This window comes from Amia ocellicauda, chromosome 8 (genome assembly GCF_036373705.1).
Source record: "Amia ocellicauda isolate fAmiCal2 chromosome 8, fAmiCal2.hap1, whole genome shotgun sequence".
NCBI classification, from domain to species: domain Eukaryota; kingdom Metazoa; phylum Chordata; class Actinopteri; order Amiiformes; family Amiidae; genus Amia; species Amia ocellicauda.
The window spans coordinates 10065383-10137471 of NC_089857.1; the positions used below are offsets into that span (position 1 = coordinate 10065383).

The window sequence follows — 72089 nt, forward strand, 5'->3', positions numbered from 1 at the left end:
ATTGGATAATGTGATGAAAATGCATGTATTTTATATTAACTTTGATGTATATTATATCATATACTATTGGAAGTGATTTATTCCAGTTCATGGGGAGGACTTACTTATTTTTTATCATTTCTCAGTCTCTTTTATAATTTTAGTTATTTATTAGACAACATCCTTATTCAGTGAGACTTACAGTTTACACAAGAAACAGTTTAGACATTAGAAATGTGCACAGACGTAGGAGGAGATGCTGGCATCTAGCATTGCGCATTATATATTCCATATTTCTCATGTCTTTGAATTTGGGATGCTTCAGATTATGTTTTATATCTCCTCTAAATAACCGCCATGCCTTTCTTTACAGTGCCTCTGAACTTCATTCCTACATTGAGGTGAGCTAAAGTTAACTTTTCATGTAACATGAACTTGTATGTCTTTTCTCACTCCTTTCTGTGTGAATATGGCCAGGTGTATTGTCATGTTTGTGCTCAGATCCTGTTTTACTCGAGCAGCCTGCAAGCTTAGTCTTGTATCTCTTATCTGAAATATCAAGGAAGCTAACATATTGGGCGATTCTGTTTTTCAAATACTCTCTACTACGTATGTGAGCACATTTATAGCCAATGCACAATGACATTTATTCACACACATTTTTTTTTTTATAATATACAACTCATATTTATGATGCTGTTTTACAGCATGTTGAGACATTGATTGTACAGTGCCTGGCCAGTGTTAATGTTTGACAAAGGGATGAAAGCACAGGAAAGCTTTTGCAATAACTTGACAACCTTTATTTAAAATGACTTTTTCTCTAACACTTCTAAATAATGTTTGGAAAAAAATAATCGCAATAGACTAACCAGTATTATAACAACTATTCAGATCAGTGGTGAAGCAACCAGGTAATGCAGAAAACATCAGTCTGATTTATTTTGCCACTTATGTTAGTGTCTAACATATATATATATATATATATATATATATATATATATATATATATATATATATATATAATTTATTTTACTCTACTGTACCATAAAGGCTCTGATTGAGTCCCAGAGCTGCTTTAGTATTTTATTGTGTAAACCTTGCTCAGTCACTGAGGTGGAGTCCTTACAGTTAGTCAAAGCTGTTTAAACTAGTCCACCTTGAGACATAAACAAATCATAAAACGAATTACTTTTACAATCTGCAAAACATTTTAGAAAATATGAGTAATACTCTCCCATTCCAGCCTCGTCTACTAACACACTATACACATGCTACACTCATCAGCCAAACACAAATCAAATCAACCTGTTCAAATTTATCAGAAAAACCTAGTAAGAAATGTTGACACACAGACCTTTTTGATGTATGAGAGGTGAGTGACATCTAAGGGCAAAAATGTGTAACTGCAAGGACTAAAAGAAATGAAAAGACCACAAAAACGAAAAACAAGAAAACAACTCCGGGAGTATTACAAATCATTGACATACACATACAGAAACCTTCCAAGTGTAATTAAATACATTCATGAGGCTTAACATATAGTTTGTTTTATGTATAAGAAAAAAATCCATGAATGGACATCCAAGCAGGAACTCATCTAACCTAATTTCTGAATTGAACACTACCATTAATATGTGACATAAGCGGTAATCTTCTCAAGCAATTAGATACAAGCCAGAGAAGGGTCCGCTGCCAAGAAAGCTCACAAACTGGCCATTTGTAATTGTGATTATCTGTCTTCTGCTCACGGAGACGCTTGTGTGCAATTACTGTACTGTTTAAAGAATATCAGGAGTGCTAGGACGTGCTCTGAGATGTATGGGGTTGAGAGCCCTTAGGGGTGTGAAACAAACAGCTGGCTGCCTTCCAATCCAATCTACTGGCAACATGTTGTTTTGACAAAGAATCTGTGGCAAATGTCCTAATGCAAGAAAATGGGGGAGGAGGCACCGATTTATTTCCCTTTTTCTTTCTCTCCTTCTTCTTTTTACCCTCTATTGAGCTTTGTTTTGGAAACGTCATGCTTTTAAGAAATTGCTGATGGGTTATCAAGCTTTCCCTGAACAGCTCTGGATTGCAACTGGAATTCCTTCTTTTGTGCTTAAACATCCAAAGATTATAATAGCTTTTTCTTCTTGCAGAGAGATCTGGGAAGGAAAACCTATGTAGAAACTTAACATCTTTTCCTCCTCTGACGGCACATGAAAAACAGATGATTAATGAACTTTGGCACAAACACTGCATATTGGACCACAGATATGTAGTTGGCAATATAGTCCAACAGTCGTGGGGACTTAATTCCAGCAGAGACTTTCATAACTTCCGAACAATATGTTCATAATACCAAATTGGACATGTATCAGACACTTCCTTCACGAAGATTGAAATGTAACTGTGTGTGTCTTTCCTGCTTTTTATGCAGTAGAAACACTGTTTCCTCTGTTTTCTATCTCTAGTTAGTCTGCGTGTAAGAACAGAATAATTTGCGTTATTGTTATTATGATTATTATTATTCTCCAACTTATGCTAAACACTTAACTAAACAAGCACTTTCTACTGACATTTAATTGCAACAAAAACACAGGGAATTTATTTATTTTAATATAGACCTACAATTACATAAGTCATATACAGTACCTTATACAGTAATGCTTTCTTATAAAGTACTGATTATCCTCTATCCTATCTCCTGCTGCACTGCTGGGCTAATAGGGACAGCGCCCTGCTCTCTGCTCACTTTACTCAGGGCAGCTGGAGGTATTTTTGTCTATTCACCAGGTCTATTGAGGCCAAATAAGCTGTGTACATAAACCAAAGATAAGGATGCAGCAGTATTGTCCACTATGACACCTTGCTTAGTCCCATATGACACTTTCTGGTAATGTAGGACACTTTTTAGTCCCGCGTGGCATTTTTTGATTTTGTAAGACGATTGTTTTGGTCGCAAATGACACTTATTGGTCATGTATTAAACGTTTTTGCTATCCTGTATCACACTTCGTCTTTCTCTTCATTATTGGGTTCGTATTTTCATATGAAATTAAAAGCCTCGTGTAAAAACATCTTAATTCGTCTTGGGGTCTATTTCAACTGCATGATCAATTCAGCTGTAGAATGTATACTCTCATTAGGTAGTTTTTGTAATGCTGTGTATTGTAATATACTGCAATGTAGTGTAGTGTACTGCAGTGTTGTACTATACTAGTGTTATAAAATACAGTGCAGAGTAATATACTGCAGTGCAGTCTAGTGCTATTAAATACATACTACTGTACTTACATACTAAAATGATACTGATCACATATGCAAACTACTATTTACTATTAGTATACTATTTACTACTAATTACACTAACCTACAACCTGTCACTGATAGTAATCTGTGTACTAAATACAAATTCAAAATGATACATATCAATTACGATATTGTGCAAACAGTACTGTCAGATACAAAAAGTATTTTCAGTCACTTTAAATTCTAGATATTACATCTTTGATGTTAAAGTTGTTCTCTCCAGCTCAGTTTAATTTAGAATGCTATTTAAACAATAGTATTCACTGATAACTGCCAAGACCAAACACAGGCATTTTAGGATTGATGCATCAGTATTTAAAGCTGATACAAATAGTTTTTGAGCCATCTAGCTGTTAACAGAGGGTATTTCTTATAGATATATATATTAAATGAGAAATAAGACAGATTACTGCTTTGCTGTTGCTATACAGATAAGGTTTTGCCTGTTAATTTGATCTCTGCAATTATTGTGTCATGTGTTCAGCTAAGAATAGGCTACAGTAATAAGTCAAAGAAAAAAAGAAAAATAACAAAGGCAGTGGTGCCGGCTTAGATATACAATTATACACATGCCACCGATGAACACAGGGCTAGAGCTGATCAAATGCAGAACGATCTGCCTTCTATCTGAACATCACCATCACCATGGTTACCGTGCACAACTAACTGCATTTCTGCAACAATTAATCGTTTTCCCTTAGGTTTAATTAAAATAAATGTCAATTCAAAATAAGTTCAATGGCACATTATGGGAGCCCTAAAGGTATTAGATGGATTCTAGGCTGCTAATATGTCTGGGCTAAAACATATAACTAATACATATAACATAGATTGCCTGCAGTTTTATAGTGTACGTCATGTTGTTCTACAGGGCAAGCTCTGTCATATTCCTCAGAATGCTAAAACAGGAGTCTTTGGAATATACCAGAGATGGCAAAACAATAGGATAGTGATTGTCAGGAGCAACAGGTGTGGCTGCACAACCTTTGTGCCAAAGAAACAGGAAGACAGTGGTGTTGCAGCTGCTGTCTCAGATCTACACCCTCTGAGTGGTTTGAAGCAATAAGGTGAAAACAGAAAGCTCACCACTGCCTTCAGCAAACAAATGGGAAAAGGAATACCTTTAACCCTCACATTTTTTGACAGATGTACACAATGCAGATATTGAACATTTCATTCCTGCTGTGTTTTTCAAATTTAAAAAATCTGATTGTATTATATATTTATTTATAACAGTAGCAATGAAACAGTAATGTAAATATAGTGTATTAAATCAATCTTCTCGTGTTATTTTGACACAACAGTTTTGTTTAATTATCTGTTTATTCCCCCGCTATAGAAACCTCAGGGACAGGGATTATTAAGTCCTAAGACTTTAGTACAATACTATCCAAAATATGTTTGAAGCCTTGACTTTAAATACAGTAATTGTGTTTACTGTAGGTAAACACTGTCAATGCTGTAAATAACTTACTCCTCACAAGATTTCTAATTCTTAATATTCTTTACCATGTAGCTTTGATGCAAATGGACAGTATTTCATAAAAACAAACACAACAGAATATAAATAATAGGTTTTTTTTAAATATTGTATCTAAGAAAATGCTCAAATCAGTGTATTTTGGTACTTTTATCCTTTTTTGTAGGCATGATTAAATGTGTTTATTTGTGAATTAATATATTTATTTATGCCATGATGCCTGACTAGTTTTCATTACAAGCTATGACCATTACCTAAGTGAAATATAATCAACATATTAAATTATTATATTAGAGAGTCAATAAAGAGACTTATAATAACAATTTAAAAATATGACTATTACAAGTTACAGAAAACAATTCTGCACTATCCAATTGATGAAAAAAAATTGATTAGTGTTCTATCTGTCTATCATCACAATTATTAGACAAAATCAATGGAGATTCATTCAAACTCTCAGTCAAGAAATATATGTATAGTCTTTTTGGCTTCTTTCAGCAGTTCATCAATAGTGGTATATAAAGAAGGTTAATAAAAGAAGCTAGGGATATAATTTTTCACCAATCAAAGGCCAGGAAAGGTCATTCTCTGTTTCTGGACTTTCCCCTCAGAGCCGCTGAATGGCAGAGGGCAGAGCTCGTCCCACCAAGCCAGTCCCAGTGAGAGAAGAAAGGAGCAAAGTTGGTGTTGGGCTTTTGATGGTGAGCATCATGCTTAATAGATCCTCCCCACAAGCCAAAGGGAATCAGGTTATGGAGAGACCAGGGGAAATCGTAGCCACAGTGGTCATCTGTGGAGATCCAGATGTTGAAGAGCATAAAGCCCCAGGTGGTGAGGCAGTGGCACTGCAGGAGTAGAGGGTCCACTGTGGTCCAAAAACCAACACAGAAAAGCTCCCAGGCTGATAGATGCTGTGTGACCAGACTGAAGGGCTCAGAGTACTGGTGGTGAATGGCGTGGAAGGTGCTGTAGAGCCATCTTATTTTGTGGTGGAGAAGATGCCACAGGTAGTATTGGAAATCAAACAAGATAGTGCAGCCCAGGATGCCAAACACAAACTCAGACAGAGTAGGTGCATCTTTGGGCAAAGGGGTTGGGGGCCTCCAATACCACTGGCCCACTGCTGTTGGGAAGATGTAGACCAGGTGGTTGTATGTGGTGACACCCAGGGTTGTCCAGATGTTGCTCCAGGTGATTGGCGACTCTGAGTGGATCTTGTACTTGTTAATGCTCGGGCACACCGGCGCCAGGATGTCCAGTACTGTGAAGATAGCAACTAAGAGGAGGTAGGTGGACACAGACAGGACAACAGGAAAGAGAGGTGACCTCAAGGTGTCTTGATAGTTACCATGCAGGTAGTCCCAAAACGGCTGCAGTAGAGACTGTTGAGGAATTCGAAAAGTGACATTGGCCATGTGAATGGTCCCATAACAAAAGGTCTGAAGTCTGTTCAAAGCCATATATTTAAAAGAAATTAGGTAAATAAATAAAGAAATTGTAGGAAATGTGGTTAATCTTTCTGGTTTGATGCAGTGAGGCAGTGAGTGATTTCAGGCAAGCTTGCATCAATCGTCTTGAAACTGGCTGATTAGTGCTGCATTTATATGCTTTCAGGCGCCACCTCCTTTGTGAGAAGTGTATGCTTCTTCTGCGCTCCTTTTTCTTCATCAGGAATGAAGCCAATAGCAATGCCAGTAGCAATGCCAGTGTTGCACAGCTCAGGGCTTTGACCCAAATATGAATCCAAAGGTCCTGCACATTGGAATAAGAATATAATGCAACTATGTGACTGAAATGTTAAGTAAAGGATTATATTTCTGTATTTTTTCATGCAACTGTAAAACAAGTTACTTATACTCCTTAAACTGTTCTATTCAATCAGAGAACAAAATTACGAATTATAAACACTGAGTAGCTGAATGACATGTTTTTAACAGGCACCAGAGAGGGCACATTAAAGCTGTCACAAAATATACACATTACAAGAAACATGATACAGTGAGAGCAAGAAAATACTACACACAACTGTACCCATGTCTTCACTGACACACACCTACAATCATTACAGTTTTCTCTCTATAAATAAGTGTGTAAGAGTAAAATTAAATATCGATTTAAAAGAAGACAGAATATGAATTGGCTATAGATTGTAGGGGTATTGTGTTAATTATTATCCAATATTAATGCATGCCTTCCCTTGCAGTACCTCCTGACAAACACCAAGAGGCAGGCAGTCACCTGCTTTGGAATAAATTGGAGCAGGGCTTTGGGGATTTGACCTACAAGTTCAATGACGGAAGTGGAGGCAGGACTCATGTGGACTCTCAGGAATTCTAACAGGGTAAGGCTTTAACTGATGCAAAAGTATATTTCAGAGGAAGATTTGACTTTGACAAGTAAAACGTATCATAATAGTACTCTTCTTTACGCACCATAATAATATCTAAGATGATTGCACAGATTGAACAAAGAAATTGCTAACAATGTAGACACAAATCCTGTGAGAAATCTAAGAAATACTAAATCTTACGTATGACATTGGAGTGTCACGTACATGCTTCAGAGTATTTCAGATCATTTTCAAGTATGTAAAATAATTGCCTGATACGCTATCTGAAATAAATAATAACACCCAGCTTTCGTGCTAAATGTATTTGATGAAAGGACTTTGGTTTAATGAACCTGAACATTTTGTTGTGAAAAAGCTGAATGAATACAAATATGTAACTGAAAAAAAAGGGGTTGAGACTTTTTTGTTTTCATCATCATACTGCAGTTTTGATGTACCTCTGACTATTAAAAAAGCTTTTTTATAAAAATAATGTGTTTAGTTTGTTTTTCTTTTCTTTTTTTAGGGGTGGGGGCCTGAGGTAATGTGGAATAAACAATAATAATACATACATTACCAGATTTAATTACAGTACAAATACAAAACAGAAATTATGTTTTTAATTTAAAATTCAAATGAGTTTGGGACTTTTAAAATACAGATTCAGACAGACTGGACCCATTGGTCACAAAAGTGATCTGGTACTTGAATTGTGATGAGATGTAGGAGTGTGTATTTACAGCCTTTGGGAGTTACAGTCCAGCATGTGCTATAGTTATCTTTAAAGTGTCACAAGTTAATACCTGAACAAATCTTACATCATCCATGTTAATGAAATTATTAGTTTAATATTGTAATTAAAGGACAGATGGTATGAAATCCAGAAGACCTGCAGTTTAGCACCACTGGGATAAAATGATTTGGCTAACAAAAAGGAAGCAAAAAAAAAAACTCAATCAATTTTCCATCAGTGCAGCTCTGAACTGTATTTTTACATATAGGGTATTTTAATTAACTACCTCACATCAGTGTCTATTTAGAGCCTGTGACAAATCCCTGTGATGCACAGACTTGGATAGGGAACAAGAGCCGTTCCACACTGGCATGACAGAAGCTGCAAGACTCAATTGGGCTTTTGTTGTGGAGCCGAGGGAATAATGTGCCCCAGGAACTGTGTGATTGCTGTGTACAACACCTGACGCAAGGATGGCAGAGTTCAAAGCTTTATTGGGCAAGCGAGACCCCAGGGACATATCTTGCTACGGTGTAGGAATAGTGAATAGCAATGCAGCACAATCAATTCAAACAAATGTTATTATTATTAATATTATTGTTATTATTATTATATCTGTGAAGAGGAGCACTCTTGGTCAGCTTTTACAAGTACTGACTAACCTTTAGGAACAAGGCCCACATAGATTATTTAATAGGCTGTACAGTTTGGACACAACTACACCCTGTTCAATGTTATCACTATAGGAATCCTTCCCTTCATGGGGAGCCGAGACATTTAAAAATGTGTCACCACTCCTTACAGCACTTCATGTGAAGGGACAGGATGTCCTATCAGTAAATAGCAGATCCTTGTTGTTACTTTTCCATCTTCCTTTATTTATTTTATAAAAACATGTAGATTATATCAGAAATACATTAATATTGTACTCAATTAATAGTTTCACATAGTAACCTCTGTTTATTACATCCTAATATCTTCAAGAACAATTGTGTAAACACATTAACACCCATACAGAAAAAGAGGAACAGGGGAGGGAGAAGAAAGGGGGATCATTATAATAGTCAACATAAATGAAATAAAACTGCAATATGAATATCCCTGTCCTGCTACTGATCTAATTGTTTTGAGGCAAGATAGCATCCTGTGATGACGGTGTCCCTAAGTAGAGAATATTTAACGTCCTGTGAAACAAGTGAGAGACTCGGGAATAACAGCTAATTAAGGGACAGTATCTGTTTTCCATGTACAGGATGAGATTAATTAATTTAAAACGTTGCCATTGACAGCTCACCTGCGGAATTGATTACATCAGGTAAGAGGATGTGGGTGTTTTAGACAGAGGCAGGCTATCTTTATAAACAAGGACTGATGTATCTTCGTTCACATCATTTCTGGACTCTAATCAGGTAAGTTGGAAAAATTGCTGTTAATGTGGTGTTTATTGTTTAGTAATAAGGATTCTGGTGTCTAGTAACCTATATTAACCTTAAGAATATAAGAATATTACAGTAATGTACTTAGCCCCTAGCAAAAGGCTATGTGTGTATGTATAATAGAGAATTTAATGATAATAATAATAAGGAAAATGCCTATGACGAATAATGTGTATTTGCAACTGAACACACTGTTTATTTGTATTTGTACTTATTCATGATTTGTTTTCTCTCCACAGCTCACCTTCCCCACCATCATGCCGAGCAAACTGGAAGGTGCCATGGACGCCCTCATCAATGTCTTCCACAACTACTCCGGCAACGAGGGCGACAAGTACAAACTCAACAAAGGCGAGCTGAAGCAGCTGCTCACCAGCGAGCTCACCGACTTCCTCACGGTAAGACTGCGCAGGGGTTTGCAGAGTTATCGACCTCCTGCCACTGTAATAAGACTCGTTTACAAAGATGAAATAGACTGTTGATGGAGTACATACATCCATGAATCAATCAATATAATCAATCAATGTGTATAGCGCCTTTTCGCAGGGTAGCCACAGAGTGCATGCTATTTTATATTTTGTAAACGTAATTCTTGAATAAAGATTGAAACAAAATCCATGTACCCCAAGGGTAAAAACTCCACATTCCAGAAATGCATAAATAAGCAGCACAATGATATAGATAGATAGATAGATACTAATTTAGACGAATTAGTGCATTTGTAATCACTACTGTAATCTTACCGCATATTATAATTTCAGTTTTAGCTTTTCCTTTTACGTCTCACACACTCGTTTCTTCTGTTTTTAAATCACATTGCGGTTCAGAGACAAACATAATTTAAAAGAGGACTAAAGTGATGTTATGATGAAATAATGATGATTAAAAGTGAAAATAATGATGATTCACTTATTATAAGAAATCCCTCTTACAGTATATGCACAGACAGGAAAAAGTGACGTAAAAGTTACTGAAGTAAATTAAACAGGATGACTTACGTGCTAGTTAAATTAGAGAACAAAGTTGCATTATTTTTGTTATTGTTGCTTCTACTACCACAAAACATTTTCGTAGCAGCCTTTGATCTGTGTACTTATACAGGTATGCCTGTTGGATTATGTAAACCCATGTAGAAAAATGTTAAAAAACAATAATAATTTTATTTTTTTGCATAAATTAGAATAACAGTTTAATTCAAACACAAAATCACACAAATATGATCTGTTAATCAAATATGCATATTTAAAATAACTGCAAACTTGCTCCTTTGAAATGCAGAGTTTATGGATATAACACACCCCAATAAGAAAGTGCAGGACATAATCATTTTCAGCTTATTTACATTCTTTATAGCTTAAATAGAAATAGTTTCAAATGCAGAAGCACCTTCTGTTCTTAACCTTGCTGTATCAGCATCAGACTGCATGAATCGTATTGGGCTTGTCTGTGTATCCGGTGATCCGCGGCTGATGGGATGTAAGCCTGCTTTGGGGTAGATAGTGGACCAGTTACTTGATTTATTTATTTATTTATTTAGTGAGGAAATGAATGGACTGTCTCCTGTGTGATAAGGCGGTGTGTCTATGACTCTTCTCCAGATGAGAGGAGAGCTTCCTCTGGTCGCTGATACGCAGCTGCTGCAGTATCTCTGGAGACTAAACACATCGCTTCTGCTGCAGTGCACTGCACATATAGTTTGCCTTTCTTATTATTTCCCCCAAGCTACTCTGTGCCTGGTGCTCCTGCTCATCTGTCATTCCCTGAGCGGAAAGTTTGCACCTTACAAAAACAACAAGAAACACATGAACAAACACACAGTATATTTTACTCTTTTGCTATAGTTTATTAGGAACACTCATCAACCCAGAGTTGTGCATGACTAGTTGTGGACACCGATCAACATGTCTAGGTAAAACGGTCCAGAGATGACAAAGCGATTGATCAACTGTGGAGAACTGATCTATGGAGTCTGTATTTTTCTGCCCCTGTTTGGATCAATTGATGGGATTAAAAAATATTAGTCCTTCACACTCAGTGCAGCATCTTCTTATGTCAATTTATATCTGCTTGAATTTTGACACCATATTGATTTGTTATATATGATTATACACAAATACATAAATGGATGGAAACACATTTTGATGCAAAACCTTTGTTGGCCAGCTTTATACAGTGCCTACCATCTTCTAGTATATATTACACCTTGATGCTCAATTAAAATGAGGTCCCCCTCTCAAAGTTACCCCTCCCCCGCTGTCCCAGTTTTTCACTGTCACCCCCCCGCTCTCACAGTTTCTGACCCCCCCCCCCACCCCACTGCAACACTGGCATTTCCTCCACTTTGCACATTAGTGCACACTTTGCACTCCACTTTGCACCTACCTGTTATTAAGACAACAAAAAGAGAAACCAGATAAACAAGACTCATTTATTGTTAGGTGTTATCTAATTGTGTTGAAAAACACCCCAAAAACATTTACTTCTGTTATATGATTTATTTCACTCTGCTGTCACATTTCTGATAAGACTAACTAACCCTTAGAATCAGATTGATCTGTTCTTTGCTTTTATTTTCCACCTAATACCAATGAATAATCAATTGTTTGATTCTCTGTTTCAGTCTCAAAAGGATCCAATGCTGGTGGACAAAATCATGAACGACTTGGATTCCAACAAAGACAACGAGGTGGATTTCAATGAGTTTGTGGTGCTGGTTGCTGCTCTGACAGTGGCTTGCAACGACTTCTTTGAGGAACAACAGAAGAAGAAGGCAAAATAAAGATTATGTTGGTGATGTCTTCACCAGATAATGATGTTCATGAAAATAAATAAAACTATTATTTCTTAAAATGTCTTGTAAAGTTTGAAATAATTAGCATTCAGTTTCTGTTTTAATACAATATTTAAAGGCATGTCATCTTTATGACAGGTTTCTCTTTACTGCTGCATTTTCAATTTACAACAGAATTGAATGGATTGCCAAGCTAAAACCTGCACACTGCACACAGAGAAAGGTTAAGTGTAACAGCAATTCTATTTAAATTGCCACTGAATCCTGTTAGTGTAATATTACTCATGATTTTATGACCCTTGTTCCACATTTATAGGTTTGACAGATTTTATTCTTCATTCTAGGCAGCAAGGTCACTCAAGACCAGTAACAACTTTGCTGACAATGATCTATGAATCAACCAACTAAGTACTTACTATGGAAATTTACTTTTAAATGGTCTCATGTGATTTTTCATTTTGTTGCTTAGTTTTTCTCAAAAGCAGTCTATTAAAAAACTAAGCATTTACCCCTGCAATGCAATTTAAACATAGTATTTTTTAATGTAATTACGATTACATGTAAGTATAAAAGAACAAGTTAGTCTACATCAATGGATGTAAAATACTGCAGTGTATGTTTTGTTTTATAACAGTGTACATTTTAAGGACATGTACTCTGCAGCCCAGTCATGTTCAGTTTAAGCTACAAAATAAAGGCTGCTTCTCCAGTTTCTCCAGCAGTAAAAGCCACTGATGTGTTTCTGATTTGTGTTCCCTTCTTTTCAACTGAAATAAAAGACGTCATGAGGTGGACTTGTGCATTGTGAAGTGTGGATTTACTTTTTAACTGGAGTGCCTTAAAAGGAAATACAACAGAACTACTGCACTTCTGACAGACCTAATGTAGGCTATATTTGCTCCATTTTTGACAGACATGTAAAACAGTAGGCATTTAAAATTATAAGAAAAACGTGAGAAAAAACAGAGAACTTGCCTATGTTTTGTTTGTTTATCTGTTTAGGCCTATTTACTTTATTATTTTGCAGATGCCCTTACAAAACCCATTTCTCAAAAGATGTATAGAATACAGTCAAGTACAAAATATAATATACAGCAATATACAGTATAAGGAATAGTTAAAGTTAAATAAAAATAAGTACAAAATACAGTGCAGAGTTACATCCCTAATATATTATTAATTTATTAGCCAATTTATTTCCTTATCCAGGGTGAGTTAAAGCTTACACAAGAAAATAACACACAAGTTATGGACTACCACAGTCTTCATTATTCATCATTATGGAAGTTGGATAGGCTGAACTAGCAGGTGAGTAGACCATCTTGTGGGGGGTGATGGGAAAGGGATTCTTATTCTTCTTTTTGTGGAACGTATGGTTCAAAACCTCTTAAGAAGTGTAAGTGTTCAAAGAACTGTCGTTTAATTTATTTTCTGAACTGGAGGCCGACATAATCTGTATAAAATAAAATAAAATAAAAGTACACACAAAATTGCTGTGTTAATAGTAAGCAATTGAAACAGTTTACTAAGAAAATAAGTTTTGGAAAATTCAGTCCACTGTCCATTTAATTCAGCTGGGAGTATTTAAACATCCTGACAATTGAAAGACATTTGAGACATTTGTATTTCCATTTCATTATAATTAATTGTATTATCTTCAGTTTTGTCTCCATGCTTGTTATCACTTTCAACTGTGAACAAAGGGGATTGAGGGTACATTATCATAACGTAATATGCCCATTCTTAACCAAATGCTCCTATTTAAAGAATGACTGAACTAAACATTTCTGAGCTCACTGGGATCTGGCCCAGTGTAATCATTGCTTTGTGTTAATTTTAAAGCTTTGATGCAGAGTCACTTTGAGCTTCTAGTCCTTGACAGCAGTATATCTGTTGATATAGTTTGTTTGACTTATGATGATGGACAGAATTAAAACAGTTAGCTAAAGCCTTTTTAATCAGGATAATACTGATCCTATACGTAGCAGTTCAGGAAGGTATTTGATGTGTTGCTCCCTGATGTCTTAACGAGCCTTTATTGCTAATTGAATACCTGTAGATCACTTGAGATTAAACATAGCTTTAGGACATCGAAAGAGGCCTTTGAGGACTAGTTGGTTTCTCAATTGTCAATCTTTAAAAGAAGAAGGACAAAATAAGCTTCAGAAGACTTTAAAAAGCCAGCATCAGGCATTGCCATACTGGCGCAAAACATGGATGAAACATGAAGAAGTTGGAAAAAAGTTCCACACTGTCAGCAAACACAGCAGTGAAAAATGTTGTGCCTCATGAACACACACAACCCTCCATCATGAGGGATGTGCTTGCTGTTGAAAGTTATCATTATAAATTGTGGACTTTACATATATGGCAGTCCTGTATCAGGGCGGTAACTGACCATAGCTGGGACAGCCCTTGATCTGTAAGTCGCCCTGGATAAGGGTGTCCAAAAAATAGTAAAAGTGACCTGCCTAAGCATGCAAAATATATTTTACATGAACACAGGAGAGAAACTTCACTGACATGTGCATGACTAATACAAAGGAACAGTGTTTGTCAACACACCTCAGCTTAGCTATGATTTGTTAGCATACCTGATAGCACACAATGCACATGGAATGATGAATGTAGAAAGTACCTGATGAGTGCTCAAGCAGGAAGAGTTGACTTTATTCTTGCCCATGTCTGAGTAGTATAATTACATTACTTAGGCATTTCACCTCTGTGAGTGAAACTTCAGACACGTTGCTTTGATGTTATTCTGGTGTAAGTGGACAAAGCCTCTGGAGTCGCTGCCTCCTTTGTTTCTTGTCCAAATGAATTTGATGCTGCTGATATTGAAATGACAACGTGGAGATAGTGACAGATTGTTGGTGGTCTCTCTGATGGTGTGAACTGATGTTGTAATGGCCAGAAGGTATTTTCATACGTTCATGGCTGTATCATAACTCTAGGTATCCTATTTTGAACATTTTTCATTAAAAGTGTTTCATATACTGTCAAACACTTGAGCCTGGAGATCACAAAGAAAATCATGCCACCATTCCCTCTGGGTCTGACTTGACTGAGTGCACTGACAGATTATTTGTTTGCAGAAATATCGGGTACATGTCAGATGATTCACAGTTTTGGAAACTAGGTACAATCATACAGACTAGGTTAGAGTAAGTTCTACAAAGCACTTCAATGCTGAAGGATAATGCCCAAGGAACAGGTCATTAGCTCTGAGGACTAGCCTGCTTAGGCAGTGTATATAGTGTGTCGATTTCATAAAGCCTGCTCTGAATCCACAGAAGGATAATGGCTGCTGATCTGTACCTGAGTTTCATGCAGGTTACTAAGATTGTGTCGGACAATTTAGAAGCAGAAATTGCAGTGGGTTGTTTGATGCAGTGTGCTGTTACAGGCTGATGCAATCCCCAGGAAAGCACTCTTGCACTGCTAAATTTAAACTATGTAATCTGGCATATTCATATAAGTACAGACCGGTGTTTCCTAACCTTTTACAGTCTGAGGCATACTTATATGAATCGATGGTTTGTGCAGATGTCCAAAGATGATGTGTCCTATTCGCTGTGGGAGTGACACGCTGGACAAGACGGGCTGAAGCTGCAATAACAGAAAAAGGTTTTATTGCGGCCTCAGGAACACAACCGCCAAGCGCTGGACAAAAGTAGCGTATTTTCTTTTTTAATTGAATTGTTTTTTGTTGCACTTTAGTTAATCAGACAATTGGCATTTGCAGACCTGTGGCACTCTTTCCACAATCAGTTTAATGGGTAGAATGAGAGATTGAAGGAGAATCAGAAGGAGCAAAGGGACAAGAATGGGCAGCCATGGCAAGACATGGGAACTCAAACAATGGGACTGAAATCAGGACTGGGAAAAGTTATAAAACATATCAACTCTCTTCTCACCATGAACCATCTCCACTGAGTCTACAGGTGTAGTCAGTTTTTCAATGCCATGGTGAGTTTAATTACATCTGTGGAGAAGCCCCTGCTAATCAGAAGGTGGCGTACATATGCATGCTGTAGGTTTCTGAAGTGATGTACTGACCTGTGTACACAAAGTTGTTGGGTTGTACTCTTCAAGAGGTGCTTTCCTGCCAAGCGTTTATTTGCTTTGATGTGCAGCCTACACAAACTACTGGAGAAAGCATTGATACCTGTACTACCAGTTCAGAGTAACACATAACCATGTCAGAGATGCACGTTCTTGACAACAGAAATTAACACTTAATAGATGACAGTTAATGAACGGGTTGAAACCTATGTGTGCATTCAGAGGATATTATCCTTAGCCCCTAACCCCTCATAACCATAATTCTGATCTTAACATATTACAAGTCCCTGAAAACAACATGCTGAGGGCAATATTCCAGATGAACCATCTATGTAGACTAATGAAAGTGAAAATGGAAGGAATGACGCACTATCTGACAAGAGTGCATGTCAGATAAGATGACTTCCTTAAACCAATAATGCATTTAAAGAAACGTTACAATCGGATACATGGGAGAGGGACACTTCAATGGACCTGAAGTAACAGAGCAGCTCTAGCCTCCACATCTACTGCACAAACTGACAGTGAAAAAAAAAGGACTGGGGATGTTGATGAACCTTTTATTTGCCCTTGACTTCAGCCTATTTATAAATCCTTTTCACTGTCACTGTTTAGATAAGTTAGATGATAGAGTGCATGTCTCGGTATCTGGAAATAAACCCCCTTTGCTTATTGTTCACGTTGTGTTTCATATCATTTAGGGGGTGGATTGTTTCCTGTAGCAATTGCAAGTGTGCGTCACTCCCACAAAGGACTCTCAATTCCTCTCAGATAGAATCTTGCCTTTGTTTCAATTTCCTTCCAAGAAAGAGACTCAAAGGGGCATCTCTCAGATGCTTTGTTGTTGCAGAAAGCAAATAATACAGCATCAATGAATTATCTGTCCCCTGCATCATCATTTAAATAAGTATGTGGAAAACTATAAAAAGCTAATAGTAGCTTTTTTTTTTTGCTGCTGAGGTCAACAAAAGGGATAGTTTTCAAAGACTTTGTAGAATTGTAAAGTGGCATTTTACTCCTCACTGGATTGCTATTTGAAGCTAAGGACTTGAATTAAATGAAACTTTTAAATAAGCACACACACATTGTATACAGCATATACATTTTAATATGACTTATGACTCTGGTTGTATAAATAGCATCATATAAGCCAGTGGTCCCCAAACCTGTCCTGGAGACCCCCCTGCTGGTTTTCATTGCAACTGAACTCTTAATTACTCAATTGAATCAACATTGCAATATTAGACTCAATTATGTAATTAAGAGCTTGTTTGTAACAAAGTTTGTATCCAGCAGGGCAGGAGGTCATCAGGACTGGTTTGGGATTGGGAACCACTGATATAAGTGGCCAGTCTGAACATAGTGGTCCAGCTATGTGCAGGAGTAACTGTTAAGGTCAGTAGGCCACTATCTTTTGGACCTAACTGTAGTGATCCAACCCTATGTATCGTTCACTGAAGTGGCGTTAGCCGATTGTTTGTTTGGCATAAGTGTTATTTGTATCCTACGTGTTAAAAAGAACAATACTTAAGAGCTCTATTACTACTTTACATACTTACTTTTATAATTTAGGTTTTTTCGCAGTAACATTAATTGATTACAAATTGTGCTTGGTGCATTGGTTTCATTGTCGTTTTTTTACATTGAACTAGTCCAACAAGGGTATTGGGGGTTAGCTGTGGGAGGAGCCAGCGTTACCTCCCTCTGCCTGTAGGCTACCTAAAGTTTGTTTGTTTTTGTTTTTAGTTATGTTTTTTCCTTCCAGTTAAATTCAAGATCATGCTGACTTGGCCGATCTCCTGTGCCCCGTTACCTGCAGGCTCTTCTCCCTCAGCATCTACAACACGGCCTCCATACAGTCCTAATACAGTTAAACCTGTCCAATAAATGCAGATTAATTCAAATCAGGTAATGAAGGCCTCAGGGGGAATAAAAACTGAAAACCATTGTGCTGGTATTGCTCCACAGTTGTGCACCCCTGACATAATTAAAGTAGATGTTAAGAAAGTTGTTCATGCACAGTCACCTGCAGTAGATGAGGTTTATTAGTTTTTTTGTAATGCAAAAATTTAGATATTTTGGTTGGAGTCTTGCTTTCCTGTAAAAAGAAAAAATATGATAAAACAAACAAATAGATCAATAGTGCAAACAGAAGTTTTTTGCAAAATATAATTTTCAATTTTGGATGAATAATTGTTGCAAAATGGCATCCTGCCACCATCTTGTTTCACATAAGAGCACCATTCTTTACAGTATATGTACATGATACATGCCAAATTTAGGATTAAGTAATAGGTTTTCAAACAGGATCTCTTTGCCATATTGTTTTATGGAGGAATGCAATTTTTGCATATTTTAATTTTATTAGTGCCAGAATGATGCCTACTAAGTTTGGAGTAAGTGTTGCAAAGAATGCACAAACAGTAGTGGTTTGAAGTTAAGGCCCTTTGTGGAAGACAGATAAGGTGGCAATTTTGATATATCTGATGAAATTCCTTTTGTCTATGATTTGTTTTTGAACATTTGATGCAGTGAAAATATGGCTTTTCAATGCAAGCCAGATGACACTTGCAGACTGTATATTCTGAAAAAGACAGAGGTGAGAATATAAAATTATGATCATTAAGAGTTAATTTATTCAGCATTGGTAAATCGGCAATATATATATATATATATATATATATATATATATACGGTACTGTGCAAAAGTTTTATGGAGGTGTAACAAAATGCTGTGAAGTAAGAATGCTTTCAAAAATAGACATGTTAATAGATTATATTTATCAATTAACTAAATGCAAAGTGAGTGAACAGAAGAAAAATGTACATCAAATCCATATTTTGTGTGACCACCCTTTGCCTTCAAAACAGCATCAATTCTTCTAGGTTCACTTGCACAAAGTCAGGGATTTTATAGGCACATAGTCAGGTGTATGATTAAACAATTCTACCAAACAAGTGCTAATGATCATCAATTCAATATGTAGGATGAAACACAATCATTAACTGAAACAGAAACAGCTGTGCAGGAGGAATAAAACTGGGTGAGGAACAGCCAAACTCAGCTAACAAGGTAGAAATTTCAAGGCAGACAGGGGTTTCCAGATGTGCTGTCCAAGCTCTTTTGAAGAAGCACAAAGAAATGGGCAACGTTGAGGACCGTAGACACAGTGGTCGGCCAAGGAAACTTACTGCAGCAGATGAAAGACATCATGCTTACTTCCCTTCACAATCGGAAGATGTCCAGCAGCGCCGTCAGGTCAGAATTGGCAGAAAACAGTGGGACCCTGGTACGCCCATCTATACTGTCCGGAGAAGTCTGGTCAGAAGTGGCCTTCATGGAAGACTTGCGGCCAAAAAGCCATACCTCAATGTTGCAACAAGGCCAAGCGACTCAACTGTGCATGAAAACGCAGGAACTGGGGTGCATCAGGGAGGCATCTGACTTCTGATCAGTCACTTTGCATTTAGTTCATAGATTATATTTATCAATTAACATGTCTATTTCTGAAAGCATTCTTACTTTGCAGCATTTTTTCACAGCTGCCTAAAACCTTTACACAGTACTGTACATGATTATAGGAATGGGAATAGACAGGAAAAGCTTTACACAGTACTGTACATGATTATAGGAATGGGCCACTGCCAACAAATGTAATGAGTCGCATGTCTAAAATTCACTAAAGGTTTAGCAAACGAGTCCAGTGATTTTGATTTTCTTTCTAAAGGTATCAATGTTTCTGTAGATCCAACCTGTACCTCCAACAAGGCCAAGCGACTCAACTATGCATGAAAACACAGGAACTGGGGTGCAGAAAAATGGCAGCAGGTGCTCTGGACAGAAGGCAGCTTGTTCGTCGAAGGGCTGGAGAGCAGTACATGAATGAGTGTCTGCAGGCAACAGTGAAGCATGGTGGAGGTTCCTTGCAAGTTTGGGGCTGCATTTCTGCAAATGGAGTTGGGATTTGGTCAGAATTAATGGTCTCCTTAATGCTGAGAAGTACAGGCGGATACTTATCCATCATGCAATACCATCAGGGAGGCATCTGATTGGCCCCACATTTATTCTGCAGCATGACAATGACCCCAAACATACAGCGACAGTCATTAGGAACTATCTTCAGTGTAAAGAAGAACAAGGAGTCCTGGAAGTGATGGTATGGCCCCCACAGAGCCCTGATCTCAACATCATCTAGTCTGTCTGGGATTACATGAAGAGAGAGAAGCAACTGAGGCTGCCTAAATCCACAGAAGAACTGTGGTTAGTTCTCCAAGATGTTTGAGCCAACCTACCTGCTGAGTTTGTTAAAAAACTGTGTGCAAGTGAACCTAGAAGAATTGATTCTGTTTTGAAGGCAAATATTGATTTGATGTAGATTTTTCTTTGCATTTAGTTAATTGATAAATATAATCTATTAACATGTCTATTTTTGAAACCATTCTTACTTTACAGCATTTTTTTCAAACCTGCCTAAAACTATTGCACAGTACTGTATATATACATACATACACACACAACACAATGCAAGAGCTCCCCCCCAAGACAAACATAAGAACCCCCTCCCCCCAACCTCAAAGACAGACATATGACCCCCCCCCCAGCCCACACCCAAAAATAGGCAATATATTTGTAATGCAAATTTGAACAACTTAAACGATTTTACCACATTAATAATACTTATAATAAAAAAGTTAAAACATTGGTATAACTTTAGAAGTATTAAAATCTTTGTTATATTTAAGAGGAAAATAATAGCGCATCCATTTGTTTTTATGGGGGTGCATTAACATATTTGATTGCCCAATGTACCTAAGTTTATACTGATAGTTAAGATATAATTTAATAGATAATTCAACACAAACTGAAAATGTATCTGATTAAACATACCGTACTAATATACTAATATTGTGTTGGTCCCCCTTTTGCCACCAAAACAGCCCTGACCCGTCGAGGCATGGACTCCATTAGACCTCTGAAGGTGTGCTGTGGTATCTGGCACCAAGACGTTAGCAGCAGATCCTTTAAGTCCCGTAAGTTGCGAGGTGGGGCCTCCATGGATCGGACTTGTTTGTCCAGCACATCCCACAGATGCTCGATTGGATTGAGATCTGGGGAATTTGGAGGCCAAGGCTACACCTTCTTCCATTGCTCCGTGGTCCAGTTCTGATGCTCACGTGCCCATTGTAGGCGCTTTCGGCAGTGGACAGGGGTCAGCATGGGCACCCTGACTGGTCTGCGGCTACGCAGCCCCATACGCAACAAACTGCGATGCACTGTGTGTTCTGACACCTTTCTATCAGAACCAGCATTCACTTTTTCAGCTACAGTAGCTCGTCTGATGGATCGGACCACACGGGCCAGCCTTCGCTCCCCACGTGCATCAATGAGCCTTGGCCGCCCATGACCCTGTCGCCGGTTCACCGCTTTTCCTTCCTTGGACCACTTTTGATAGGTACTGACCACTGCAGACCGGGAACACCCCACAAGTCGCTCAGATCCTTACGCTTGCCCATTTTTCCTGCTTCTAACACATCAACTTTGAGGACAAAATGTTCACTTGCTGCCTAATATATCCCACCCACTGACAGGTGCCATGATAACGAGATTATCAGTGTTATTCACTTCACCTGTCAGTGGTCATAATGTTATGGCTGATAACCATATACAGTGAGGGAAAAAAGTATTTGATCCCCTGCTGATTTTGTACGTTTGCCCACTGATAAAGAAATGATCAGTCTATAATTTTAATGGTAGGTGTATTTTAACAGTGAGAGACAGAATAACAACAAAAAAATCCAGAAAAACGCATTTCAAAAAAGTTATAAATTGATTTGCATGTTAATGAGGGAAATAAGTATTTGACCCCTTCGACTTAGTACTTGGTGGCAAAACCCTTGTTGGCAATCACAGAGGTCAGACGTTTCTTGTAGTTGGCCACCAGGTTTGCACACATCTCAGGAGGGATTTTGTCCCACTCTTCTTTGCAGATCCTCTCCAAGTCATTAAGGTTTCGAGGCTGACGTTTGGCAACTCGAACCTTCAGCTCCCTCCACAGATTTTCTATGGGATTAAGGTCTGGAGACTGGCTAGGCCACTCCAGGACCTTAATGTGCTTCTTCTTGAGCCACTCCTGTGTTGCCTTGGCTGTGTGTTTTGGGTCATTGTCATGCTGGAATACCCATCCACGACCCATTTTCAATGCCCTGGCTGAGTGAAGGAGGTTCTCACCCAAGATTTGACGGTACAGGGCCCCGTCCATCATCCCTTTGATGCGGTGCAGTTGTCCTGTCCCCACAGCAGAGGATCACGGCTAAACTGATGTGAAGATATGCATGGTCAGTTTTAACATTACAGTTTGGGTAATGATTTACATTTATTTAAAATATATTACATCCTAAGACAAATACACAAACACAAATTTGCAGGATCAAATATAACCTCTTTGTTCTCCTCCCTCTCCTCCTCCCTTGACTCTCTCTGTCCTCTCACGTCTCGTCCTGTCCCTCCCTCCCCTCCTCAGCTTTGGATCTCTTCCGTTCTCTGCTCGACCCGATCCAGTCTGTGTGCCTCTGAACAGAAGTGGAAGAGGTCCAAACTCCCAGCTGCCCTCGAACTCTACCACTCACTACTGTCCACATTCTCCTCCTCACTCACCTCAGCCTTTGAATCCTCTGTCAACAACCCCCGTAAACTCTACTCCACCTAATCCTCCCTCTTCGCCCCCCGTCCCCCTCCTCCTCCTTCCACTCTCTCTGCTGATGATTTTGCCTCCTTCTTCTCCAAGATCACAGACATCCACAAGCTCTTCAACAGTCGTCTCCTCTCCCATGCCGCCCAAGTCTCCCACCGATCAAGCTTCCTTTTCTTCATTCTCACCTCTTTCAGACTCTTTACAACTCCATTTCAATAACTTCCAGTCTTATATAATGCTCTACTACAGACATGAATAACTTTAGTTATATCTATATCTAGTAAACATTTACAAAGCAGTTTAAAGATATATTATATAACATACCATGAGCTTAGCTTTTTTATATATACATGCAATGTTTGTTTACCTTAAACATTTACAGAAACAATCTTACACAAATGTATATGTGGACATACAAACATTGTATATGTATATTTAGTTTCAATATTGAAAAGTTATAGAAAAAACTGGAACACAATAAAGAATTGTGTTCAGCATCAAGGAAAATAGCAATAGCATTTGACATCAGTATTGTGCACAGTTTTTTAGAACATACTGGGAATAGAACATAACTTTACAATGATTTCCTGCTCACATGATTTACACAGGTAATATAAATCATAAGAAGTGGATTTAATATGCCCACCCTCTCCAGATAGGCAGGATGTTTAAGCAATATAGGCTTCAATTAAATTACTGTTATCGTGTAGTATGGCTGCAGATACTATTTTGCTAAACTGAATCTTATTTGTTTTGAGAACATTTAAAAATAGACTGGATAGGATCCTTGGATCACTTAGATATTAATGAACACCAAACGAGCACGATGGGTCGAATGGCCTCCTCTCGTTTGTAAACTTTCTTATGTTCTTATGAGTGTTTTCCTGAGGAGAGTTCTGTATTCATGCTTATATAGATGTGTGCTCTTCTCTCAAGTGGTTTCTTGCGTGTTTGTGGTAATGTATATGAATAGATATAAAAAGCAACCTCTCTTAAATAAGTGTATATAAGAGTTGAGGACTACAAGCTTTTGAAGACTTATTTAGAAAAAGCCCACAACTGAAATAACATCAGGTTTCACATACTTCCCATGAAGTTATTTGAAGCCTGTGAGGCAGAGATATTTCAGAGAGATGGCCAGCACATAAAGGCTGCTGTAACACCTGGATAGAGCGCCCACACTGCTCGGCCTGTTAGAGTGCTTATCTGCAGAGCAGGCTCTGAGAGAGCCTGACAGGGTGAGCCTATTAAGTTCATAATGATTCAAAGGATTGACATTGGTGGGTCAAAGAATGGTATAATTCAAGAGATTGTTATCATTGTAATGAACAGAGTCCCATGGCCTGGTAAAATAAGGCTTCAGGACAAATAGGATGATAACAATGTCATTTGTTCTTGCAAGGAATAGGAAAGGGATTCATATCAAATACATTAATTTAATCAAGCAAGGCCAAAGCTTCCTTTTACAGTGGCTTTAATAAATGTGTGTATGCTAGGCAAATTTAAACTGATTTTTCTCTAATCTTGGTCTGATGTCTTCTAACATGTAATGTGAAGTTTCATGGTTCTGCATCCTTTTTAAATCCTTCAGGTGCCCAAATATTTAATGTAGTCACAGTAGATGTTTTTTATTATTATCCTGATGGTGACTAATTGGTGAAAATTACCTGAATTGTTTTCCATCGAGAAGTTCATTTAATTTATTCATTGAATTTGAACCTCCCAGTTTCAGCTTCATCACTGCCTTGGAAAGGGATGCCTAATGGCAAGAAAGTGCTGCGTACTTTCTGACATTTGCTTATTCCCAGATGGTCTGTAATTATATTTGTCATGGAAAGCGTTATTCTTAGTCTTGAAAACAGGATCAGGTGTGAGAGAAGAACTGCTTTACTTCTTAAAGTCCCAGAGCCGTTAACCACCACCAACACTGAGTTCAGGGAGTTTCACATCTGTGTCACTCTAGGTTTGTTATTTTAATTACAGTATTAATTTAAATGCCAGCATCACTGTTCCACGACTACACTCATTTCAGGAGACTTGTTGGCTTTATAAATATCTCATGAGCATAATTTATCTGTATAAAACTCATTTTATATATATATATATATATATATATATATACACCGATCAGCCATAACATTATGACCACTAACAGGTGAAGTGAATGACACTGATAATCTCGTTATCATGGCACCTGTCAGTGGGTGGGATATATTAGGCAGCAAGTGAACATTTTGTCCTCAAAGTTGATGTGTTAGAAGCAGGAAAAATGGGCAAGCGTAAGGATCTGAGCGTCATCGGGTCACATTGTGATGGCTAGACGACAGGGTCAGAGCATCTCCAAAACTGCAGCTCTTGTGTGGTGTTCCCGTTCTGCAGTGGTCAGTACCTATCAAAAGCGGTCCAAGGAAGGAAAAGCGGTGAACCAGCGACAGGGTTATGGGCGGCCAAGGCTCATTGATGCACATGGGGAGCGAAGGCTGGCCCATGTGGTCAGATCCAACAGACGAGCTACTGTAGCTCAAATTGCTGAAAATGTTCATGCTGGTTCTGATAGAAAGGTGTCAGAACACACAGTGTGTCGCAGTTGTTGCATATGGGGCTGCGTAGCCGCAGACCAGTCAGGGTGCCCATGCTGACCCCTGTCCACTTCCAAAAGCGCCTACAATGGGCACGTGAGCATCAGGACTGGACCACGGATCAATGGAAGAAGGTGGCCTGGTCTGATGAATCAGATGTTGACTTGGCCTCCAAATTCCCCAGATCTCAATCCAATCGAGCATCTGTGGGATGTGCTGGACAAACAAGTCCGATCCATGGAGGCCCCACCTCGCAACTTACAGGACTTAAAGGATCTGCTGCTAACGTCTTGGTGCCAGATACCACAGCACACCTTCAGAGGTCTAGTGGAGTCCATGCCTCGATGGGTCAGGGCTGTTTTGGCACCAAAAGGGGGACCAACACACTATTAGGCAGGTGGTCATAATGTTATGGCTGATCGGTGTGTGTATATATACAGTATATATATATATACACTCACCTAAAGGATTATTAGGAACACCATACTAATACTGTGTTTGACCCCCTTTCGCCTTCAGAACTGCCTTAATTCTACGTGGCATTGATTCAACAAGGTGCTGAAAGCATTCTTTAGAAATGTTGGCCCATATTGATAGGATAGCATCTTGCAGTTGATGGAGATTTGTGGGATGCACATCCAGGGCACGAAGCTCCCGTTCCACCACATCCCAAAGATGCTCTATTGGGTTGAGATCTGGTGACTGTGGGGGCCAGTTTAGTACAGTGAACTCATTGTCATGTTCAAGAAACCAATTTGAAATGATTCGACCTTTGTGACATGGTGCATTATCCTGCTGGAAGTAGCCATCAGAGGATGGGTACATGGTGGTCATAAAGGGATGGACATGGTCAGAAACAATGCTCAGGTAGGCCGTGGCATTTAAACAATGCCCAATTGGCACTAAGGGGCCTAAAGTGTGCCAAGAAAACATCCCCCACACCATTACACCACCACCACCAGCCTGCACAGTGGTAACAAGGCATGATGGATCCATGTTCTCATTCTGTTTACGCCAAATTCTGGCTCTACCATCTGAATGTCTCAACAGAAATCGAGACTCATCAGACCAGGCAACATTTTTCCAGTCTTCAACTGTCCAATTTTGGTGAGCTTGTGCAAATTGTAGCCTCTTTTTCCTATTTGTAGTGGAGATGAGTGGTACCCGGTGGGGTCTTCTGCTGTTGTAGCCCATCTGCCTCAAGGTTGTACGTGTTGTGGCTTCACAAATGCTTTGCTGCATACCTCGGTTGTAACGAGTGGTTATTTCAGTCAAAGTTGCTCTTCTATCAGCTTGAATCAGTCGGCCCATTCTCCTCTGACCTCTAGCATCAACAAGGCATTTTCGCCCACAGGACTGCCGCATACTGGATGTTTTTCCCTTTTCACACCATTCTTTGTAAACCCTAGAAATGGTTGTGCGTGAAAATCCCAGTAACTGAGCAGATTGTGAAATACTCAGACCGGCCCGTCTGGCACCAACAACCATGCCACGCTCAAAATTGCTTAAATCACCTTTCTTTCCCATTCAGACATTCAGTTTGGAGTTCAGGAGATTGTCTTGACCAGGACCACACCCCTAAATGGTTAGATAATTGCATTAATGAGAAATTGAACAGGTGTTCCTAATAATCCTTTAGGTGAGTGTATATATATATATATATATATATATATATATATATATATATATATATATATATATATATAATTGTTTTATTGTTGTTTACTATGGATCCTGAAAGCATGAGCTTTCCCTAAAATACTTACCTACTCTCTGGTGCTCAAGCCACAAATACTAGACTCTTCTGATGCCTAGTAAATCAGTCATCCCAGAACGTCTTTGAAGGAAAGGATGAATGAGACGGAGATCATCAATTGTTTAGTTTCCTAGACTCCTAGAGTCCTAGAGTTTTAAATGCTCTATAGACACTACATGTTTTCATGCCTCTCAGCTGTACACTTTAGTTTACCAGCTGGGACGCCAGAGAAACATACTGTTCCAGTCCCCATTGAGTCACACTTCTCTAAACCTCTTTCTCCAGTCCCCTACTGACACCTGAAACAATTTCAAAGGACCTCAGGCAATAGATAAAATGCTCCTAATGGTGTTCACGAAAGCATGCCTTTACTTTGAAGGAAAGAGAATGGATTTAGATGCACAGTTAGGTGTAAAAGTAGATTGTCACTGTTCTGAATGATCTCATAAATACAGCATGAAATATGGGTATCAAGGATTGTTGCGGTATTCTTGGGTATTTTACACACAATACAATTTAGTTCTCACAACTGACAATATTACTCTTCATTACCTCAGAAACAGTATAATAATGTACTGTTTGGGGGATATTACTGCTATTTTTTAAGTCACAGGGAGATGTGTTCCAAGTAATGAATATTTGTGATTTTTTGTTTTCTATTTTGAAATCCTATTGTTTGCTAGAACAAAAGCACCGGTTTATTTAGCATTTTCTGAGACATTTGAATAAATTGGAATTAATGGCTCTCAGCACATTTGAATCATTTGGGTGCAGATAGCACTCTAAACTGTTAATTGCTATATCACAAGTTAGGGGAGATCTTCTGTAAAAGTTAAACCTGGGGAACTTATCAGCTGCTTGCTTATAAGACACAGTTTAGCACCTATGTGTGACAGTGATTAAGTGTTCAATTTAAAATGTTTATTTCATACTGCTGTGCATTTAAATGGAGATCCAAGCAGATGTGAACATCCCTGGCTAGTGATAAGATCCTAAGGCTAACTACAACACTGCTGTCTTCCCACGACTTGCTCTGAGCGATGCAGCATACCCAGAGAGAGGAGATAAGAGTGCAATTGGGGACACAGTGAGAACAGGAGCATGCAGAGCCTGCAGCTTAGATGAACAGTACTGCTGCTGATGGCTGGAGATAGAGAATAAGCCACAAAGGAGAAGTGGTGGGGCTCACTAAAGATAAACACACAATAGCTTCCAGATTTATTCATATCCTTGCTGTTTTTAGTGTTGCTAACACTTGACTTTGTAAGAAAATGCTAGTGTCCACCCAGTATTTTTCAATACAAATAAATAAAACGTAACCTTGTATAACTGTCAGTACTGTATTTATCAACAGCATTTGTCAAAGTCCATATCCCGAGCTGCTCCAGTTGTGGGGCTGCTGCTTGTGGACTCTGTTGGGTCGGTCATAGACGTGGATGCATGTTTCAGAGCATAATCACACTGGAAAGTTTGCAAAACTGCTTTGTGGTGGAGTGAGCCACAAAACTTTCCATAACATATTCACGTATATTTTGGAATCCATCCTTCCCTCAGTTCAAACACTTCCATATTGAGGAGAGAGAGCTGACATTGTCCTGCTATGTCTCCAAACCCTGGACACCAGGCCCATCTTTTAGAATCTGAACTTTCTGATATTATAAATGATGTGATCAATTATGTTTATCATTAACATGGATTGTATCTTAATTAAGTAAAATGTGTTTTATTCTGTCACTCTAGGACTAATGCCAAGTCTCCTGTATTGAAATAAGCCACACTGTAGAAGACTACCTAAAGAGCATTTATTTTGTCATAACCACTAGGCTATATTGCCCTATTATCTATTGACTAATAGGCTATATTGTCCTACTAACTACTTCCAACTAGTATATAATGCCGCAATATCACCGCAAAATAATTTTCAAAAAACAAAATGTGATAACATAAATGCTTAAGAAAATGCTTTGTCATGCAATCCAGTTTTATTAAAAACAAGTTTCATACAAATAAATATTTAGAGATAAACAATAAACAGTTTTTACATAAGGTATTTAACATTTGCTTCAGTCAATCCTTCAAAAAATAAATATCAAGTTAAAATTATATGGATTCTCCTGGAATACTGCCCTTTTGAAAGAATAACAACTTGGAGCAATATTTTGTGGTAAAGCCTCAGGAATTTTAAAAATAATTCATAATACTGTGGTAATGTGCACAAACACAAAAAGTAACATTTTATTGAGATTATATTGGTCAAGGATTTGATTTACATAGTGCTAAATTAACAAAAATACTTAAAATCCGAGGTAATTAAATGGGTTTGTGAAAATTCTTCATGGGGGGGTGGGATTTCTAAAAATACCATATTTTAAAGACCTTTATGATCAACATACATCGTGTAATCATGACGGCTCAAAGGCCTGTGTTGGTGGGATAGAGACTTTGTTGTCAGCAAGAGCACAATTCCTTTGTCCAGGCAGGAGAGAGAGGTCTCATTCCATGTAACAGAAATCCTCAATGTTGTTCCCTTTCATTTTCTCCCGTTCATGGTGGTCTAGTAACCGGTAGTGAAAAGCAACCCGATTGATGAATTTTCCACTGGAGACCATTCTGACAACAGTGTTATCACAGCCAATCTTCATTTGAGCTGAAGAAAAGAAATGCACATACACAACAATTAGGTGCTATAAGCTAAGGGAAAGGAAAATGCAGCAAATACAAAGCAAATAATATGTGAATGTTACTGCCTGGAATATATTGTAAATATATCTTGCCCTACATAGAGCTAGAAAAGATTACATTTTCACACAGCTGCCTAACTTTCCTGGTTGGCCGTGGCTTTTCACGACGAGGCAAAGTGCTCCTCTGTGAAGCCGTCTTGGTACACTTGAGAGCGACACTCACCAGGCCCATTAAAGGAGTAGCAAAGGTCGGCCACAGGAAGCATCTTGGACGTGTCGACACCATTGCCACCCAGGAGCTCCACAAAGTCCCCTGCTCCTCCACACCCGGTGACAGCTCTCTAATAAAAGAAACAACCCCAAACAATCAGTTCACTTCATTTTGCAACAGATTGTCATAGAGCACTTCTTCACACATTGACGGATATAGATATAAACACTAGTAATAATACTAATGGTAGCACAAACTTTGTAATAATAACATGGGGAACAAAGCCAAAATACCTAATACCTAATGAATAAGATACCATGCTTCCTACCATATCCATGAGTATAGAATAAACATTTTTAAAGTCTTCATTCTCTTTGTTATGTTCCACGAATTGGTTACGACAATTGAATTCTGGAGACTATACCCTGACGTCACTTTGTCATCCGGATATAAAAATGTAAACCGCAGCATCAAGTGAAATCAGCGAGTATTCACTCCAATCTTTCCAAGGGTCACTTTAGCTCAATAACCGCAGTGCCTAAGCGATTACAATCAAATTCTATTCAGGCAAGAACCTAGAATGATGAATACCTGTGGGGTATTCACACTATTTTCTTAGAATATGCATATCCCACTTCCTGTCTAATCACAGTACTGTAATTCTCACTGCTGTGCAGTCCCAGTCCTGATCTAATTTTATTAGTTATTGAGAATAAATAACCCTTTGAGTGCATTTGTGTTTTTTTTTTTTTAGCAATACATAAACTACAAGTACATAAACTGTGAATATAGTGATATTATAAAGCCACTGACTCAAGAATCCTAGCACAAACAACAAAATGGTGTCAAGATAATGGTTTACACTAAGATTATACACAAAGCCAATAATGCCATTTTGATTAAGCATAAGATGTCTTGCATTAGTGTCAGTGGCAGTTATGGTTGTGATATCATTCTGCTACTGTCCAGTTTTGACATGCCAATAGTTTGAGCTGGTGCTCCATACACAGACCAGTTAAGAGTGACACTGTCTCGAGCAAGGAAACTCTTATGGCCCATGCACTCTGCTGAGCCTCACCTTCACTTGGAAATCGTTGTAGTGCCCCAGACTGAGTTCAGCTATTTGGATTTCCACAGGGTAAATGATGGAGTAGCTGCAGTTTCGGTGCTGGTGAGGGATTATCATAGTAAAGCTGCCCTCTGGGGTCTGGGAGATGATATTGCATGCTATTGAAGAGAAGAGGAAGAGAATGGAGAGCCCATATGAAACAGAATTGCATAAATGTAGCCATGAATGTCAAGGGGAGGAAACTAAATATTTTAGTGAATGAGGCTGTGTGTGTTGTCCAGTGCGGAGATGGACTTGTTCAGAACAGACGTTGGTGAAGGCTTGCATTAAATTTGTCATGTGCGATTTTCATTCACATATTGCAGCCACTGAGCATCGTCCCTGACAGCCCTGAGCCACAGTTGATTCACTCTTGCTTGCATATCATCGGAGGTCTCTTATCTGATACATGGCATTTTATTTGAAGGCTACTACTGAGCTTTGAATTACTCTGGCTAATATTTAGTTATACTGTTATACTGTGTCTGTTTGAATTTAACACACATCAAGTTGATAGCAACCAGTTAACCAGCTGATTAAGACATTAACTGGTCCACCTAACAATTAAATGTATGAAATTACATTTGTCATTCTTTCGTATAGATGGCCATCAATGAGAATCGGTAGCCATCATGAACATTTTTTTGTCCTCTGTTGTATAAATGTGACACACACAACCTTCCGCTTATTTCCACTGCATCACAGATGGATTGAAATGCGATGGCTTGTTTCCGAACAGGAGTGTTTAATGACCAGAAAAGGATGGAAAAGCAGCTACTCTGCAAATAGAAACTGCTAATTGACTAAACACTGACAAACAATGCAGCTGCTTGCAGGGCTTATTTGTTAGGTAAACATATTCTGAGAAATAACCACGTTAATATATTTATATAAAAAGACTTGGTAGTTATTATTATTATTATTATTATTATTATTATTATTATTATTACTTGATTTCTTAGCAGACACCCTTATCCAGAGTGACTTAAAATTGTTACAATATTTATCACATTACATACACATTACTGGTAGTGCTAGGGCTTGCTTTTTTATTCTCTATTTTACATCTACTGCTCAATTTAAATTCCAGAGACATCCCTCTAATAGAACGTGGATGCCATCTAACTATGTTTTTGCAAGTACTGACCTTTTTTTTGTTGTTGTATTTTCAATGGAACATTCTGATTTTAACAAGAGCTGAATTAATGCGTGCAAGACAAACCTGGGCACCTGTGTTATAGCTAACAGCACATTTGTTAGTTAATGCTTCCCTGGTTTTCAACTGTGACATTTTCGTTCTCTGCCCTCAAACACATGTGGGCCAAATGTTTCCTGGCATCCGTCTAACAAATCCACTTCTAATAAGCGGCAGATCAAATCATTATTCACAAGCAGAGATGAACGGCTATACTTACGATAGGGGTTGATGGTTTTCTTAACGGTTATGGAGAATCCATTCCCTGTGGCGTGGATCCTGAAGAAAAGCATCGCCACATTCTGTGATGACCTGACCATCCTTCTCATGGTGCCAGTTTCACAGTAGTCAACGTATCGTTCATACAGAGGAAGAGGGTGGTCCACAGAGCTGGGGAATTTCTCTCCTTTCAGTATCCATCCATCAAACACCTGCAAAGAGGAAAGTGCCATTAGTCACCAAGTTACAAAATGTTGTGGCAACCAGTGTTAATCCTGGACCAAATTATAACATTACAGGATAACTGTATACAATACCAAATGTTTCCCTTTATATACGTTTTCAATATTGGTCTACCCAGATTTTTTCTACCAGTACATTTTAAAGATCAAGTCACTGATTCACACAAAAAGGGATATGCCAGTCTTTGACAAGCTATGGGATCATTAACTTTTGTTTTTCTTAATGCGCTTCATTTAGGATATAAATATCTATATAAATGTAGCATCTGGAATTAACTGCAAGTGCCATTGTGAGCAAGTAGGAGTTTACATGCTATTGGTTTTACTGAACATGTTTCTCAATGGAGAGTAATTCTATTTGCAGCACCTAGGAGACATGACAGGGCCTTGGCCACAGTGAAAGGGAAAAGTGAAACGCAGTTTGAATCTAAGAAAACAGCAGGTGTCATATATAATTGCATAAGCTGATAAATGTATTACATAAAATCAGTTCTAAAAAATGGAGAAAGTGAACATTTTAGAGAAATGTTACTTTAATTCACCCAATACGTCACTATTATAGCTATATTGCACTTATGTTGTAAGTTTGCACTTATGTTGTAAGTCTCCCTGGATAAGGGCGTCTGCCAAGAAATAAAAATAATAATAATATGCAAATGTATGACTATAATGTGCTGTAGCACTACCATGCCAGACTAATTAACTGAAATAAACTGATCCAGACAATGTAGGGTAGCACTTGTATCTGCTATGCTCCTAAACCGCAGTATTCTCTAACCTTGTTCACTTCGAACTAACACATGGAGCTTAGTTGCATTAAAATGGCCAAACAATGCCAAGGATATGTATATTCTATTTGTTTTAATACAGACTGGGCTGATATTTAACAGCAAGTCAACCACCCCAAACAAAGCAACACCACCCTAAAATGGAGATGCATATTAGACCGCAAACCCCGAGCAGGAACATGCGCTCCCTGTGACATCACTAAACCCGCAGTGTCTTCAGAGGAGTCAAGGGAGAGGCTCAGGGGGAAGGAGGACTTCAATCATTAGTGTATCATATGGCAGCATGAACAGAAAGTGGATGAAAACTAAACTATTTGGAGAGGTTTGAAAAAAGATGCCAGGCACAGTAGTTGGCAGCCTGTGCCTCAAACATCTCCCACCACACTATCGAAGAAATATGCTTACCCCAAGATTATTTATCATTTTACTAGGAATTATAATTAATATTGAAATGAATACTGAATAAACAATAGTATTATATCTACATTGATATCGCACTCTATAAACGTATTAATGATGTTGGTTTCAGTGGGTGTCATAGTACGATGAGTTCATTTAAACAGTGCTGGCAGCAGGTGTTCTTCTATTTCTGGTTAAGGGTTTCAGAGCATGCCTTTTTCTTATGGAAAACAGCTACAATCACTGATGTTTTACATTTTGTTGATTAAACTAATTTTAATGAATGAACAGTTACATAGGAAATTAAAAGTATTTATGTTTGATGGAGTGCAACTTCAATCAACAGAACATTCTAAGTCTTAAACAGGAAGTGCACAAAGCCTCTGTTTATTGGATGACCTTTGCTCATCAATGTGCCAAGAAACAAATCCGCATAAAAGGATTAGAAATGCTCCTCAGATTACCTTGATGAAGTCTCCTCCACTGCAGTCGATGTTGACAGAATTGTATTCTAGACTGATCATCTCATTGGGCTCACCAATGAAAAAGGCAGCGCAGTTCAGCTGTGGTCGATCAGCTGTGAATGTGAACTGACCCTCGATGGAGAGCATGTCTATACATCCTGAAAAGAATAACCTACATTAAAGTCTCCCATCAGCAGTGTAGGGCAGGATGTGAGAAGTACATTAATCTGATGGCAATTACTGACACTGTGTTTCATATCTAACCCCAGATGCAGTTCTACTTATAGGTAGACTCCTGTGAGCTCCAGTATCTCATTTGAAGATGCACTGAAGAGAAATCAGTCAGTTAGCGTACTTCATTAGAAATGTGACTCAATGTTATATTGCAGTGGTCTAATTCTCTGTAGAATAAATTACAATTTATAAATATTACTTTAAAGGTCAACTATAATATTAAAAGATGGGTTGATTGTATGATGTTAAATTGTCTAAAATAATATATACTTAATAGATGGATGGTTTTATTGATCATGAATGTTATAATTATACAAGTTTTTTATTTTTTTGTTTTTTTATTTATTTACCAAAGCTATACAAAATAAACATCATATTTCATAATTTAAAACTATTTTCTTAAATAATTTGATCTGTGAACTGCAACACTATATTATAACATCAAACATGCATTTTATACACCTATTATTCAACAGTGTAAATGACAACGGTACTGGTAATTATTTAGATTAATTGTCAAAATTGAAGGCAGTTGCTTACTTAGCGGCCGACGGAAAGCAAGTTCTTCGGATATTTCTCTTTTGATTTCCGAGTTAAGAAGCGAAAAAACTCCTTCTGGGGAAATCTCATTGTCCTGAAAACACACATGACACGAAAGCTTAATTAAATTTACCCAATTTTCATAATATATATAATGCACCCTGTTAAAGAAGTAAAATGTAAATATTAATAGTAGCCTATAAAGTCATTTTCAATTGCAGCATACAAGTTTAACCCACAAAAACAACAATACATAAATATCATTAAAGTGATTAATTAATTCAAGCTGTCATTGATGCACAGGGGGAAACAACGAAAATCGTGTAAGACCCTGAGAAAGGAAAACAAATAAACATCACCGCAAACAAACTGACCTTTGAATCAGAAACATGAAACCAATAGTTATTATAACGAATGCAAACTTGCGATCTCGGACGTTTCCCCGATTGCTGAGACTGTAATCTAAAACCAACGATTGCGTTTTCTCTTTGACTCATTGAGCTGTATAATGATGGAAGAGCCTCACCTCCAGGTATCTGCTCTCTCCCCTGAGGACCGACAGGCAGATCAAGAGGAAGCAGAAGTGCGCTCGGAAAGCCGCAGACATCGCACCTCTCCCGGCTGCACTGGAGCGACGAGACTGAGCCGCTCCGACCGCCGCGCAGCTTTTATAGGAGCCGGGCAATGCAGCTCTGGTGAAGATGCATTGATAAGAGTGCGGCCACCATAGGCTCAGGTCTCTCCAAGACCCAAGTGTGCGTGCTGCTGACGACAGGCTGAGATCACGGGTCGAGAAGCCATCGCAATGTCAAAAAGTACCTCAGGAAGCCCGGGAGCCAAGTATCTAACTCCATATTCACCGTCATCAACCAAAAATGCAAAACGTAAACAGCAGAATGGTTATGCACTGCACCTGCCAAAAAAGCTGCATAAGAAAGAAATGATAATATAGAAAGTCAACACCCGCTTTAACTATTCCACATTTTATGTCAGTGTCTCAGAGTTTAATGTATTTACATTTGGACTTTTCCCACTTATCTACACACCATACTCCTGTTAAGGCAAAACATATTGTATTTTGAAAATATATGAAATATGCCTCCGCCTCCCTGAGGTAATACCTGGTGGCAGCAATTACAGCTTTGACTTGGCTACTGAAGGACATTTACCTTTTCTTGTTCCTTTGCCACTGCAGTGTAGTTTTGGCTGTGTGTTGTAGTGCTGAAAGGTGAATTTCCATCACCATTTCGGCTTTCTTGAAGAGAGTAGCAGGTTTTCCTCGTGGGCTTATCCTTGCTTTGTTACATTCATTTTCTCTTGTATCCTGACGAGATTCTTTTTTTTTTTTTGCATTCTTCAAACATGATTCTAGGTTGGCTTTCTTGGGTACCATACAGGCCACACTTTTGGATTGCTTGGGATATTGTTGTGACATGCACACTTTGAACAGGGTCTTTGTGGTGCCATACACCTTTTTCTTTAATTGTCTTGACAGTGCTCCAAGGGATATTAAAGGCCTTTGATATTTTTTTATACCCATCTCCTGATCTGTGACTTTGAACAACTTTGTCCTGGAGGTCTTTTGAAAGCTCTTGGTGCTCATGCTTGAGTCTCTACTTTGAAATGCAATACCCAGCAGAGGGAACCTACAGGAATTGCTGAATTAACCTGAAGTCATGTGAATCACTACAACTTTACACAAATGGAGACCACTTAACTTGGTGTGTGATTGTGAAGGCAATTACTATTACATGTTTAGTTGACACTATATATATATATATATATATATATATATATATATATATATACACAAATGGGAGACAAATTAAAGGAATAACCAACATGAAGTGTCTCAGTAAGGTGCTGGGCCACCATGAGCTACCAGAACAGCTTCAATGCTCTTGAAACAGATTCTACGAGCCTCTGAACTCTACTGGAGGGATGAACACCATTCTTCCAAAAGATATTCCCTCATTTGGTGTTTTGGTGATGGTGGAGAGCACGTTGGTCCAAAATCTCCCGTAGGTGTTCAATTGGGTTGAGATCTGGTGACTGTGAAGGCCAAAGCATATGATTCACATCATTTTCATACTCATCATACCTTTCAGTGACCCTCGTGCCCTGTGGATGGGGGCATTGTCATCCTGGAAGAGACCACTCCCATTAGGATAGAAATGTTTCACCATAGGATAAAGGTGATCACTATGAATAACTTTGTAATGATTTGCAGTGACACTTGTCAAGAACTAGCCAGTTGAGAGTCTTTGTGACTGAAGCTCCTGCCATTTGTGCCACAATAATGACCCCTCTTTCAAAGTCACTTAGATCCTTTCCTCTTGCCATCTTGATCCAAAATCGAGGTCATCTGGGCCTGCTCAGCAATTTTATACATGCCACAGAGCATAATAGGATGTTAATTGCTTAATTGTATCATCCAGTACACCTCTTTGGAGGCATCTGCATTCATTATGTTCCTTCACTCATTTATTCAGGTGTTTCATTTAATTTGTCTGTATATATATATATATATATATATATATATATATATATATATATATATATATAGTATATACCATAAACGCCCCTGGCGTTTATTCCAAATAACTGCAAGAAGCCCCACAAGTGATAGTGTTTTTTTAATTAATATACAGTATATACAGCTCTGGAGACCACTGCAAAATTATCAGTTTCTCTGATTTTACTATTTATAGGTATGTGTTTGGGTAAAATGAACATTTTTGTTTTATTCTATAAACTACTGACAGCATTTCTCCCAAAATCCAAATCAGAATATGAATGGAATGGAATGGCTGCCATACATGTTACAAGAACATTTTGCAGTGGTCTCTTAATTTTTTCCAGAGCTGTATATACACCGATCAGCCATAACATTATGACCACCATTATGACAGGTGAAGTGAATAACACTGATAATCTCGTTATCATGGCATCTGTCAGTGGGTGGGATATATTAGGCAGCAAGTGAACATTTTGTCCTCAAAGTTGATGTGTTAGAAGCAGGAAAAATGGGCAAGCGTAAGGATCTGAGCGACTTTGACAAGGGCCACATTGTGACGGCTAGACGACTGGGTCAGAGCATCTCCAAAACTGCAGCTCTTGTGGGGTGTTCCCGGTCTGCAGTGGTCAGTACCTATCAAAAGTGGTCCAAGGAAGGAAAAGCGGTGAACCGGCGACAGGGTCATGGGCGGCCAAGGCTCACTGATGCACGTGGGGAGCGAAGGCTGGCCCATGTGGTCCGATTCAACAGACAAGCTACTGTAGCTCAAATTGCTGAAAAAGTGAATGCTGGTTCTGATAGAAAGGTGTCAGAACACACAGTGCATCGCAGTTTGTTGCGTATGGGGCTGCGTGGCCGCAGACCAGTCAGGGTGCCCATGCTGACCCCTGTCCACTGCCGAAAGCGCCTACAATGGGCACGTGAGCATCAGAACTGGACCACGGAGCAATGGAAGAAGGTGGCCTGGTCTGATGAATCATGAGTTCAAGGTGTTGACTTGGCCTCCAAATTCCCCAGATCTCAATCCAATCGAGCATCTGTGGGATGTGCTGGACAAACAAGTCCGATCCATGGACGCCCCACCTCGCAACTTACAGGACTTAAAGGATCTGCTGCTAACATCTTGGTGCCAGATACCACAGCACACCTTCAGAGGTCTAGTGGAGTCCATGCCTCGACGGGTCAGGGCTGTTTTGGTAGCAAAAGGGGGACCTACACAATATTAGGCAGGTGGTCATAATGTTATGGCTGATCAGTGTATACTGAAAACAAGAAAGACACGTAACCCGGCGTTTATTAAAGACTGGCTTTTGTTTACATGATTATACAAATTAATCCGGCAACTATTGGAGACCCGGCGAGTATTGGAAGTTTTACGGTATATATATATATCATATTAAATTAGATGGCAGCCATGTTAATCATCCCACAAGGACCAAGACCAAGTTTGAAGTCCACTGCCAGTTATTTTCCATGGTGCATTGTCCTTGCCAGCCATTGCAAACACAAAGGTGAAATCAACATAGTTGTTTTATGCACATTTAAATCAACACTTTGCTCATACCAGCTAACAGCATTAGGTATATTCTTCTCTTTCTCATTATCTGTTGCAGACAGATGTTTTTATGTAACTACTGGAAAAATGTAATGAGTCAATTTGGTGCACATATTTAGGGCACACAGCCAGCTTGTGTCATGACACAGACACTTCTCCATTTGGATTGGTACATATGTAGTCTGACAGCTGATGCATCCATCTTCAGCACTGTCTTAATGGATAGGGGTATGAATGAAAATGCTAAAATGCCAGCTGAACGGAGTTGAGAGTGACCAAGTGATGAGTAAGATGATTTTAAGCTGTATTTAATTCACTGCAGACTTCTTCTCTGCTGAAATGAATTTCCAAATACTTGTTAGGAAAAGACGAGGACTGCTGGGCTTTCGTGTTCGAACACTCTGCAACACTTTCAGGGCAGCACAAGTCACAGTGAAAGATGTGAGACACTTGCAGTTCAATGGAGATATTGCTAAAGTCCTGATATGTATTTTCTTCCTTGTTGTCTGTCATAATAATTGTATTCAGTTCAATGATTTGTGAACGTTTGAGCTTACACTGTTACACTGCTATTTACCACCAACCAGGTATTCCATCACGCTGATACCTTATGGAGAGACTTGAAAGCTGCAGGAGTAGAAGTATGACAAAGAGGTATCTGAGTGTTACACACATTTTAAACATACCTTTCACTGTAATGCTGTGCTAATTGGTTTCTCCTTAACATCTTCTGTCAACAAGCTGTGACAGCTTTTGTAATCTTCTTTTTCTTCTGCTTGCTTGGCCAAGTAACTTTTCAGACTGCATTATAGGCAGAAACATGCAGAAACATAAACAAACAAACAAACAAACAAACATACCATTTCCCCCAGGCATGGCATGACTTTTCACTGATTGACATTGCAGTCTACCCAAGTAAGGATTTATAATTAGGAAGATATCTTTCATGGTCCTAGAGTCCCAAACATAACAATGTTCAGCTTTTTTTTTGTATTTTTTTTTTAGAATATTAACTTTTCCATATTCTTTTGCTTGTTTTGTTTGTAGTGATTCTGTTGCTGAGCACATTGTAATTTGTCAGTATAGATGGTGTCATATACAAGAGAGGGTAAGTCCATTCCTAAAATAGCTGTTCAAGCAGCTCTCACACTTTTATTTTATTTAGTTTGAAAGCCCTCCCATGTAACAGACTATTACAATGACTTGGCTCATTGGAGGGCCAAATAACTGAAAATTATTTTATCTTAAGATTGAGAGCAGTTCAATGTAGAATAAGAAAAATCCAGTGACTCACCATCTGAGTACTGGTGATGCTTACACACCTATTCACAAGCACGGTCAAATCACTGTCATCGCATATAAGAAAGTTAATAATAAATAGGATATTGGGAGATCACTGCATTATCTTCCGTACAGCTCTGTACTTAATAAATACTAGAAGACAGAGGATCCATGATAATAATATATTGTTATATTCAGTGTATTGGCATGCAGCACTGTTCTGCAGAAACAAATCCTCAGCACGTCCCAGTCAGGCTCCTGCAACACTCACTCATTCACCACAGCTGATTAATTTTATAGAAGCCTGATTGCAGCACAGTGTAAGATGCCTGTGGATAATGTGTTTTTTTTCTTATTGGTTTAAAATGGCACAAACAAGTGAAGCTTATGCAGAGAAGAACATCACCCCCACTGTGAAACAAGCAGATGGATCAATTTGGCTTTTTGGGCTGTTTTGCAGCCTTTGGTCCTAGTGCTATCATTAGAACTGAGGACCACATGGAATCAAAATGCAGTTTGTAATTCCTTAATCATCCTGCTATCAGTGTCAAGTGAAATGTTCATGAAATGAGCTCCAAGAGTTATGCAACATTATAAAATTACTCTTCATTTTGAGATAGAGTTATATACTGTATGTTCATGGCAATTTGAAGGGCTTACATAAATGTCAAGGGCCATTGTTTTGTTGTTGCAAATTCGATGATACTATTAATGGGAGGTCTTCCTGGTCAAAATGAAAATGCAGTAATAGGATGATTGTTAATGATTTATAATCATATTGCCTATAGTGCAGAGTGAACAAACCTCTTGTCAAAGGAAGTCTAAATTACAGCCAAAAAGAAAAGTACCAAAATAAAGACCTTTATAAAAACAACAGAAAAAACATGCCTTGATACAATAGGACTTTTAATACTCACACTATGGGAAAAAAATGTTGTATTGTCAAACCCATCTTCAAAAAATATCAGTACAAAAAATAAATTAAAGCATTGGCAATCCACATTATTCCTCTCATAACCTAACAGCTCTGAATTTGAATTTGAATTTGAATTTGAATTATAATTCATGTAAATAATTATGAGCCATGGCTTCATTTATTTATTACAAAACTTCATGTCAGATAAGAAACAACATATAACATTATCTGAGCCAAATTCAGAACTGATTTTAATATGTTCCGAGAGTTTGCTATCAAATATTTGTATTTATTTGTTTATTTAATGCTATTAAGTGGATTTATTACGCAGTGATGCAAATAATACATAAATAATAATACAAGACATCCCTAGCTAGTAAGGAATACAAGTGATTAATTGTTTTAAAGCAACTTTGGATTCCCAAAAATGTAAATCTATTTACAAATAATATATTTATATGACTTTTATAGTTGAACAACAGATTCTCTCATACTGTCATACTGTTGCCAAAGACCTGCTTCTTTGTACAAATTGTTTTCTTATAATAAATAATCTAACCAACACCTTTCTGCACATTTACCAGCACTACAAAATTGATATTTGGGCCTGGATCAAATCAAACTATTTACCCACGTACCGGTCACCAGTAAAAGTGTTTAACAGTGAATTTGCAGTTGTTAAGGAAGAGTCATCTGTTGAACACAAAGCTTACTGCAGTTTTGGAACTGGAAATTGCTACTAGTGTGTCAGGCAGTGTTAGGATTTGGTCCAAGGCCTTGTTTAAAATTAAAATGCATAAAGCACTAATAATAATAATAATAATAATAATAATAATAATAATAATAATAATAAAATAGACATTCTCATCATTTTCATTATTCATGATTTATGTGTAATTTTTGTCTGTACATGTCTGCCACACTGAAATACCACGCAAGCCCTCGGGAAACCCAGTTTTGTGTAAACACTTGATGGCTCTTATGAGGTCAGTTATGTTGTTAACAACTGTTAAAGTAATTGCACCAGACATACATAACAAAACAATTTGCCAAGGGCTAATGCGTCTTCTGCATGTATTTATGTAATGGTATAAATCATTAACATACTTTGATAGTCACATGTAAAATATGGTGAAATTAGGGGTGGGGGGACATTTTGAAGCTTGCTTTACAACACCTTGTTGTCTTAGCAGTTCATTAATATTTGAGTGATGCCAGGAAATCAAAGGATTGAATGTTGTATTCGATTACCAGTCTTGGTTAATAATAATTACATTAAAGGAATTGCTGTGGAGCAATTGCTGAATAAGGGTGCATAGCAGCTCATGGAAAACCTTAGGTTGCACTGGCAGGAGGACTGTAACCCTTTGAAGCACATAGCTGGTGTGGTCGGTTGGGTTCAGGTTGCCAGGCCGTGCTGAACTCTGACTTGCTCTCTGTTCTAGTAGAGCTTTGTTGATTTGAACAGACTTGGTCATCATCCAAAATTATCCTAGGGCCCCTGGCGGAAGCAGGTCTCAATTTCATTACCTACCAGTAGTAAAGAAGCCATGTCAGTTGAAATATTCCTAGGTAATAATGGGTAGTAGGTCTTCTAGTATCATGGAATTATCTACCAAACTGTCTGTACAAACATCCTGACTGATACGTTTTAAAGGTAATTTCTCCATTAGGCATATTTTTGTGTTTCAATATGAAATTGACATTTTGAAAGGGGCATGACTCTTCTGAGCTGTTCATTTCCTGACATTGCCATTGATTAGGTGTGATTTCTTCCACATATAGGAAAAAATATGCTGGGACACATTTAATAACTCAGTTACAGAGAACTGAGCTGCCAAAGGCCAAATGTCCTTTTTATCTAGCGAACACTGATGTTCTCTCTGAACCGGTACACTTAGAGTTGAGACAGTTATACAGATTGAATACAAGTCCTAAGGAAATAGCCAAAGTGGCATCATAGCAGATACTTTCTGTTGCCTTTACAGAAGAATATAATGTTCAGAGGTTTGTAGAAGGAGCCTGAGACCAAGCCAGCAAAGCAAGATTAAAGTGTTATGATCAGAGGAACCCTGCAAGCTCTATACATACAAATTGATTGACAGTTGCTTAAGAAATATTGAGTATTAGACTTAGTATATTCAATTGTAATGTAATTCCAATAAAGAAATACATTTTTAACAAATTTTCCTGTTAAAAGAACAAATTAAAATATTGAAGTATAGGGTAACAGTGCATTGCAGCCATGTTCCATTTATGGAAATTTATTTTTTATAGGCATACAAAAAATATTAAAGGACTTGTTCAGCGTAACAATTGACAACTAGCCAGTTCAATTTTTATCCTGTTTTGGGAGCAGTTCATTTCAGAAAGTGATCTCTAAGTGTTAAGGGTGTGTAACACGTAAACTACTGCCAACCTACCCAACCCATATCTCTGCTGCCTTTATTGGTATATTTATATTGGCAGCTAGGGTTTCCATCAGCCCCAAAGTCCCTGGACACTTTGAGACAGCACAGGATTTTATAATTGCCCTTGAACTGAAAGAAATTAATGTGTATGTGAGCTCTGGCACCTTTGCTCAGTTGAGCACTGTCATTGAATCTCCGTTGTGCAGTTGAATCAGTTGTGCTCCACACTTCCTTAGAATAGAACAGCTGAGCCCCTGAGTGATGTTACTGATTTCACTGGAAGAGTAATTGCATCATATAGCTCTTAAAGATAAGTTTGAGAAAAGAGCATCTTTACAAACAAATGTCAATACAATACATATTTAAGCAATTATTGTTATTATTATTATCATCATCAAATAGTTTAATGTGCATTACAATTACAATAAGCATTGAAATTAATAATTTCAAAGGTGTCACAGTTCATTTAAATTTATTTTGCACATTCATTTCTTTCAGTTGAATGGAAGTTTTTTAAACCCTGTCTCACAGTGTTCAGGGATTATAGGGTCAAGTGGCAGCCATATTGACTGCAGATCTGCTTCTCATCAGCAGGTAATGGGAAAAATGCCTTTGTGAATCAATATGATGTGTTTTAAATCGAGATGTGTTTAATGGGCTTTGTGAAAATTGCCGGAATCCTTTTCACACAAACAAAAGGTTAATTGGGGTAACATTACTTAGACACTAGCCTGGCCTCTCAGAAATTCCCTTCATGGATGTTATCATACTTCAAAATGCTTTCGTCTGACGCTAGAACGCATATCAATATATTTGTTTGCACGTCATTCGCCATTCATCTCTTTCAGATTAACAGTAAAAGATATTAGACGTGATAACTTAATGTGCTAGTGGTTGTCTTACAGTATCAACTTTATTACCTCTTGTATAAGAACATAAGAAAGTTTACAAAAACAAGAGGAGGCCATTCAACCCATCATACTTGTTTGGTGTCCATTAATATGTAAGTGATCCAAGGATCCTATGTAGTCTATTTTTAAAATGTTCCCAAATTTACAGCTTCAACCACATCGCTGGGGAGTTTGTTTCAGATTGTGACGACTCGCTGGTACTGCAAAATAAGGATGCATTACCTACATCATTGCTCAGATATTGTGTTCACTGATATACACTACTGTGCAAAAGTGTAAAATTATTATTTTTCTAGTCTGATGCACAAACAATCTTCAAACTTAATATAATAGCAAGATACTAATCCAAGATTATAAACATGGAACACCATTCTTTATTTGTGTAATGCTTTTGAAGTGGACTTCTAAAATGTCTAAAGTTTGTGCACTAAGGTGAAGCCTTTGGCTAGGTAGCACACTGAGCAAATTAAATTAGTCTATGCTGAATGTCTGCAAAGATAAGTGGGCATAAGCTGCACACTGTGCACAACTATTGAGTGTTGTCACATCAGTCTCCTGAACTGTGGAAGTAGTTTTGTTTTCCACTTGGACGAGCTGATTCTCCCCCACCATTGATCCTCCCTGTGGGTGTTGACAGTTGACAGTTTGAAGTTTCACCTGAGAAAGGGCTTCTATTATCGCATGTGGGCAGCTTGAAAACTCATGCCCTTTGGGCTTAGTGACACTCCTGACACCTTTTAAAGGTTAATAGAGTTGGTACGACATGTGAAGTTAACATCAGAAGGCTTTTGCAGGGTTTTTAAATGTTAACATTTGTAAAACAAATCACTTATAAAAGGCAGATCTTATCCAGTGTGCTCAGTAAGAGCTGAGCCACGACTTTGGGTTGTTGGCAGATTAATCTACTTGGCATATCTCAGGTCAAGGGTTTGCTTTTCCTAAATGAGGAGGAATGTATTAGAAAAATACATAATGTTTCAGTGAGCATCTTCCTGAAACTGTATTTAATTAATAGCAGGGTGAAGGAATCTCAGATGAAACCCTGCATCACAATTGTGGAGGTCTTCACACCAGCTGACTTTTGTGTAAGAAAAAGTCATTCTGATTGCCAGCAATCTAACAGTTGTTAGTAATATGACACTTCACCGAATTATTAATTAACTCCAAGAAAGGATCCAAAGTCTGTTTTATTGTGTATTAATAAGTGTTCACACAATGTCATGAAAAAATCCTTTAATAGTTCTGTTCATCTGCAAAAAGAAGTACATTAATGTACATTTTTGCAGGTTGGTATACTATGACTGTAGTGGTAACACAAAACCATACAACTAATCTAAACCTCCTCAAACTAATGGAAACATCACAAAACAGAGTTATAATTTGCAGCTGGCAGGTGTAACATTTAATTTGGTTTCAGATTCCAAGAAGTATGACTAAAGAAATCAATCAGTGGCATCCCATCAGACTTGCTACTTTCAACAGTAAAAGCTATTGTCACTGATGAACAGTCTGGGGAGATAAGGACGTACGGATATCAAGGGAGCTGGTGCATGGCTGAATTGAATGATTCCTGCTATTCAGTATCACAATTCAGCAGATTATTTGATAGTAATTGTACATGTATCTCTGTATGTTGTTTTGTAAGATTGATTTAAATCTTAGATCTATTTGACACAAGCAATTCTACTTATCATCATCAATCAGACATACCAACATATACCAATATTGCAATTGTACTGTATATTTTTACTTTCTATATTGGATTTCTGAAGACTGGGAATTATATGCAATATATCTTGTATTATGTGTTGATGAAAAAAACACTGCACTCATGTAGGATTAATCTTGTTTACATTTGAGTTATGAGGTCTCTAGTCCCCAACAGATGCACAGATATTTCTTATCTACTGATAACAGATACAATGCATAGTAAATGCGGTACAAGCCGACATACAACTTGAATAGTAGTAATGATCTTTAATATATCACTTGAGGAATGGTTTCATACACTAAGAATCTATTACAGCCGTGTTAAATTGTAACATGTTCATAATGCTTGTATTTAGTTATATGTTCATATCAAGCTAATGACACAAATTCCATCAATTAAGTAGCTTTTAATGATGTTAAGGTTATTATTCAGATATGCCATAACACAGAGTTTGGCTTGATATTCAGTTAAGGTCCCTGTGTTGTTACTCTGCTTCAGCCAGTGACATTGCCAACATGACGTCTCGTAAATAAACTCAATCAGAGTCAAGTTGCATACCTGGATTTGTTTGCTTTTATGTTGCCAAAGCTTACCCACTCACTTAAAATTTACATTTTCTAGGCCACAGAAATATTTGTTGGTGAAAGACATCTATAAAGTATAAACCCCCAATACCAGTGGGAAAATATTACAGCTTTGTTGTATGACACAATGACAATTACCTATTTTCATCACTCTCACTTTGGAAGAAGCCTGCCTCTGGCAAGCAGTATCTGGGAGATAGCCTTTAATAAGTACCACTCTGTGATTTAATGAGGCAAGAAGATCAGCCCACGCATGTGGCATTTTGTGCTGAAAACCAATATTAATTAACGAGGACCACTTCCTAATCCTGAATGAAAACTCATTTCTGAGAAGGTGGTTTGACGGGCATGTATGCATGATGAATAGTGTGGAGCATGTACAGCAATGCAGGCATTGCTCTGAAGTCAGTGCTGCTAGTTATTCCAAGAGAAGGAAGTGGTTGTTGTTTCCTCACATATTAATGCACTTGACACCAGTGTGTCACATCCAGATATGTCAGGCTGATTTATGTTGTCGATGACCCTCATAGGAACTTGAGGTGTGACACATAATCTTTGGTTCTGTTTGGTTTTAATGGTGTCTGGCACTGCAGAGCCTCCAGCAGTTTATGACTATCCCTTCCCTGTTGATGTCCCCGACAAATGAGTAATGGCTTGTGTTTGGAGCTGATGGGCTGTCTCAGCTGTTGCTCTTGCCAAGTTATGAGATGAGCTGCCCAGTCCAGCCAGCACAGTGCCACTATGGGCTCTGCCTGGTCTAAAATGATGTAATACTTCTGTGGGCAAAAGTGGCTTTCCATCATTGACAACGAATGACGAGCTGAATACTGGGGCAGCAGAGCCTACTGCACAATCCCATTACAGAGACTCCTGATGGTCAAAGGGAAAAAGCACACAGGAACCTCCCATGAAGTGGTAATTGGTAATTATATCAAGGTAAACAAAGACGCCTCAGACCATAGCACTTCACTCCTGAGAGCTATGCATTGTGACACTGTGGGGGGGTTGCCATGGCATCTGGGCTCTATAGGTGGGGTCTACATACACAGGCACATGGAGGCATGGACGTTTGGTGCATGGTGATGGTGTTTATTATGTACGGTAGCTGGTAGTTTTGACCATGTATATATACACCGATCAGCCATAACATTATGACCACTGACAGGTGAAGTGAATAACACTGATAATCTCGTTATCATGGCACCTGTGAGTGGGTGGGATATATTAGGCAGCAAGTGAACATTTTGTCCTCAAAGTTGATGTGTTAGAAGCAGGAAAAATGGGCAGCGTAAGGACTTTGACAAGGGCCAAATTGTGATGGTTAGACGACTGGGTCACAGCATCTCCAAAACTGCAGCTCTTGTGGGGTGTTCCCGGACTGCAGTGGTCAGTACCTATCAAAAGTGGTCCAAGGAAGGAAAAGCGGTGAATCGGCGACAGGGTCATGGGCGGCCAAGGCTCACTGATGCACGTGGGGAGCGAAGGCTGGCCCGTGTGGTCCGATCCAACAGACGAGCTACAGTAGCTCAAACAGCTGAAAAAGTTCATGCTGGTTCTGATAGAAAGGTGTCAGAACACACAGTGCATCGCAGTTTGTTGCGTATGGGGCTGCGTAGCCGCAGACCAGTCAGGGTGCCCATGCTGACCCCTGTCCACTGCCGAAAGCGCCTACAATGGGCACGTGAGCATCAGAACTGGACCACGGAGCAATGGAAGAAGGTGGCCTGGTATGATGATCACGAGTTCAAGGTGTTGACTTGGCCTCCAAATTCCCCAGATCTCAATCCAATCGAGCATCTGTTTTGGTGGCAAAAGGGGGACCTACACAATATTAGGCAGGTGGTCATAATGTTATGGCTGATTGGTGTATATATACCATATGTCATATGGTATTATGAAATCATGATGCGGACCTTTGTCAAATGTTATCAGCATGGCTTCTTTAAATTAATTAGGCATAAAGAAATCGGTTTGCCACCATCCTCTTATTTTGCCCCTTTTGAACAGCATGCTGCGTGTGGATGGAATGAGCAGTTGTGCTCAACCTGCACCAGGGAGTGTGTTGACTGAGAAACTCCTTGACAGATACAACGCTGAGTGGAGGCGCTCTGAATAAACAGGGGACTTCTAACAGATTGGGACTTCTGTTCATTTCTACCTTATATGTCTTTGCTAGCCTCCCTTCTTCTTAAATCAGTTAAATCAAGTTAAATTCTTCATTTCCTCCATACTTCGCATTATCTGGGATTTTTTAAAATATTATCGAACAAGTGCATTTAGCTGCTTTCTCTCTGTGCCAGCTGATGTGTCTCCCAGCTGAATCTATCTAAAGGAGCACAGTGCATGCCTGTAATTTTTACAGTTTAAAGCTGCCTAAAGCATCACCCCTGAAATGCTGCTGTTTATGAAGAGTATTTATTAGACGAGTGACTGCCATAAAATGTAATCTTTTAAGTCTGTCTGTCACAACCAATTCATGTCATTATGCACATAAGCACCATGACAATTTGTTGATCGCAATTACTTTTTTAAATCAATACCTAATGAGTAGGTTTCTCTGGTAATGCTCTTGTCACCACTGACGTCTTCAGGCGTGTCAGTTGCATGTTACTGGATCAATAGCAGGCCGTGTGAGTGTTCATTCATGTGGAAGCTGTGAGGCTAATCAACCAAAGTTTAATATTTTATTCCATGTCACATACTACGTCATGTCAGGTACTGTCGTGTATCTGAGTCCTTAAGCTTTTGTTATATTTATAACTGGTTGGTTTTGTTTTTGTGTATCAGATGTTGCAGAAGGCTTCATAACACAAATTGCTGTGCACAAACAAACATCATGCCCAACTTTTCGAAGTACCTGAGACTACACTCTCCTGCTTATTTCCACATTCTTTATTACAGTACTTATAAAATGAGTCATCAAATTACTGTGTACTTCATTGTTCATTCATGTTAATTTTTAAACCACCACATTTCCTGCTCTTCCACTCAGTCCATTACATGGAGGCAGTGAATGCTAAGCTGGGGGCAGTGTTAATAAGCTGCAATCGTGCATTTCGAGAGGAATCAGAGTAGGGCTGAGGACCTGAGAACCCATATCAGTAACAGGAGTAATGTGATTCTAATAATATCATTTCATTGAATTATGTTATTCGAATGTACTGAAATTACCCACTGATGAGAACCCAATGTCCAGCTGCCAAAATAGCCCATATGTGTCACTGATCTGCTAATGGTTTTCAGTGAGAATACCCCTTTTTGTTTGCATTAATTACTGCCATAATGAGAGAGTCATGCTATCGGAAAAATACCCCAATAATTTAATATGGCAACCAACCTATATATGTGTGTGAAATGTAGGCCTATACTAAAATAAAATGTAACTATATATGTATAAAAACTCACTAGATCTTACAATTACCTTAAAAGTGTACCTAAATTCAGGACCTTGTAAATGTGTCTGAATTTCGATGTATTTAATTAAGCTATGTCTTTGGAAAGTAATTTATCTGAAACTTTAAGCTTTTCTCTTTCCAATACAGGGACTGTTTTCTTTAGGTGACCATTTTCACTTTATTAATCTATATTCATATTATTTTACAATATGGTGAGCTCGTGATACAAGCTATAGCAGGAGTCATTTTGATAGTTATTTCTGCAATGGTAATTCTGCAGTATGTTTTCTGAGATTGTAAGAAAAGGGGAAAACCAAAAATAATTAAACAAGGATATAGCAGTATAATATAGTATAGTACTCAAGTCAAAAAATGCATGGACATTTTACAGTATAAACCCAGTAATAAGAAAACGATAGCTGTGCAGTCATTTATATTACGTATAATCCTGGTGCTCCCTCTGCTGGCTATTCTCTTATTTTCACCATGAACCATTTTCCATTTACTTTCAGAACGGAAATGTAAACAAAACACAAATAAAATAATAATAATGTATAGTTCATTTTAGCAGATTTTATTTGAAAATCGCTGAATACTGTACTGCACGAAGTTTAATACTGGCTGGTGTGAAGCATCATCATTCTCACTCAAAAATCGGTTTTGCAGTTTTCAATCGAAATATCTAATTGTGAGACAGCCTTCATAGTGTTTTTTTGTGTTTGTTTGTTTAGTTTAGTTTTTGTAAATAGTGTTTGTTTTCTTAATCTATTAAAAATCTAGTTAAAATTGCGGTCCTAATAGCTATTGTCATTGAAAAAGGACTGAATAGCATCATGCTCACCGCTACACTGTTCTGCATCCAGTCCCGCCGTATTTAGAAATAAACTGTATGTCTAATAATGCTTTTAGCACCAATTTAATAGTATTAGTTCACATAGCCTGTAAAATTCCTGACTGACACTGACTGTAAGTATAATTTTGCAATTATCGAAAAATTCACACACCCGCATTAAAAACCCTGACAACGTCCAATCAGTATGTTATGTCATAATGTATGATTATAATGGTTTAATAAACCATTCATTCATTTGCAGGTGTTTGTAGTGCGGAACTCTTCTGCCCCCGTGTGGGGAAAAGGTAGATTACTGTGAAAACCTCTGCTTTTTGTATATTTGGGATGTTCCACAAACACCCCACTGGATAATTGTTCTCATTACAACACGGAAGTCTGGGTATTACGGAAGAGTATTAGGGCCACTTAAGAGAGATTTAAAGTCGAAATAAACTTTTGAGAAAAAAGAATTGAAAGTTCAGTATGGGCTGAAATTAGCGCCATAAGTATCGCTTTAAAAAAAAACCTGCTCACTGATTGGGTCAGGAAGAACCGTCACTCAAACCTGCTGGACCAATGGAGAACAATGGAGGATTCACGCCTGCCTGTATATCCCGCCCTCACGACAAAACAGCGCCAAAACTCGTAACGAAAAAAAATAAATCAAAAGCAAAGAAACCGGCGGCGAAAGCGGAAATTGCAGCATCGCAAGCAAACACAGGCACTGCAACGAGTTTTACTCTCGTTATTTTATTTTATTTTTTATTTTTTTGCTTTCGATAAAAAAAAATTGTTTACAATTCTAAAAATGTTGCATTTCTTTCTTGATCTCAACATCAATTTTTTCTCAAGTTTTTTTTTTTTTTTACAATATATATATACCCTCACCTAAAGGATTATTAGGAACACCATACTAATACTGTGTTTGACCCCCTTTCGCCTTCAGAACTGCCTTAATTCTACGTGGCATTGATTCAACAAGGTGCTGAAAGCATTCTTTAGAAATGTTGGCCCATATTGATAGGATAGCATCTTGCAGTTGATGGAGATTTGTGGGATGCACATCCAGGGCACGAAGCTCCCGTTCCACCACATCCCAAAGATGCTCTATTGGGTTGAGATCTGGTGACTGTGGGGGCCAGTTTAGTGCAGTGAACTCATTGTCATGTTCAAGAAACCAATTTGAAATGATTCGACCTTTGTGACATGGTGCATTATCCTGCTGGAAGTAGCCATCAGAGGATGGGTACATGGTGGTCATAAAGGGATGGACATGGTCAGAAACAATGCTCAGGTAGGCCGTGGCATTTAAACGATGCCCAATTGGCACTAAGGGGCCTAAAGTGTGCCAAGAAAACATCCCCCACACCATTACACCACCACCACCAGCCTGCACAGTGGTAACAAGGCATGATGGATCCATGTTCTCATTCTGTTTACGCCAAATTCTGCCTCTACCATCTGAATGTCTCAACAGAAATCGAGACTCATCAGACCAGGCAACATTTTTCCAGTCTTCAACTGTCCAATTTTGGTGAGCTTGTGCAAATTGTAGCCTCTTTTTCCTATTTGTAGTGGAGATGAGTGGTACCCGGTGGGGTCTTCTGCTGTTGTAGCCCATCTGCCTCAAGGTTGTACGTGTTGTGGCTTCACGAATGCTTTGCTGCATACCTCGGTTGTAACGAGTGGTTATTTCAGTCAAAGTTGCTCTTCTATCAGCTTGAATCAGTCGGCCCATTCTCCTCTGACCTCTAGCATCAACAAGGCATTTTCGCCCACAGGACTGCCGCATACTGGATGTTTTTCCCTTTTCACACCATTCTTTGTAAACCCTAGAAATGGTTGTGCGTGAAAATCCCAGTAACTGAGCAGATTGTGAAATACTCAGACCGGCCCTTTGGAAAGCTGACAACCCAATCTAAGGCACAAACTCATGGCATTGGGGACACTTTTTTGGTTGTCTCTTCCCAGTCTGACAAATGGCTCCCCAGCATGAAACTGTTGTAGCACTATTGCACCTTAATACCACTATTACTTCTACAAATTCTGTTCAGTTGAACAAATTGTAGAAAATGTGTATACATTATTATTATTATTATTATTATTATTATTATTATTATTATTGGTGTTGTTATAGTTATTATTGAAGTTCATTATTAATATTATTTACATTATGTAATACAATATTTTAAATTAAAATACAAGTTTCTGAAAGCCCAGAATAAGTATTTTTCTGTTTTAGACATCTTTGTAAATCTTTCCTCTGTTCCGGTGTTTGAGGTTTTTTTTCTCTCAAAAGTTTATTTCGACTTTAAAGCTCAAAACTTTTGATTTTTTTTTCTCAAAAGTTTATTTCGACTTTAAATCTCAAAACTTTTGACTTTTTTTCTCAAAGGTTTGTTTCGACTTTAAATCTCAAAACTTTTGACTTTTTTTCTCAAAAGTTTCGACTTGTTTCCCTCAAAATATATATATATTTTCTCTCTCGTAAGAGGTCCTAATGCTTTTCCATAGGTTTTAATATTTCATTACACTAAATAATCTCGAAACGTGAATGAAGACATCTGCAACCAAAAATAATTGGCAACTTCCCAGTGAAAATATGTCAAGATCACTAACTGCTTGTAATTGTAAACTGTAATTTTTTCAAATAACTAGTTCTTAATCATTGTGGTAATCTGCTGCTGTTAAAGAATAAATGCATACATACACTAAATCGACAGTTTGTTTGTAGTGCTGTATATTTTGCAATGGTCAGCTACAGCTTAGATGAAAACCGATACAATTAACCTTTTTGCTTTTCGCAGCTAAAGAGATCAGAAAGCTAGACATCAAGGGTTAAAGGCTAATATTACATTATCGATGCTTTGAGTTTTCATTTTATTGAAGCTAAAGAAATTAAATCCCAAGAAAGATGCATGTAAGCTAACATGAGTCACAGCAATCAGCACAGAGAACCAACACACTCTACTTCATATATGTCTGTGGTCGTGTCCTTGGAGCACAGTTTCCCGCAGTTCTGCGCGGCTCCACCAATGGGATCGGTGGAATTGCGCAAATCTGCGCAGAACTGCGGAAAACTGCGCAACTCGAACGCGACCTCTGTTTGGGACGCAATTTGACTGCGCCGCTGTTCAAGGGAAGTGACGTAATGCGTAACGTCTTAACGCTGAACAGAAATATGGCGGTGTCCTGTGCAGCGAATTGTAAACATCACAGCTTTCCAAACAGTAACTTTCTTTATTATAAAACAAAAATGTCTTCTAGGAAACTAAAGATGGGAGTTCGTTATATCATGTTTATTTTCACGTTTCAGGTTAATCGGATGAGCGGAATTTAAGAGGACACTGGATTATTGATGTGAATCAATTTGCCAAACAGCGGGGAAGCATGTAGCTCACGAAAGCAGATTTGGTAAGACTGTCTGTATGCGGTTTAAAGTGCCGTCTTGTAATTCATCTATTCCTTACTTTGATGATGATGATGATGATGATGTTTTACCTAAATGTTGTGTCATGTTTTGCTATGATAATTGCTTGTTAACAAATGATAGTTGGTATAATGTCAGCTACAGTGCGCTTTATTTAGGCTAAATGATTTTGATTATATTATACTCCAGAGACTGCAGTAACATTTAAGAGTGATACTTTATATATTTTGATATTACAAGCTATCTGATCGATGTAGGTCTGTTGCCGGAAGTACAAACACGAACAGTCGCTTTATATCTTGTTAAAAACGTGGGCCTAATTATTGTATGTAATGCTAAATATGTCTAGCCTACCACTTTCACAAGTATTATTTTTTAAGCCACAAGAAAATTGTGTATTAAAATTAAAAATAAAACGTTCATATTCCGACCCTGGGAGAACATGTGCAAAGAAGGGGGTAACAAGGAATCCTCCTCGCGTTCTTGCAGCGCAGATGTCTGCAGTTCTGCGCAGTTCTGCACAATCCCAGCTCTCCCATTGGTGGAGCAGCGCGGACCTGCGGGGTCTCCGCTACACTAACGCGACCCCTGTTCTAGCAGTAGAAGTGGTTTGGAAATGGTTTGATAATCACATTCGTCATGGTCTAAGCTTTAAAATGACATGTCTGATGGTTACTGGATATATGTTGAATGATTTATTTAAAAAAAAAAAAAATATATATATATATATATATATATATATAAAACATACTTTAGTCAGAAATTAAGTATAATGTTCTAAAAACTGTCTGGAAAGTGAAATACTAGAACAGTATGTTTTGGTAGGTTTTGGGGGATATTTTGTGACAGACATTATTATTATTATTTTTACTTTTCCCCTGAAAGTACAACATTTTCTCATATTTTTATATTCTCAGAATTCTACAAATGATTTTATAATCATATTCTTCAGGGTCTAAGAATTCCAACATAGAATTTTAACCGTGTCTGTAAAGGGTTAAACAAATAATAATAAACCATGGCCAAATATATCAAATCATAGATTCAATGAGTGTTGCTACAGATGTGCTGTATTGATTGATTGAATGATTGTCATTTTTCAGAGAAGGGAGCTGTATCATGACAACAAACGGGGAAGAAGGCTCAGAGAGGGAGCTGAGAGAGCTCAGCTTGAAGGTCGAGACTCTGGAGCAAGAACTGAAAAGCTGCAAAAGTGAGCTGTACAAGTTGCAGAAGCAACTTAATAAAACTGAGCGCTTGTATAAGAACACGGAGAGCTACAATGATGACCTGCGAAAGCAGGTATGATTTCCATCACCACGCTGAACTCTCTAACATCCTAAATCCCCAGCTTCTGACACACACTTGTCAGAATTATATGGATGTCTGGTCTGTTGTGAAGAAAAACAGTGAAGCATCTACACATTTTAACCATTTCAAATTCAAAATCAAGGGCATGTTTTGGCATTTGTTCCACAGACTGTTATCAAATTATCTGCCCCTCTTAATCATGTCAGAGGGCTTGTAAATCTAGTGTATTCATATCAGCGCCTTTACCTCCTCTCTGATTTATATGTTATATTGTGTAAGGCTCTTTAAGTATTCTAAAAAAAAATCTGGCTGGATGTATGTTTCTCTATGTACTGTAACTATGTCAGAGTAAATATATTATTACATTTCATAGCAGATGCCCTTGTCCAGGGTGGTTTACAATTGTTACAATACATTACATTATGTTTTATTACATACAATTACCTTTTTTTTCACCTGGGTTCTCAATAGAGCAATTTAGGTAAAGTACCTTACTCAAGGGTACAACAGTCCCACCTGGGATTGACCCCACCAGAGCCCAGAGCCCTGACTGCTACTCCACAGTGCTGTCCCTATTGATAAAGGTGCATTATTGACTTCCATCCAACCATTATCAATATCTGCTTCATCCAGTACAGGGTGGCAGGCAGGGTATTCCCTGAATGAGACACAAGTCCATCGCAGGGCTGGAATATTAACCTTATTAATTAAGCATTTGATGTACTCAACCTGCACCTTCTCCTCTGATTGTATTTGTGTGTATTTGGATTTTTTCTTATGAAACTCGAATAAAAAAAATACAAATTTTGGATGAAAATTCTATATATTTTAACCTCATTAATAAATGTGAATTAGGTCAACATTGTTGTTTTTTCTTTTTTTTTTCTACTTTAGGTTGATAAACTTAGCAAAGAAATTCACGACAGGAAGAAGAGAGAGAAAAACAGAACAGAGGCAGAAACACAGACTGGAACTTCCTCTTCCTGGAATGAATCTGGTAAGTGTGCGTGCTTTAGGTTAAATTGCTTTTCTAAAAAAATATATGTATATGTAAACAAAGGGATACCTAGATAACACTGAAAGTTTTGTTTCCAAATATCATTCATAAATCAGTTCCATCTACAAATCTAGAAGAGTTGTTGAAAATGTTAACACAAATACATTGTTTTGTTATAATCTGCAGATTATTACTACTACTACGGACCATATTACCAGAGTGGAAATGAGGGTACCGAATCAAATCCGGTGACCAAGAAAGATTCAGAATCTGATGTACAACAGAACCATGGGACAGTGGCCACTGATGATGATGTCATGGGAAATGCCAGTGAACAAGAAAGGAAGGGCACCGCTGCAGTTCCAGAGGTATGCTTTAAATATACAGGTTTACATTTTCCATACAGTTTCAGACATTGGCTGCTGATATATATATATTTTTTGTTAAACATTTAAAATGCTATTGCAGTCACTGCACCTATAAAGTATTAGTGAGGAGTGGAAGCCACTGACCAGTGAATATTATTCCTGACCCAGTGTTCAGCCAAGGTCTTTTTAGAAGACTGTGCATCTAAGACTGAAAAATTCAGCTCTATCAACCATCCATCACAGCAGTCCCTCCTTTAAGGACAAATCAAGACTGCATTAGAAAAACAACATTAAAAACAGCTCTATACTAGTAGGTTGCTACAGAACATGATAATTATGATGCAATGCAAGTCTGGTCTCCAAGGATCCATGGAACTAGTCTTGGATGCACTCAGAAAATGTACTTAGTGAAGGTCCTGACGTTTACTGACACACTCTGAAAGCAAATTTGTGTGGGAGGGGGATCAAGGGGAAATTATTCCTGTTCATTTAGTCTTGATTTATATTTGCACACAGCTCACTGGTAATAATAAGTAAAGTTCTGGTTAAGAGTTAATTCAACATGAAACCAGAAATGTGTTTAATAAAGGAAAATACCATCCTTTCAGTACAATGCACTGCTTTAGTGTTGAAAATACTTTGATGGTAAATGTTTTGGTTTGTAAGGGCTCATTATTTTCCATTTGAAATGCATCTATTGTATTGTTCACTTTGATCTTAAATCCATTACCGTTGCCTAGTGCAGTCTCCTACTCTCCACATAGCTCTGATAGTTCCTTTTTTTTTCGGATTCTTCAAAGACATTTAATATTTTAAATGATGCATCCGGCTCCAATTCCCTGAAGTAGGTTTAAATAAAAATAAAAATGCATTAGTGCTTTTTTCCCCTCATTTATAGATGTTGTATAATTAAAGTAAGAAAATAATTATTCTACTATAATGTAAGATAAGCTTTTTAAATACTGAAATGTATAACCGTGGGAGTGGGGGATTTATACTACTTAAATACAAATGTATATATGTATTCATGTGTTAATGCTTTTATAATATTATTCCTGGGATGTATTTGTCATAGGAATCTGACGGGACCTCAATAGCAGACATCTTGAGAGCCACGGCAGAGGAGGCAGTATCTCAGACTGGATTTGTCTTTGACGAATACTCAGGGATGTATTATGACCACAGCACAGGGTTCTACTATGACTCGGTAAAAGTGAATTTACATTTTCTAAATTGCATTATATTTCCCCTCTAGAATGCTTGTGGGTTTTTAGGAGGATCATATTATTGTTACTGTTGTTGACATCCATTTTAAACAAGCTCCATCTCTTCACAATTCTGTAGTGCAATTTCTAACTTTAATCACAGCTTTTCAGAAATGCACGCTTATTTGGGGCATAATGTATACAGATTTTCAGATTTTGTGAGAAAATCTAGTTGTTATCTTTCTCATTTAAAGTTGCTTTGAAATGTTATAGTAGAGTTCTCATAATCGAAGACTGTATTAAATTAGATATGGCTTTAAAATTATGTAGTCGTTAATTTAAAACTCTCACAGCATGGTAAGAAATATTATATTTTGTTCAACTGCAAACTATAAAGGGTACAGCATTGAATCACACTTACAGAAGGATTTTTTTTGTCAGACAAGTCAGCTGTACTATGATGCCAACACCGGGATATACTATTACTATGATGCAGACAGTGGGCGCTACCAGTTTCATTCCCGCGTGGATGTACAAGCCGTTCAGCCAGATTCAGACCCAAGCCAGGAAAAAAAGGCGAAAAAGAGAAGGAAAGGGAATGAAAGAGCCGCAGCTCCCGATGACCAGGTACCTCAGTGCTGCATATTTCATATTCATATTCTCATTTGGACAACAGACACTTTTTTTTGTGAAGACGACCTGTATTTTCTAATAGCCTTTAAAGGGTAGCTCCTGCTATCTCTATGAAAGCAATACCAAGATCATTATTTTAATGTTTTAATGTTTGCTTTTCTTGTGTGAAGCAGATAAATGTTACTTACTGTGACTAAATTTCAGTTTGCTTGCTTTTAAAACCTGTCTAATTCACATTGAGGAATTGATTGAATTTCAAAGATATTGTGAGTATTAACTTGTCATTAGTTATGGTGTCTCAATTTTCAACTATCTGTAGGTTTTTGTTGTTGTACCAGCTGTATGTTTTCAGCCTGGCAGTCCCATTATATATCAAATACATTTTAAGTGATTAGAGCAGACAAAGCCAACAGAAAGACTGGTAATTGTCTGGTAAGAGGCTCACTGCACCTTTACTTGACCCATGTTCTGGCAGGGCTTCCCAGAACACACTGCTTTGCTTCTGGTGCAGTACTGTAGACAGGTTCACTTCAGACAGTGTGTGTTTGCCACTGATTATGTCAGTGGTGTAGCAAGGTCTCTATCCTATGTACTTTTGTTTTGCTAGTGGGTTATAAAAGTCATGAAAGTGAACTTTCCAATAAGGTAACAGGCTAGATCACCTGAACGTTTTCAAGATGGATAAATACATGTTTTACTATATAAACAAATTGTAAAATAATTTAGAATAAATTGATTATTGTAGTATGTATTTACCCAAGGTGGCATCAGTGGGTGATGCTTAAATTCTAAGGCTTTCATGAAAACCTGTACATACTTCTGCCTTGAAATCATTGCACAACTTTCATTAATGAGCAATTGTACAAGGCAAATACTTCCCTGCTGCTGTAAGGGATTAAGATTTAGTCAGTCCTACTTTGACTTGTTCCTAGAGCTGCTGGCTCTGACAGCACAGTAGTGCCACGCTAGTATTGTGTGGTTTGGTGTGAATGGACCTTTAAGGTTCTTTGAAGAAATCTGGTCTTTTGCCCAGTGTGGAGCTGACTACCTGCTGTTCCTCCTGCCCCTAGGTACACGAGGTGACTAAATCAATGGCTAACATGAAGATTTCCTCTTTTGGAAGCATGCCTGCAGGTAAAGGTACACCTGTTGCAATCTACTTTGCCAGATTGGCTGAAAAATCTTCATGCTAAACCTATGCAAGAAAACACCATTAATGGTTGAGGATAAAACCTAAAATCTTAATGAGGATTTCATGGTAACAATTAAACTAAAAACCTCTAACTGGGTAGCTGGGAACTGAGCTGCACAGTATTTCCCCGATATCGAAGGGCAGCCGGCCGTCTCTCACACTTGGGTTGCTTGGCACGCAGTAGTGATGCTGGTGTTGTTCAAACACACTGGTGTTGACTTCTGGCAGAGAAAACAGTTTCCATGGTTAGGCTGCAGCAGGGCTGTAAATTTCTCAGAAGAATGATGTGACTACCTTCAGTGTTTTACAGCTGATTAGGGGCTGACTATTGTCTTGGATGAATTGCTGACTAAAAAGATAAGAGCCTTCATACAAGTTTTTTTTATGAATTCTGACCCAGTAAAGCAGGAAGTGTCATTCTTTCTGATAGCCTTGGATTTATAACTGTGGCACTTCCACCTGCATTCAAAGAAAAAAGGGTGTTTATCTCCTATTATGGTTTGTCTCCTCCAGTCTGTCTTTGCCAGGGCTGTTCTCTCAGGCAGGTGTTGCCCTCCCTCATACCAGAGAGCTACAGTAGTGCACTTTTCTGTTGTCTCATTGTAAACTAGAAAAAAGTATTGATTGGTGTTAACTTGTTTGGTTCAGGAATGTACAATACAGATATTTAATTTGGAAATCTTACCTTCCTAAGCGAATTCCTGTGAAACCCGCTGGGTTGCAACTGGCTTTCCCTTCCTTGTTTTAGGGTTTCAAATCAAACTAGGTTTAAGGTTGTAGCTGGTTACTCCACTGGCTAAGATCAATATATATACATTTTTAATATATCAGAGCAGCAGAGATTTTGTATGAAAGATCTTTAAAAGCGTGAGTTGGGTTTAATGGCACTTGGTTGTGTGGATTATATCCATTATTTTATGTGAAGTGACACATAAAAGTAACACTGTTCAAAGTTCCCTTCTAAAAGGCAGTGCTGCTAGTCAGTCACAGGAGTCACTATGGTGTGAAAGACCATGTACAGAGTTTCCTGCTGATGAAGCTCCATGCACTGTTATCAGATAAGGTGTTTGAAGTCACGGCTTAATCAAGAACAAATAGGTAATAATGGGCAATTTTGAATAATGTAATTACTCGGTTTGCCACAACGTATACAGCAAGTAGCATGTTCCTTGAGTTAGGACCATATTCAGGCAACTTTGACCCATGTTTTAGCTACAACCTACAAATCTGTACTCGATAGTGGTTGTAGCTGCTGCTGCTGGTTAGATTCCAGTTCTTCTGAATATATTCCAGTTCACAACAAAAGTCTGCAGTATATATACACTCACCTAAAGGATTATTAGGAACACCATACTAATACTGTGTTTGACCCCCTTTCGCCTTCAGAACTGCCTTAATTCTACGTGGCATTGATTCAACAAGGTGCTGAAAGCATTCTTTAGAAATGTTGGCCCATATTCATAGGATAGCATCTTGCAGTTGATGGAGATTTGTGGGATGCACATCCAGGGCACGAAGCTCCCGTTCCACCACATCCCAAAGATGCTCTATTGGGTTGAGATCTGGTGACTGTGGGGGCCAGTTTAGTACAGTGAACTCATTGTCATGTTCAAGAAACCAATTTGAAATGATTCGACCTTTGTGACATGGTGCATTATCCTGCTGGAAGTAGCCATCAGAGGATGGGTACATGGTGGTCATAAAGGGATGGACATGGTCAGAAACAATGCTCAGGTAGGCCGTGGCATTTAAACGATGCCCAATTGGCACTAAGGGGCCTAAAGTGTGCCAAGAAAACATCCCCCACACCATTACACCACCACCACCAGCCTGCAGAGTGGTAACAAGGCATGATGGATCCATGTTCTCATTCTGTTTACGCCAAATTCTGACTCTACCATCTCAACAGAAATCGAGACTCATCAGACCAGGCAACATTTTTCCAGTCTTCAACTGTCCAATTTTGGTGAGCTTGTGCAAATTGTAGCCTCTTTTTCCTATTTGTAGTGAAGATGAGTGGTACCTGGTGGGGTCTTCTGCTGTTGTAGCCCATCTGCCTCAAGGTTGTAGGTGTTGTAGCTTCACAAATGCTTTGCTGCATACCTCGGTTGTAACGAGTAGTTATTTCAGTCAAAGTTGCTCTTCTATCAGCTTGAATCAGTCGGCCCATTCTCCTCTGACCTCTAGCATCAACAAGGCATTTTCGCCCACAGGACTGCCGCATACTGGATGTTTTTCCCTTTTCACACCATTATTTGTAAACCCTAGAAATGGTTGTGCGTGAAAATCCCAGTAACTGAGCAGATTGTGAAATACTCAGACCGGCCCGTCTGGCACCAACAACCATGCCACGCTCAAAATTGCTTACATCACCTTTCTTTCCCATTCAGACATTCAGTTTGGAGTTCAGGAGATTGTCTTGACCAGGACCACACCCCTAAATGCATTGAAGCAACTGCCATGTGATTGGTTGGTTAGATAATTGCATTAATGAGAAATTGAACAGGTGTTCCTAATAATCCTTTAGGTGAGTGTATATATAATAAATATATATATATATATATATATTTCTTTTTCCTTTCTGTATTTTTCCCTTCTTCTGGGCACCACTTTATGAACCACAAAGGTTGTTCCATCTACTTGAAAATTGAGATCCTAAAACAGTGACAAGAAGTTTCTCACAACTTAAACTAAAACTTAATATTTTAATGGAGACTAGGTTTATGAGTAAAATATAAAGTGGTGAAGGGTGACGTGAGGAACTAACCTGCGCAATGTCCTATAATAGGACCTGAGAACTGAAGATCCAAAGTGTCACACAGTTCCTCAAGAGGAGGTGGTCGATGGAAAGATGCTAGAACAAAAACGCAAGAGGACAGGGCTGCTCCATAGAGCAGGGGCAGAAGGGCATAGGTCTGAGAGCCATAGCCCTAACTGTGTAGAAGACGAGGATGTGGCAATGACTGGGGATATGAGACGGGGCCTGCAGAGGTGTCACAGTCATGACACTGAGAGTGAGAGTGAGCCCGAAGAGGGAGAGCTCACCGAGTCCGAGAGAGAGGAGGGCTCTTCTGAGGAGTGGACGGCCAGTGAAAGCTCTGACCCGTCAGACCACCAAGAAGGTGAGCAGTAGCTGCGTGGTTTGTAGGGTTGTCAGATACCCTAAAGCTTCGAATCAAAGTAATGGTTTACTGGATCTGCCCCACCCAGACTTGGCGTACTGCACAATAGCTGTACTCCATGACATGTAACTGGATGGCTCGAGGGGACGTGAAGCACCTTAGTCACCTTATCTCAAGTAATCTGCTTTTCCACATCACTGTAGCAACCGTTGCCAGGGTGGAAGCACAAATGCAGCCTCGGCGGTCCACTCATAGTCATTGTAATACTGACAAGCTGCAGTTTAATTTAGGCCTAGACCATATCAGAACCTACCTGTGCATTGCAAATTACAAAGTTGTTACTATATCATGTTTTGATTTGTTAGTAGTATAAAGTGGCTTCTGGTCTCCCCTTTCGCAGATACGTTACATTTTGATTTGGTCAAACTCCAAGTCTTTAAATGGCTTTGATTTGTGTGTTTGTTTTTTGTCTCAGAGCAAGCATGGCCACCGTGCGTTAGAGTGACTGTTGTCCGCTCACCAGTGCTGCAGACTGGAACTCTCTTCATCATAACAGCAGATACTCCAGCCACCATCGGGAGGTAAAGTTGAGCCTTATGCACAGGCTTGAGTTTGTGAAGTAATTTAATTAAGAATGTGGTGGTGTAGCCCCTCAAACATTTTCTCCAAGTCCATTCGCATAAAGGGTCTCTGATCAATATTCACGAGATCAGAATGTATTCCATGTCTTGCTCTAATAACAAAATAATCAAAGCCTATACCAAATTGTGATTACTGTGCGTTTGGAGCGAACCTGCATAACTAAAACATTTGGTGGCACTTTAACATAAGGTGGTGTAATTCCTGATGAATGAAGGAACCTCATCTGAGTAATGATGTTGAGCACATGAACCCTAACCTTGTTATACATGTGATTAACATCAGAGCACGGGTTCATGTGTAAATCCTGTGGTATTCATGTATTAATTAATGAGGAATCACACTACCTTGCTTTTAAAGTGTAACTAAACATTTTATTTAAGTAATATAAAATAGTAACAAAAATAGCTTGACTAGGAACATGTTTCCCTTTACTGAATTGCACTTTGTATGTCTGCAGAGAAAAAGACATGGAACATGCGATAAGAATTCCTGAAATTGGTGTCAGTAAGGTAATTGATTTTGTGAATTAATCTGTATATCAGTGGTAGTAAAAGGAGTCTGTACAATGTCTAAATAGTGAATTATGTTATTAGCAGTACAGGGAGTGATACTTACAATGCACTCTATACTGTTTTGTTTGTTTGTGTCAGTTCCATGCAGAAGTATACTTCGACCATGATTTACAAAGCTACGTACTGGTGGACCAGGGAAGCCAAAATGGGACTGTCATCAATGGAAACCGAATTCTGCAGGTACTGACTTTAGTCAAGTGAATTCTGTTCTCATTCTCTGCAGAGGAATTATGGGGGGCGGGCATGTAGTATGTGAATGATATTGAAAAAATAACCATATTCACCTTCTGAGTTTTAGCCTAAAGCTAAGTGTGATCCCTACACTTTGGCACATGGGGATGAAATAAAGATGGGGGAGACGGTCTTATCTTTCCACATCCACTCTGGGAATGACACGTGTGACGGCTGTGAGCCGGGGCAAGTCCTAGCACACCTAAGCCGCAACAAGAAGGCAGAGCTGAGTGGTGAGTGCTAGCAGGCGGCCGTCACTCCCCCCCGGGACGCCATGTTCTTGTTGATCATTTTCACATTACATACAGTACTGTGCAAAAGTTTTAGGCAGGTGTGAAAAAATGCTATAAAGTAAGAATGCTTTCAAAAATAGATGTTGTTAAATTATATTTATCAATTAACTAAATGCAAAGTGACTGAACAGAAGAAAAATCTAGATCAAATCCATATTTGGTGTGACCACCCTTTGCCTTCAAAGCAGCATCAATTCTTCTAGGTACACTTGCACAAAGTCAGGGATTTTATAGGCATATAGTCAGGTGTATGATTAAACAATTCTACCAAACAAGTGCTAATGATCATCAATTCAATATGTAGGTTGGAACACAACCATTAACTGAAACAGAAGCAGCTGTGCAGGAGGAATAAAACTGGGTGAGGAACAGCCAAACTCAGCTAACAAGGTGAGGTTGCTGAAGACAGTTTACTGTCAAAAGTCATACACCATGGCAAGACTGAGCACAGCAACAAGACACAAGGTAGTTATACTGCATCAGCAAGGTCTCTCCCAGAGAGACATTTCAAGGCAGACAGGGGTTTCCAGATGTGCTGTCCAAGCTCTTTTGAAGAAGCACAAAGAAACGGGCAACGTTGAAGACCGTAGACGCAGTGGTCGGCCAAGGAAACTTACTGCAGCAGATGAAAGACATCATGCTTACTTCCCTTCACAATCGGAAGATTACCAGCAGTGCCATCAGGTCAGAATTGGCAGAAAACAGTGCGACCCTGGTACGCCCATCTACTGTCCGGAGAAGTCTGGTCAGAAGTGGCTTTCATGGAAGACTTGCGGCCAAAAAGCCATACCTCCGACGTTGCAACAAGGCCAAGCGACTCAACTGTGCACGAAAACGCAGGAACTGGGGTGCATCAGGGAGGCATCTGACTTCTGTTCAGTCACTTTGCATTTAGTTCATAGATTATATTTATCAATTAACATGTCTATTTCTGAAAGCATTCTTACTTTGCAGCATTTTTTCACAGCTGCCTAAAACCTTTACACAGTACTGTACATGATTATAGGAATGGGAATAGACAGGAAAACGTTAAAATACTAAGTCACTGCCAACAAATGGAATGAGTTGCATGTCTAAAATTCACTAAAGGTTTAGCAAACAAGTCCAGTGATTTTGATTTTCTTTCTAAAGGTATCAATGTTTCTGTAGATGCAAAAAGGAATAGAACAAGGAGTCTTGTAATCGTTGTGTATTTTCTTTGTTGCTTTGAGATCATGGTATATTTAGGTAGAATAAAGTGTGGGGGGAGCCAACACCTCTGACTTGATCTGTTTTTACAGGATCAGTGCTGAGCAAAGAGGATAAGGAGGCGCTACGCCAGAAAGAGCTGAAGCAAATGAAAGTCAAGTATGGTTTGAAAGTACGTTCCTCTGAGGATTTCAGTTTAAGTATCATCAGACATTGTGAATGCAAACGATTACAAATGCATGTGTGCTACTATGGAATAGATCGTTATATAGAGGATGGATTTTGAACACGCCTTATACTGTTTGCTAATGTTCCATTTGTAGAGCAGCGATTATGAGGCGGCCACAGCCCTGAAGAACTCGAAGTACAAGGACCGCGCCGAGAAGCGTCGGCAGAAAGTGGGCAGCGAGGGGACCTTTCAGAGAGACGATGCTCCGGCTTCTGTTAACGTGTAAGCAGAGAAATGTGGTCAGAGATGATTTCCAGGCTTCAGTGTGCAGAGTGCATTTGGAATCAGTTGTAAAACTTGGTAACCATACTCTTTAATATCCTGCTCTAGTGAAATCAGTGATGGCAACAAGGGACGGAAGATGCTTGAGAAGATGGGCTGGAAGAAAGGAGAGGGACTGGGCAAAGATAAAGCAGGCAGGAAAGATCCAGTAAGTATACTCCAAGTAAGGTTTCCAAGAATCCTGATATGATTACTGGGGTCTTGGGCATCTACAGGATTTAAGTATTTTTATTATTATTTTTTTTACATGCTGAAGTTCAGTTTTGTATTATAACTCTCAACTGGAACAACTCTCATTTGCTATGCAAGCTGTGTGACATCACTGATATTCACCACTGACTCCCTCACCAGTAATGATGTGCAGGGTTTGGCTGAGTTTCACAAACAACTCCAGGAAATACAGCAGTTTCTAAATTGCTGACCTAAAGCTTTATTTTGCAATTCTCTAGATCCAGCTAGAGATGCGAAAGGCACAAGCAGGACTCGGTGTCAGCGCCCCGTTATCTGTGGAAGATGGGACACTACTAAAAACTAAAAACCAGAAGAACTGGGATAAAGCCAGAGAGAGGTTTGCAGACACCTGCCAAACTAAAAAGTCCACAAAAAAGAAAGACAATCCCAAAGCTAAATCCTGGGTAAAAAGTGAAGATCGGTAAATGATGCACCAGCACATCAGACGACCATTTCCATGAGTTTTTCCTCACCACAAATACACTCAATGCCAGGGAAAATCTGTAATATTTAAAGGGAATGAAGGAGGTATCCATTGTGGGTATTTTCTGTTAGAAATTATCCTGTTTGATAGTCTGTGGGGTGGTGAGTTGGATGTATTGCTCAAAGACATTATCATAGGAATGTCACCTTTCAAATACTACCTTGAAAAGCCGCTAAATCATGAAGAGTCTTTAGAATGAAACCATACCCTGATGGACTCAAGTGGACCTTGACCAAGGATTACTGTGAAAGCAGGTCTACTCTAGATCTGGGGGATTTCCATGTGATAGCCCAGTCTGTAGTGAAATGTCTGGTTCTTTTGGGAGGATGTATGTTTATAAACCAGCCTTCAAATCTCACTGCTTTGGTTTTCTTCAGCTAGAGTGTTGTGCAACTATTTGGGGTACAAAAGCTAGATTTTATTTTAAAAGTTTATACAGATTGTTTCAAGTGACCCGGGTGTGGCGATTGTTTTAGTTTCTCCTCCTTCTCCCTTATGGTTTTATACCAGCTTGATTATGATTTCAAGGACTCTTATGACCAAAGTGAGAAATCATGCAAATAGTTAGGACTTGTTTTTTCCACCCAGTATTGGCTGTAAAATAAAGATTTCAACCAGAAAGACTTGTATTTTGTCAAAGTAAATGCCTTGCATCGAAGATCACAGTGTCCTGTATGTAAAGTGAAATGCATATTCCTACACTAGAGTGCAGTAGGTACTTTCCACAGCCAGGGTTGCTCCGAGAGGCAGGGTGGTAGGCTGGGCATCCCAGTCCCACGGTCATGTTCACCTACAGTCACAAACCTTCATATCCAATTGTGGCTCCTGTACAGTGGTCATGTCAGATATAAACCGTACTGTGGATTGAATAGGGTTTGAAAGAATACTTTATGGATGATGTGCAGCAAGGGGTTTCTCTTTACCTTGATTGAGGTGACCTTGCCATGTGTCACATTACATTTATTTGCCCCATACAGATTACAGAATAGTATTTGGAGGGATCTAGAATAATCTAAATTCCTATTTTACTTTAATGTTGACTGAAGAGGTTTCCTCCTAAAAGGGGGCAGCCCTATCATAACTCTAAATATTTGCATCACACGCATATGGATGGTATTATCTTAAAGAAAATCACTTGTTTTTTATATATGCGGAGAACATAACTTAGAGTAACAAAATAACAATGCACATAACAAGATAACATGCAGAAAGGCCAACCATTTTGTTTCAATATGCAAAGTTGTTTCACATCACCTAAAGAAGGCACCTCTATGTATATCTGGCTGAATCTCCACATATCCCTTCAGTGGGGTCTCCACAACTGTACCAATTTGTGTGGTGATAGGACAAACCAAACCCACTGTACCAGAGTGTTTATGAGAGGTGTCTAGGTGCTGTCCAAACATATCCATGTGGCCAAACAAAACTAGATGAAATTCAAATAACTAAAAAAAAAAGTTTTATTCCAACTCAGACCACATAACCCCCCCACACCCACATTTCAGCATGCAGAGGGAGGGTTCTCAGAACTGATTTGGTTATTTATTTTTCCACATCAGAAAATTGAGTCTCAGCTTTCTATCGGTGTCATTCTCTGATGTGAAAAAATGGGATGGGATACCAACCACACGACGGTGCAGAGTACACTTTATTAAACAAACACGTGTTGGGTGCCCTTTTAAGATTGTTTTTTTTTCCAGTTTCTAAAAGGTGTATCAAGATGATTTCCCCAGTGCTAGTGTCAAGTGGTTTAAATGCCTAAGAGCTGTGTCTTTAGAAATACTTTAATAATGAACTACCCATTACTTTTTGCCCACGGTGTTTAAAGTACTTTCTATTCATGCACATCACTGTAGAGCAGTAACAAACTCTCCTGTGTATGCATTTCATTTAACTGTTTATTCCCTTGTGTATAAACCCTTTAATATCCCCCAGGGTTAGTATTCATAAGCTCACAGAAATCAAATGGACAAGTGAGATTTTTTTTTTAAAAGACATTTTATTTGTTTAAAATGACCATTTTAAGCAAAAACATTTTCAAACCGTGAGTTCCTTTGCCTGACGTACATAAGTTGGTCTGGACTTGTTCTACTTGCAGCACGTTAATGAATCACCAGGAGGAGAGTTACAACTTTAACACTCACCACGCTGTTTTATACAGGAATATACAAACTTGGGATAATAACGCTGACTTCTGCATCCGTCGGAATGATCAAATCTGTAAAACAAACGCAAAAGTCATCCGTTAGATGTCCAGGTGTAGGGATGGTTGCTCTGCAGCTGCACATGTTCAAGCTGCCTGTCTGCAGACACAGCGAGGTCCTGCGCATCGTGCAGCTGCAGGCCCGGCCGCTGTTTCTGAATGGGCTTCACTTTAGGAGGCTATAACCAGTTAAACAGCACTGGCGAGCAGCTGCCAAACCTTCTCAGTCCTCCAGGGTCTTTCTATACCGCATTTCATAGTTTACATACTGTCGGCTGTAGGTTTATATACATATATACGGTAGCATGCAGAGGCAACAACGCATCGCAAATGTACCAACTTCTGTGGCCTCCTTACGCCATCAAGCGCTCTCGTTAGCACTATTAAATGAGGTTAAAAGTGAGTATACATGATTTTTTTACCCATTATATATAGTTCTACTACTAGTATTAACGAGTTTGTAGACCGTATCACTCGCTATATTGCTTCTATAAATGTACTTTTTGTTATTTGTCACTAGTATTCAGGACATCACTACATTTATGAATGTACTAAGTTATATTTTAAGATAAAGCAGGTGAGGTAAATTACTAATGACGTGACATAGACATGTAATATGCAAATCTTACAATAATATGTAAACATTTTCTTAATATAATGTTACACTTACATTAACGCGGTGCCGCATGCGTTGTGCTTCCTCCTCTGAGCAGACGCGTGTAAAGGCCTTTCATAGCCGCACTACTGCGCATGCCTAGTACTATGACGGCGTTGGTGACGTAAATCGGCGTGTGTGAACTTGTAAGGTTTGATTAGTTCTCTTATATTCAAGTACGTATTGAATTTTATTTTCGTATTTTTTTTTTTTTTTGAGAAAAGCAACCAATAATGGCTTTGGTTCTCCACATTTACCCCAGCACAATATAAAAAGGACAAAACAGTTCAGAACTAGAACTGAAAGTATCTGAAGATGCATGTGACAATAATGCTATATAACAGGATATATATTATTTGTATGGTAGTAGTATGTTATTTAATATCAGTGTACGTTTGTAATCGACGTAGAAATACATTATTTATATAATTATATAATTTGTATAATTTAGGTTAGGAATAGTATGCATCAGTAATATATAAAAGTAAGTAAGTTAGTAGTATAATAGTGAAGATGTCCATGTTTATGATACTGTGTAAGCTACCATAAGTATATATATATATATATATATATATATATATATATATATATATATATATATATATATATATATATTATTATTATTATTATTATTATTATTATGTATTATTATGATTATTCTAAATCATACAATGAAAATAGTCCCAGGAGTAATTAAGCTGTTTTCACATCGTAAGACCTTTATAATATGCAAATTCGAGCCCAATATGGAAACAAAAAGTGTTGTAGAAGGCAACTTAAATGTGCCATAAGGGAACAAGAAATGTCATATGGGACCGTGGGTCAAATATGAAAGTATTACACTTTTGTCCCCTAAGAGTACATTGTAGTGTGGTGTATGGTGCTGAAAAAATACAATAAGGTGTAGTGTGATATAACATGGTAAACCAGTGGTAATTTATAGTTTACCATGTGTTAAAATATGTTAAAATATGGTATAGTGTGGTATACCATGGCTATACATGGTAATATAGTGTAGTACGGTGTAGCGTGCTAACAACGTGGTAAAAATGTGGTAAGATCTGGTAAAAAATAATGATTACAAACATGGTCGAAATATGGTTAGAATGTAGTAAAATCAGGGTAAAAGCATGGTAAAGTACAGTGTAGCATGGTAAAAACATGATCAAATGTGATTAAGTGTAGTTTGGTGTAGCATGGAACTACTATGGTATAGTATACACACAAAGATACATACAGACCACATGGGCCAAATAATGCGCTCTTGCTGGTTCTTAGCTCTTTAGAAAGCAGACTAAGAGCTTTCAATTGCTATACTGCATGGGGAGTCCTGCACAGCCATGCAGACTAATAATAATAAAGGCTAGAGAACAACTGAATGGCCTCACAGAAGACTAATTAAGGCATACATACACTGAAATTCATGAATTAAATATGAATTAGCTGTTTCCTAGAGTGATTTTCAGCTGCTCTGATGTAGACTTATTGG

At 38.4% G+C, this 72089-nt stretch overlaps 4 protein-coding genes and 1 non-coding gene across 7 annotated transcripts; 2 read left to right on the forward strand and 3 right to left on the reverse strand.

The window, feature by feature from the left end:
- Positions 1-5337: 5337 nt before the first annotated feature.
- ch25hl2 (cholesterol 25-hydroxylase like 2) lies at positions 5338-6171 on the reverse strand. Its single transcript, XM_066711688.1, has one exon. The coding sequence runs from the start codon at positions 6169-6171 to the stop codon at positions 5338-5340; it is 834 nt and encodes a 277-aa protein (XP_066567785.1).
- A 2829-nt stretch (positions 6172-9000) lies between these two features.
- Positions 9001-12809, forward strand: s100z (S100 calcium binding protein Z). Its single transcript, XM_066711708.1, has 3 exons — positions 9001-9227; positions 9494-9652; positions 11875-12809. Exons 2-3 carry the CDS (start codon positions 9512-9514, stop codon positions 12031-12033), a joined length of 300 nt encoding a protein of 99 aa, XP_066567805.1. The 5' UTR covers positions 9001-9227; positions 9494-9511; the 3' UTR covers positions 12034-12809.
- Positions 12810-29112: 16303 nt separating this feature from the next.
- crhbp (corticotropin releasing hormone binding protein) lies at positions 29113-35870 on the reverse strand. Its single transcript, XM_066711709.1, has 7 exons — positions 35745-35870; positions 35219-35312; positions 34445-34602; positions 32553-32763; positions 31108-31256; positions 30042-30159; positions 29113-29784 (listed from the first exon to the last, which is right to left on the reverse strand). Exons 1-7 carry the CDS (start codon positions 35823-35825, stop codon positions 29630-29632), a joined length of 966 nt encoding a protein of 321 aa, XP_066567806.1. The 5' UTR covers positions 35826-35870; the 3' UTR covers positions 29113-29629.
- Positions 35871-54491: 18621 nt separating this feature from the next.
- On the forward strand, positions 54492-68363 carry aggf1 (angiogenic factor with G patch and FHA domains 1). Of its 3 annotated transcripts, none has more exons than XM_066711967.1 (16): positions 54492-54538; positions 54649-54746; positions 55866-56064; positions 56968-57070; positions 57257-57438; positions 58514-58645; positions 59085-59270; positions 63257-63590; positions 64066-64171; positions 64690-64741; positions 64883-64984; positions 65103-65268; positions 66609-66688; positions 66840-66967; positions 67076-67175; positions 67477-68363. In XM_066711967.1, the coding sequence occupies exons 3-16, from the start codon at positions 55882-55884 to the stop codon at positions 67681-67683; spliced, it is 2061 nt and encodes a 686-aa protein (XP_066568064.1). In that variant the 5' UTR covers positions 54492-54538; positions 54649-54746; positions 55866-55881; the 3' UTR covers positions 67684-68363. The 3 variants fall into 3 exon arrangements, with proteins under 3 accessions (XP_066568064.1, XP_066568062.1, XP_066568063.1); XM_066711965.1 differs by having other exon boundaries at positions 54501-54562; XM_066711966.1 differs by having other exon boundaries at positions 54501-54746.
- Positions 68364-70042: 1679 nt separating this feature from the next.
- Positions 70043-70179, reverse strand: LOC136757817 (small nucleolar RNA SNORA47). Its single transcript, XR_010819634.1, has one exon. It is a non-coding gene; the product is annotated as a small nucleolar RNA SNORA47 (small nucleolar RNA).
- Between the last annotated feature and the right edge of the window lie 1910 nt (positions 70180-72089).

What these genes read in the sequence shown, in the direction of transcription:
- ch25hl2 (XM_066711688.1), bottom strand. Translation starts at nt 6,171, where the DNA reads ATGGCCAATGTCACTTTTCGAATTCCTCAACAGTCTCTACTGCAGCCG.
- s100z (XM_066711708.1), top strand. Translation starts at nt 9,512, where the DNA reads ATGCCGAGCAAACTGGAAGGTGCCATGGACGCCCTCATCAATGTCTTC. An exon ending in AGCTCACCGACTTCCTCACG is followed by an intron (nt 9,653 to 11,874) that starts GTAAGACTGCGC and finishes TCTCTGTTTCAG; the next exon opens with TCTCAAAAGGATCCAATGCT.
- aggf1 (XM_066711967.1), top strand. Translation starts at nt 55,882, where the DNA reads ATGACAACAAACGGGGAAGAAGGCTCAGAGAGGGAGCTGAGAGAGCTC. An exon ending in CCCGTCAGACCACCAAGAAG is followed by an intron (nt 63,591 to 64,065) that starts GTGAGCAGTAGC and finishes TTTTTGTCTCAG; the next exon opens with AGCAAGCATGGCCACCGTGC. An exon ending in CAAGAAGGCAGAGCTGAGTG is followed by an intron (nt 65,269 to 66,608) that starts GTGAGTGCTAGC and finishes CTGTTTTTACAG; the next exon opens with GATCAGTGCTGAGCAAAGAG.
- crhbp (XM_066711709.1), bottom strand. Translation starts at nt 35,825, where the DNA reads ATGTCTGCGGCTTTCCGAGCGCACTTCTGCTTCCTCTTGATCTGCCTG. An exon ending in GTGGAGGAGACTTCATCAAG is followed by an intron (nt 32,764 to 34,444) that starts GTAATCTGAGGA and finishes TCCTCTTTGCAG; the next exon opens with GTGTTTGATGGATGGATACT. An exon ending in GAAAACCATCAACCCCTATC is followed by an intron (nt 31,257 to 32,552) that starts GTAAGTATAGCC and finishes TCTCTTCAATAG; the next exon opens with CATGCAATATCATCTCCCAG.